This window comes from Brassica napus, chromosome C1, assembly GCF_020379485.1.
Source record: "Brassica napus cultivar Da-Ae chromosome C1, Da-Ae, whole genome shotgun sequence".
Classification (NCBI taxonomy): Eukaryota; Viridiplantae; Streptophyta; class Magnoliopsida; order Brassicales; family Brassicaceae; genus Brassica; species Brassica napus.
Genome location: NC_063444.1, coordinates 38,811,345 through 38,872,292, shown reverse-complemented (window position 1 = coordinate 38,872,292; position 60,948 = coordinate 38,811,345). Strand labels below are relative to the sequence as shown.

The 60,948-nt window shown below is 33.4% G+C and overlaps 2 protein-coding genes and 2 long non-coding RNA genes across 18 annotated transcripts; 2 read left to right on the top strand and 2 right to left on the bottom strand.

Moving 5' to 3' along the window:
- Positions 1 to 10,097: 10,097 nt before the first annotated feature.
- LOC106454982 (protein SRG1-like) lies at positions 10,098 to 12,370 on the top strand. Its single transcript, XM_048744466.1, has 4 exons — positions 10,098 to 10,494; positions 10,844 to 11,091; positions 11,439 to 11,766; positions 11,854 to 12,370. The coding sequence occupies exons 1-4, from the start codon at positions 10,231 to 10,233 to the stop codon at positions 12,103 to 12,105; spliced, it is 1,092 nt and encodes a 363-aa protein (XP_048600423.1). The 5' UTR covers positions 10,098 to 10,230; the 3' UTR covers positions 12,106 to 12,370.
- Positions 12,371 to 18,234: 5,864 nt separating this feature from the next.
- On the bottom strand, positions 18,235 to 20,593 carry LOC106376927. 15 transcript variants are annotated; one of them, XR_007317987.1, is made up of 7 exons: positions 20,113 to 20,593; positions 19,812 to 20,042; positions 19,551 to 19,712; positions 19,382 to 19,477; positions 19,169 to 19,286; positions 18,731 to 19,080; positions 18,235 to 18,616 (listed from the first exon to the last, which is right to left on the bottom strand). It is a non-coding gene; the product is annotated as an uncharacterized LOC106376927 (long non-coding RNA). The 15 variants fall into 15 exon arrangements; XR_007317988.1 differs by having other exon boundaries at positions 18,731 to 19,076; XR_007317989.1 differs by having other exon boundaries at positions 18,731 to 19,068.
- A 1,056-nt stretch (positions 20,594 to 21,649) lies between these two features.
- Positions 21,650 to 22,794, top strand: LOC111201968. Its single transcript, XR_002654904.2, has 2 exons — positions 21,650 to 22,370; positions 22,432 to 22,794. It is a non-coding gene; the product is annotated as an uncharacterized LOC111201968 (long non-coding RNA).
- Positions 22,795 to 39,558: 16,764 nt separating this feature from the next.
- Positions 39,559 to 40,152, bottom strand: LOC106374867 (monothiol glutaredoxin-S10-like). Its single transcript, XM_013814798.3, has one exon. It carries the CDS (start codon positions 40,051 to 40,053, stop codon positions 39,745 to 39,747), a length of 309 nt encoding a protein of 102 aa, XP_013670252.1. The 5' UTR covers positions 40,054 to 40,152; the 3' UTR covers positions 39,559 to 39,744.
- Between the last annotated feature and the right edge of the window lie 20,796 nt (positions 40,153 to 60,948).

Here is a 60,948-nt window from a genome sequence, read left to right as displayed (position 1 = left end):
TATAGCCGAAGCGATAATCTTCCTGAAGAAGCATTTAGATGAAAGTCTAACGCACGACTATGCAAACGTCGAGGACCCAGCTGAACTGTGGCAAACTTTAAAAGAAAGGTTCGATAACCAGAGACAAATCAACCTCCCTCACGCTCTAGAAGAGTGGAAAAATCTGAGGTTCCAAGATTTTCAAAAGGTGGAGGATTACAATTCCGCTGTCCTGAGGATAGTTGCACTCCTGAAGTATTGTGGTAATCTTGTCTCTGAGGCAGAAATGATGAATAAAACATATATCACTTTCCACAAACAGCTTCACTTCTTGCCCGAAATTTACAGAAAATGCGGGTACACGAGATTTTCTGAACTGATGGTTGCGCTCATGTTAGCTGAAAAGAACAATGAGCTCTTGATCAAAAACCACAATTCCCGACCTACGGGAGCCAAAGCATTCCCTGAAGTGAATGCTACGGCGATAGAAATTCGGAAAGGAGAAACCAGGCCAATCGAGGTCATGGCCGCCGTTTCAACAACAAACGTGGAAAAACTTACAATCCCAAATGGAAGGGATCTAACAAGTGGGTTAGACCCGGGCAAGTTTCCAAGGGTAAAGAAACTCAAGAGGATACCACCCAGAAGCGTGAGACAGTGTGTTACAGATGTGGTTGTAAAGGACATTGGTCCCGTACCTGTCGTACTCCTTCACATCTCTGTAAGTTATGTCAAGAGTCCACGAAAGGAAAGGCTAAAGAGGTGAACCTCGCGGAAAATGTTGAAGGGACCTCATACCTTGAATCCTCCGACTTCGCTAATGAGTTGGACTAGATTACTCCTGAAGAGAATCGAAATGCCTATGATAAGAGTATTGAATAGTTTTCAGTATTACCATGTATAATTATTATATTTCATGTTTTAAACAAATATTGATGTTTTTAACGTCATCTTATTGTATAATTATTATATGTTTCCTTATATGAATGAATTTTATGTTTTTCTTTTATTAATATTTATGACAATTTCAGAAATGGATCAGAATGGTAATGAAGCAAAATCCAAGAAACGGATTCGTGAAATATGCATACCAGATAGTGGAACAACGCATACTATTCTGAGACAAAAGAGATATTTCTCTGATATAAAACCGACAAGAATTGTCGTCAATACAATATCAGGTCCTGCAGACGTGATTGAAGGAACTGGTAAAGCAAACTTTACTTTACCGAATGGAACAAAATTTTCCATAAATAATGCTCTATATTCTCCAAGTTCTAAAAGGAATTTGTTGAGTTTTAAAGACATATATCTTTACGGATATGATACTCAGTCTGCAACTGAGGATGGAAAGAAATACATGTATGTAACTTCTGAGAAATGTGGCAGAAAACACATATTGGAAAAGTTTCCAGAACTTCCTTCGGGGTTACATCATACTTATATCGATGAGATCGAATCAAATCTTGTAGTAGAACGGAACCCAGAAGAGTTCACGTTATGGCATGATCGCCTTGGCCACCCAGGAACTACAATGATGCGTAAAATCATAGAAAGTTCACATGGTCATCCACTGAAAATCCAGGAGATTTCTCAAGGGAATAAAATGACATGTGTTGCATGTTCTCTAGGAAAATTGATCGTAAGGCCATCGCCAACCAAAATCGATAAAGAATCACCAAAGTTCCTTGAAAGAATTCAAGGCGATATATGTGGACCTATACACCCACCTTGTGGACCATTCCACTATTTTATGGTATTAATTGACGCATCCAGTAGATGGTCACACGTTTGTCTATTATCATCTCGAAATGTGGCATTTGCGAGATTTCTAACTCAGATAATCAAACTGCGAGCACAGTTTCCTGATTATACTATTAAAAGAGTTAGACTAGACAACGCTGGTGAATTCACATCCCAAGCATTCAATGACTATTGTATGGTAATGGGAATTGAAGTTGAACATTCGGTTGCTCATGTTCATACGCAAAATGGTTTGGCTGAATCTTTAATTAAGCGTCTGCAATTGATTGCAAGACCATTGATCATGAGATCAAAACTTCCAACCTCTGTATGGGGACATGCCATTTTGCATGCAGAAGCACTCATTCGGATCAGACCGAGTGCATACCATAAGTATTCCCCACTACAGTTAGCGTTTGGTCGAGAACCAAACATTTCCCACTTTAGAATCTTTGGTTGTGCGGTATATGTGCCTGTAGCACCACCACAACGTACAAAGATGGGACCACAAAGAAGATTGGGAATATATGTTGGTTTTGATTCCCCATCAATTATAAGATACCTAGAACCACAGACTGGTGACGTCTTTACAGCACGTTTTGCTGATTGTCATTTTGACGAAAATGTATTCCCAGTTCTAGGGGAGAAAACAAAAATGTTGGAAGTGATATAAAATGGAGTGTACCATCATTGTTATATCTTGATCCTCCTACTAAAGAGTCAGAACTAGAAGTTCGACGAATTATGCATTTACAGAGTATAGCTAACCAGCTACCTGATGCATTTGTAGATACCAAGACGGTAACTAAATCTCATATACCAGCTGCAAATGCTCCTGCTCGTATCAAAATGCCAAATGAACAAGAAAAGGAGGATGACACACGAGAGCCAAAAACACGCCTGAAGCGTGGTAGACCTGTTGGTTCTAAGGATAAGAATCCTAGGAAACAGAAGAAAGCTGAAATATATGATGCACCCAAAATAGCAGAAAATATTTTGGAAGAAATAAATGATAAGGATTCTGATGAATCAGAGCATCATGAATCAGAGCATCATGAATCGAAAGATAATCATGAGATTTCTATTAATTACATCCATAATAAAAGGATATGGAATAGAAATGAACAAAATGACCTTGATGATGCTTTCTCATATATTGTGTCAAGTGAAATAAATGAAGAAATCGATGATCCAGAACCAAAATCTGTCTATGAATGTCAAAAGAGACATGATTGGGAACAATGGAAAAATGCAATACAAGCTGAACTTGATTCGCTTAATAAACGAAAAGTATTTGGATCTATTGTGCTCACACCTGCAGATGTGAGACCAGTTGGGTACAAATGGGTTTTCGTTCGAAAGCGAAATGAGAAAAATGAGATTACGAGATACAAAGCTCGTCTAGTGGCTCAAGGTTTTTCTCAAAGACCTGGAATCGATTATGAAGAAACGTATTCTCCAGTTATGGATGCCATTACATTTAGATTCCTGATGAGTCTAGCAGCTGATAAAAATCTAGAGATGCGTCTCATGGATGTTGTTACAGCTTATCTATATGGATCATTAGATACTGATATCTACATGAAAGTTCCTGATGGATTTAAAATGCCAGAAGCATTAAGTTCCAAACCTAAAGAGTTATGTGCAATAAAATTGCAAAGATCATTATATGGGTTAAAGCAATCTGGACGTATGTGGTATAATCGTCTCAGTGATCATTTAACAAAAGAAGGATATGTGAATGATCCTATATGCCCATGTGTTTTCATCAAGAAAACAATATCCGGATTTGTAATAATCGCGGTATATGTTGATGATCTTAACATTATCGGAACTCAAAAGGAAATACAAAAGGCATCAGACTATCTCAAAGGAGAATTTGAGATGAAAGATCTTGGACAGACACAGTATTGTCTTGGCCTACAAATAGAACATTCAAAAAATGGTATATTTGTACATCAATCTACATACACCAAAAGAGTGTTGAAACGCTTTAACATGGATAAATCAATCCCTTAGCACCCCGATGGTCGTTAGATCACTTAATATTGAAAGTGATCCATTTCGACCACCTGAGGAGAAAGAAGAGATACTTGGTCCGGAAGTACCATATCTAAGTGCAATTGGAGCGCTGATGTACCTTGCAAATTGTACACGGCCTGATATATCATTTGCTGTGAATCTTTTGGCAAGATTCAGCTCATCTCCAACTTGAAGACATTGGAATGGGATTAAACATGTTTTTCGTTACCTCCAAGGGACCATTGATTTAGGCTTGCTTTATCCTAAAAGTTCAAAAGGTCAAATGGTTGGTTTTGCAGATGCAGGATATCTTTCAGATCCACACAAAGCCCGATCGCAAACAGGATACGTTTTTACGATCGAAGGCACTGCTATATCTTGGCGTTCTCAGAAACAAACGCTCGTGGCTACTTCTTCAAATCATGCTGAGATCATTGCACTCCATGAAGAAAGTAGAGAATGTGTATGGCTGAGATCAATGAGCCGACACATCTGTTCAAGCAGCGGGATTGGCGAAAATACGGAGCCAACTATTCTATATGAAGATAACGCGGCATGTGTTGCTCAAATGAAGGAAGGATATATCAAAAGCGATAGAACCAAACATATACCTCCGAAGTTCTTCTCATACACTCAAGAGTTCGAGAAGAATAAAGAGATTGAAGTAAGATATGTTCGATCATGCGACAATGCAGCCGACCTCTTCACAAAATCACTACCTACCTCGGTATTCAGAAAACACATCCATAACATTGGGATGCGCCATCAGAAGGATCTATGACTGTTCATTCGAGGGGGAGCTTACGTAGTTGTACTTTTTTTACCTTACTATGGTTTTTCCCATTGGGTTTTCCTGGAAAGGTTTTTAACGAGGCAACAAAGACGTTAAGCGAGAACGGATAGTGACACCGGCCCCCAAGGGGGAGTGTTATGAAAGTCAAAGAAAGCAGCAGCCACCGTTTTCGTTGAAAATATAAAAAGATGTGGGACCCGCTGCACTATTTGCACAGTAAATTTCTTTTCTACATATATGATCGATTTCGGTCATTTGTAAGATCATCATTCACTCTCCTCTTCTCTCTATAATAATCTTTCTATCAGTGTTATAAATTTTACGGGTATAAATTTTGCCCTTATTTAAATTCCTGCGATATAATAAAATTCTAGTTCTTTTTATAACAGTCTTTTCTTTTTCTTTTTCGAAAATAGTGCAATATTCTTTTGTACTTTTTTCTCTCATTGGGTTGCAATTCAACATTGATCTTTGTAATCTTCGTGGTCGAAAGACCGAGAGAGAAAGAGACGTACAAGTTTCATAGTGCGAGTAATTATTTAGTTAGCAACGTAACATCGAACCAGTGCTTGTGGTCTGGTGGTGATTAATTTGAAAGCAAAAACCCAATACGGTGAAGTTACTAGGGTTCGAGTCCCGGCCACTAGAAAACTAACATTTCGGCATTGGCAGAGACATAAGACCAACACGTGTCAACACGTGACTAGTCTGGACCACTTATGTGTTAAAAAAACAACAACAACGTAACATCGAATGAATATGTGACAAAGACTCCCATACTAAGGCATTGGTTTGCAAGTTGAGAATTCTTTCACCACTATATCACACTTTTAGTGACCCTTTCAATTGACGTATGTATATTCTTGTTGCTGGAAATAACTTCTTAAAACATTTGTTAAAGACTTTAATATAGAAAGGCTGATTCGTTTATTGTCAATTGTTTTTTTAAGGTGGAAGTTGGTATTAAGTTAATAACCTAACCCAAACCAAAACAACCTACAATATATTTTATTGGTCTAACATAAACGAATTCTATGATTAGATGTTATCGAGATATATTGCTAGACAACCATAAATCACACATCAGAAGTATGATCACATGCATGCAGTAACTTGGGTCTACTGATTAGCTAATTGGCATGTTGTCTGGAAAATTTCAACCCTAATTGGTTTACGTTTGCTTTTAGTTTTTGAAGAAAAAGAAAAATTAAAGCATATTTTTGGAAAACAGTTTTCAAGAAACTTGACTTTAGGTTTGTAAGCATTGTCTCGTTCTGTAAAACGTCAACAAAGTAAACTTAACGAATCTTTCTTTTAGCTGGATTTTTAGAGCATCCGCATCGAGGGTTTATGGGAGAAGTTCACACAGAAATCAAGAAAAAAAAATAATAAAATAATAAAATCACATGAAACTCTCTTTCCTAAAGCTCTCTTGGATGAACCCCTCTCTCCTAAAGTTCATCACTGTAGCGCGGACCCCACGTGTCGTGGCGGCCTGCGATTGGTCTAGTTTTTTTTTTTTTTTTTTTTAAATCAAAAAAAAAAAAAATTAATAATAAAAAATTGAAAAGATTGAACCTCAAAAGGGGGTTCATTGATGTGGATGCGACAGTATGAGACCATCGTTATCGCTGGTTCTATGTGGGCAAGTCTTCCTTTACATTTTTATTATATTTTAGAGTAATAAAGGTAAAAAAACACATGGAAAGGTATACGTTCATTATTCAGTGCATACAGTTAAAAACCCACACAGAACATAGAGAGGCTAAAGTAGGGATCGAAAGTCACCTCTCATTTCGTGTTATTCAATTTCCGTTCATTGCGTTTACCAATTAACAAATATATTACTATCATTTTGAATTATTATTGCATTCACTCTTTTCCAAATACCATATACACTCTTTATCTGATTATACTCTCAGTTCAAACAGGTCTCGATTAATATGTAATGAGCATTGGAGTCGGATCAAATTTGACGATTAGTACGAATTATAACCTCCATGGACTTGTACTTTATATTATGGGGTCTACCGAATGAATGAAAGCGCAGACTCAATATTTGGCACACACGTTAGAAGTACAATATATGTACTACAGTACTAGGTTAACATTATATATATAAAGTAACTATTACGTATATAATTAAATTGGTGCGAACACATAAATAAATTTATTAGTCCAACAAATCATTTTTCTATTTGTATAGTATATAATTAAATTTAAATGATATTAACATATATATAGTATATTTTTAATATTAATATCTATTAAATGATACTTTCTATTCATATGGTTTTTGATCATTTGCATTTTTTTTTATAATAAAAACTTTAAATCACTGATAAGAAAATTTTCATCGTGGGATGTTTAATAGTTTTAGTAATTTAATTATTCTTAGTTAATTTATGCAAAGTTCAAAATTTAAATATTAATTTGTCAGTATTTGTTCAAAGCTTTTATCAAAATATAATTGCTCAAAGTAAATTTTAAAATTACAATATTTATGTATTATTATATGGTATATTGTTTAATTTAAATAGTATTAATATATATATATATATTTTTAATCTTAATATTTATTAACTGAGACTTCCTACTTATATAAAATTTTTAATCATTTGTACTTTGTCATAACATATATTTAGACCATGGATCAAAAAAATTTTAATGTGAGATTTTTAAAAGTTTTAGTAATTTATAGTCGTTTTAAAAAATTTAAATGTTACATATACGGAAAATCTAAATATTTATTATATGGTTAGTTTAGTTTAATAATTTAAAATTAAACAAAAATGATAGAGGATACACTAATTTTTATCAAATCTTTATTATTTAAAATAATTGATTGTCATATATAATTTAGCCATATTAGGTAATTCGTAATTTTTAGAAGGAAATAATGAAAACATTTAATAATTAATTTATGGTTATTTTATTAAACAATTTGTTATATATTTGAACCAATCTATTTTTCTAAAGATTCTAAGAAACATTTTGGTGATGATACACGGATACTTCAAATGTTGTAATGCTTCTTAGATAATATATAAGAGATTGGTTTGCAGAATCTTCATAGAGTTTACTTAAGTCGATGATAAAAAATAAAAAAATATATAAGAGATTGACTTTAATTTCAGAATTTTTGAAGGTATACTAGATTATATATAGGATATGTGAAATATGGTAACCATTGTTCACGGGACCGGCTTAACATTGTTATAGTCCTACCCTCTGCGATTTATATTTTGTTTAAAATATTTTAATATTTAATCATTAATATTTTGTATGTTTTGTGATGAAAATAAAACTATATACATATCAAATATTTTTGGATCATTTTCAATTTCATTTATTATATTTATAATTTGTTTAATAAAGATATAAATTTATAAAAAAAAATTAAACTTCTTAACTATTAATGTATAGGGGACACGGACTTGGATCTGGGACGGTCGCACCGCTTGTGAGCCGGCCCTGATTGTTCTTCTCCTCCCACATCTATAGCACATATCAGCTAAGATATGCCCCTCGGAACATAAATGCAGACAAATACGGAAAACATTTTTTCTTTTCTTTGTCAGCATATGGAAAACATTGAAACAATAGAAAATGGCACATATACTAACGCCAAAAAAGAAGGTGAAACTTGCTAAACCCTTAATACACCTCGTTAAAGTACAAACGACATTTAATTAATTATAAACAATGTAATTCAGCCAAAATCGTTATGCATCTGGGACAATGAACCATTTTCGTTTTTGTATTTGATGCAGCATCTTAATATAACATCTCGATATTGCATCTAGATATTTGTTTTTATAGTTAGTATATTCAGATGCAATATCTAGCTGATAAGTTGTTCGTTTTTTATTGTATAATAACATTTGAATATTAGTAGTTAAAAAGACTAAAAATAATTGATTTGCATTCTTAATAATAAATTAATTATAACGCTAAAATAAATACATCTAAATAAATACTGCATTTTTGCAGAAAACACGATTTTGCAGATTTGACGGAAATTTAATTTTACGATTTTGGGAAAAAACACCCAATTTGTGATTTTGGCAAAAAAATAATACAATTTTACGGTTTTGACGGGAAAACACAATTGCGATTTTGGCAGGAAAACAAGATTTTATGGTTTTGGTGGGAAAACACAATTTCATATGAGATATTTCGATTTTTTAGTTTTGACGAAAAATGTAATTTTATGGTTTTGATAGGAAAACACTATTTTATTGTTTTGGCGGGAAAACGTGATTTTCTAGTTTGACGAAAAATTATGATTTTATGTTTTTGGCGGAAAATGCGATTTTACAGTTTTGTCAAGAAAACACGATTTAACGGTTTCGGCGGAAAATGTGATTTTCGGTTTTGACAGAAAATTTCGATTTTCCAGTTTTTTCGATTTTCCAGTTTTAGTGAGAAAGCATAATTTTATGATTTTGATGTAAAGATACGATTTTTGGTTTGACGAGAAATTGCGGTTTTACAATTTTGACAAGAAAGTGTGATTTTCCTGTTTTGGTAGGAAAATGAACGTTTTGATAAGAAATTCGATTTTACGGTTTTAGCAGAAAACACACAGTAATAATAATAACATTTTTAGTAGATAGATGCTGATGTTGCACAAAATGGGTAATTTGAGAGTTATTTTTAGGATTTCTTTTTAACTACTTATGGTCAACAAACTGAACCTACAAAGAATTTTGTAAAAAACAGTATTTATTTGAAGATATTTAATTTGAACTTTTTTTAATTTAATTAATTTAATTTGAACTTATGCCATACGTATACGTAGCCCTGGGACGGATCCGGATATCCGGAAAATTTAGGGTATCCGGATCCGGATCCGGATCCGTCGGATCCGTGGATTTAATATCCGGATCCGGATTCGTGGTTTCCGGATATCCGGGTTTCGGATATCCGTCTCGATATTCTATTATCCGCGGATATCCGGATCCGGATCCGGATCTGTCAAAATAAATAAAAATAATTTTTTTAACAAAAAATACAATTTTTTTAATATAATACATAAATTAGATATTTATAAATATATTTATATATGTTTGTAATATTGTAAAAACTAAAATATAATATTATAAGATTAATTCATGTATAAATATTAATATATCAAATATAAATATTAATAAAATATAAAAATTTAATGTATTTTAAAAATACGGATCCGGATCCGGATATCCGGACCTAAAAATTAAGATATCCAGATCCGGATTCGGTTTGCACGGATCCAAGATTTTACTATCCGGATTCGGATCCGGGCACCCCGAATATCTTATTTTCGGAGCGGATCCGGAGCAGATCTCGGATCGAATCCGGATCTCGGATAATAAGTCCCAGGCCTACGTATACGCTTATGATTATTTTACCAAAGGAAAAATTCGAAAGTGGTTGACAAAAAAAAAAAGTCGAAAGTGTACAAAATGGACCCCACTCTCCACAAAACCTGCAGCACTCAATTATACCCACAACATGCAAACAATAATAAACACCACTGAGCTCCAAGTATTTCTTCTATAAGTATAGATAGACTCTCTTATTTGATAAAAAAAAAAAAAAAGACTCACGACTCACACAGCAAATATATCTCCCACTTGTATTAGCTAAGTTCCAAAAAAAGCAGAAAAAATTCAAATCTGAAATCTCTTTCTCGGTTTGTTTGCTTCAATATGGCTCCTCTACCTATTTCTTCGATTAGAGTTGGTAAAATAGAGGATGTTCAAGAACTAATAAAATCAAAACCAAACAAAGTTCCAGAGAGATTCATAAGAGCCGCCAATGAAAGAGGAGGCTTAGTGTCGCTTAAGACTCACTTTCACCAACCTATTCCTGTTATTGATCTCTCTGAACTCTCTAAACCTCACACTAATGATGATTTTGTATTTGAGATTCTTAAGCTCTCACAAGCTTGTGAAGACTGGGGATTTTTTCAGGTAATTTATGATATTTTATTTAGATTTTGTTTTTTTTTTTTTTTTTTCTGTCAGCAGCAAAACAGATTCATATAGACTCTGCGAACCATCCCGGTAACTCTGCATCTATATGAACGACAAACGACGGCGGTTTTCTTGCACTGCGTGCTAGACTATCCGCCATATCCAAATATCTAATTTCGACAATTCTTATTTTATTTAGATATTTCGGTTTCTTAGGCAAAACCGTGGACAACTAACATGTTTGAATTTGATCATATATAAATACGAATTTTATCGCATTTGACTGGACTTATGTTTAAAGCTATATAAGAATCTCATAATGCTTTCCTACTACAACGTCGTATAGGTTATAAATCACGGGCTTGAAGTGGATGTGGTGGATGATATAGAGAAAGTGGCTAAGGAGTTCTTCGAGATGCCATTGGAGGAGAAGCAGAAGTATCCACTGGAGCCAGGGACCGTACAAGGATACGGTCAAGCTTTCATTTTCTCCGAAGATCAGAAGCTTGATTGGTGCAACATGTTTGCTCTTGGTGTTCATCCTCCTTCTATTCGTAACCCCAAACTTTGGCCTTCTAAGCCAGCTCGGTTCAGGTTCTCAACTAAAACCCCTATTTTCCCTTAACGCAATTATTTCATATTCTGAAGTAAGTATCCTTTTCAGTTTCATGATCATCATATTCTATAGATTTATTATTTAGTGACCATATGGCGCGCAAATGCAAATAGTTTTTACTAGAAAATGACACATACATAGTATACATGTTCTAAATCATGATTCGAATTTTAAAAACTTCTAGTGGATCATGAGATAATACAAAATTACATGACAATCTTAGTAAATTATATTTTCAATTATTTAATTATTTTTTTCAAAGACATTTAATTCACTTGTTTCTTTTTTTTTATTTGACTAACTAATTACTTTTCTTTTCCTTTAGTGAAAGTCTTAAAGGTTACTCAAAAGAAATGAGGAAATTGTGCAAGAGGTTGTTGACGTACATAGCAATAAGCTTGGGTCTAAAGAAAGAGAGATTTGAGGAAATGTTTGGGGAAGCAGTGCAAGCAGTGAGGATGAACTATTACCCACCATGTTCAAGCCCTGATCTTGTCTTGGGACTTAGTCCACATTCTGATGGAAGTGCTCTAACAGTTCTTCAACAGAGCAAGGACAGTTGTGTTGGGCTTCAGATCCTCAAGGACAATACTTGGGTCCCTGTCCTACCTCTTCCCAATGCACTTGTCATCAACATTGGTGATACAGTTGAGGTATTATTTTACATCGATTTTAATCAGAGTTAATTTATTGATCACCAAAATTATTAATTATATATAATTCTGTATATGTGCGTATAGGTGCTAACTAATGGGAAGTACAAGAGTGTGGAGCATAGGGCAGTGACAAACAGGGAAAGGGAGAGGCTTACAATAGTGACATTCTATGCACCAAACTATGAGGTTGAAATAGAACCAATGGGTGAGTTGGTTGATGATGAAACCAACCCATGCAAGTATAGAAGTTACAATCATGGTGACTACAGTTATCACTATGTCTCCAACAAGCTCCAAGGAAAGAAGTCCCTTGATTTTGCCAAGATTCTGAATTAACTAGTATTACTTTCACAACCCTTTCACGATCCATTAACTAGTTACCACTTATTTCTCTTATTCTTATAAACTTTAGGTTTGGAACTTTTGTGTGTATAATAATCGGAATGTTCCCCACCTAAGGGTTTTGACGTCATGATTGAACTCCCCAATGTACATACAACCTGTATTATATTATATTGTGTGTGGGTGGAGTTGGGTGTGTTTATGTGTTTATATATGTACGTCGAGAAGGAACAAAAGAATAAGAAAAATAACATCCGATCCATTGTTTTGTTGATTATATTTGTGCATACAATGCAATTTTCTTTAGTTTGTATCATTAAGCATATATATTCAAAAAATAATCTTCCTAGTGTTGAGAATAATAAAAGAATCTTCCTAAGTTGGTATCTAAATAATCGTTTTCTTCACGGGATTTGAATTAGCATGCTCAAAGATTTATTCGAGCAATTTGGAAGAAAAATTCAGAAGAAACGAGACAAATAAAGACAATAGGCTCTATTATTATGTAACTTGTTTTACCAAACGACAAAAGGCTCCATTATATGTCAAAGAACAAAATAAACAAACTAATTTTTATTACTATTAGTTAATAATGGCTCAGTAATAATTTTACGTTACAACTAGGTGTTTTCTTGCATCATATGAAAGTAAAAATTTTAAAATAAAAATTTGTTACTTTTCAGATTTTATTATTTGCTTATAATATTTAATTTTATACTTTTAATTTAATTATATGTAAAAATTAAGATAAAATAAGTAATTTTTTAGTTTTAGTTATATTTAACAATATATATGTATATATTTAATATTATAATACTGGAATTATTTTTATGTATTTTTTGACTAAAATATATTAAATAAAATACTATAAAATTAAAGAAAATTTTTTGTTAGGTATGTAACTATCAAAACATAAAACTAAATAATATTTTAAAATTTTATAGTATTAAAAAAAATAATGATATTAGGATTAGAAAATTACAGTCTTTTAAAAAAAATGCATAAAATTTTGAATTTTTTTAGTAGCAATTTTTACATAATTATAAAAATAGAATTAAATAATATTTCAAAAATGGTAAAATATTATTATATTTCTTTTTCTACTGTTATTTTATTTATTATTATATTAACAATGATCTATGAGTTATTACCATTTTTTTTTTTGATAAACCCTATCGGCCGAGCCTCGGACGGAACGCACTTAGTGATACAGAGTGGACTGGCTACCACACTGCCTGACTCGAGTTTGGAATACCTTCCGACTAATGCCAGGGGGTGAACCGATCATCTGTTACGATCCACCATGTAAACCACTTGGGCCGAAGCCCAAGCCCAGACTGACCAAGTGATGATAATTTAGTTCCCCGGGGGAATCGAACCCATGACTGATGTGGGTACACACCAAGCTCCAAGATATTGGCACTAGGCTACCACCACAAGGCGTGTCCGAGAAACCCAATGGACCATCTGCGAGCACATGATTTTTTGATTACCACAGTACCACCCCACCGACAGAGAGTCGAATCCGCGACTTCTAACAGTCGTGGAGTCGAATCCGCGACTTCTGACAGTCGTGTGTGAGAATCTCATTGGAACCAGTAGGCCATCAACGATATCTCAAAAATATAAGTTACAGTTAGATATAAATGTATATGTCACAAAAACTTGCCAAAATCTGTATGAGTTATTTTTCTTTTAATTCAATGTGGTTGTGACACACGGCAAATAATTTCTCAAATAATGTAGGGGATTATATTGTCGGTTCTTATTTCTTTGTCCCTTATACTTGATAGGAAAAAAAACGAAACAATGGATGGAGGATGATGTGGTTAAACGTCAGCATATTGGTGGGAACCATAAAAGATATATCATATCAAAATGTTTAACCTAAGATTACGACATAGTCATTCTTGTATAGAATCAACAATGTTCACTTTGTTAGTAATTAGAATAGTCACATCTCAATTATCACTCCTTCAGAAATATCTATTGCACCTGCTCCCAATTATTAACCGTTTTACCTTTACGGTTAATTGTTCAATTTCGTCTTGTTACCTATATCATTACTATGTGTATAAACTATAAATAAACTAAGTGCAAGTCGTTTACAAAAAAAAAAAAAACTAACTGCAAGTCACTTGTATCAATACTTTTATTAGGGTTTTTGTTTTTTTTGTCAGACCCCAAAATTAAATACTACTGGATCAATTCACTATCACACCAGATCTGGAATTAGACATAGCCAAACCAAAACATCTTCTATATGGATACAATGGGACCAATCGACAAATTGTTTTTACTCAGAACTGTGGTTGCAGTCTAGACAAGATGTAGGGGTGGCCAATATAATTTATGATTACTGGTTTTGGATTTTGGGATAACTTATGAAGAATTCAGTAATTGATCTCGACCTCAAAGTCTCGGACCTTGTGGATATGACATCAAAATGGTGGGATATTGAGAAGCTACACTCCTTATTCTATCCTATAGATGTTGAGATTACCATCAACATCAAGCCGATAGTTTTCAGACTTCTCATTTTATTTCACCAGCATCTCTGATGCACTCTTGATTCGAAAACAGGTATATGAACACATCTTGACATGTGAATCTTCTATCTCATGAAGAAAATGGCAGAATATCTACCAGCTTCTAAAACGTCACACAATTCCTGGTAAGAGCACAAGCAGACAGTACTTGCGTTGTATGATCAACGATGAATCTCACTGCTGTCTTCTCATCAGACATGTTCAATAGGCATTTGATGATCCATTCTAACAGCTTGTAAAACTTAGTCAACACTCTTTGATATCTCTCCCTTTGGTGTCTGAACACTAGAATACTCAATAGTGTATATCAACCATCAAGCTTCGTGTACCATCTTAACAATCTAACATCTCCAAGCTACACATAGCAATCTTCATTTTTGCTTAGCTATAAGCTTCTATTAGCACAAATTCTGATTTTTATCCATAGACAAGCTGAAACATAACTTTTCATGTGTCGCGGTACAACTCAAGCTCTCGTGTATTAGACCATAATCACCAAGAAATCCTTCAGTTCTGAATCTGGCACCACACAACAAATTCCTCTCGCAACCAAATCAAGTCCTCAATCTCTTTAGAGCGTCCAAGTTTCTCATCTGAGAAAAAACTTGAAGCTTTTGGAGTGTAAACAGTCTTTCCGAGAAGCCTTTCTGGAGTTGTTACAGAAACATGAGTTAATTCTTTTTCAGCCTTGAAGACCACAATCCATTATGATAACATTTCTCTGTAAAGATTTTAATCTAAAATATCAGAACCAGATGTTTGTATGTATGATCACTAAATCACACAAGCCTTAGAATATCCAGAGCTCCAAGAGCATTCAACATCAGAGTTACAATCTTCGCATTCAACGCAACATGCCATAAACCTGTTCTGTTTCAATAGATTGCCTTACATGAAACTCGTCTCAACCATTGGCTCTACTTACTCATCAGCATGATCTTTTTCTTGTGTGTAACCTTTGACCGTTATTCCACAAGTTAATTCACTTCTTGTATTCACTAAGCTGGTCCACCTCAACTTGGTCACGTGCAAGAACCCTTGGTAATAGATAACTACAAAAGCTCTTAGTTCGCTGCTCTGAAGCTCCATCATTCAACTGTGATATCAGTCTCTGAGTCAAATTCCCTTTGGCGAGAAACCAGTTCTACATGTCTAGAATTTTACTAGAGAAGGTTGAAAAGGCTCGAACAAACACACAAACCAACCGTTGTAATCTCAATCCCACCGCTGAATTTCAAGACTGTTGTGAACAGCCACGAATTAAGAAAGAAGACAATAGAGAACAAAGCGTATTGAGGCAAATACCCATTTAGAGTTTCTTATTATTGTGTGAATTGAATAATCTTACAAACCCTTAGACCCATATTTATAGCAGCCTCAAAACCCGATTTCTTTTATCCTTTAGGAATACATATTTATCTAGAAAAAGTTAATTTCCTAAACCTACAAAAGGCATACCTTACCGCGAGGGCCGCACCACGAGTGTTGGGCTTTTGTGCATAGAGATTTAAGACACACAGATGCAACAAACACCACCTTGACGAAAAATCTCTACAAAACTCTTTATCCCGTCTATCTTCTGAGGGAAACCTCCTTTGCTTCTCAGCATTGGCAAACACAGAGCAGATCCAAACAATGCTTGAACTTCTCCGTTGTAATAGGCTTGGTCAACATGTCAACATGATTCTCTGACGTATGCACCTTTTCCAATAAGACTTCTCCAGAAGCTGCCAACTCCCTTATCTTGTGAAACCTTATACGAATGTGCTTCGTCCTCCCATGATACACTTGATTTTTAGCCAAACATAATGCACTTTGACTATCACAGTGTAGCTGAACACCTTCTTGATCAACACCCAATTCGGATACAAGACCTTGTACCCATACTGCTTCCTTAGCTGCTTCCCCAAGTGCCATGTATTCAGCTTCAGTGGTCGACATCGCTACAATAGGTTGTTGTACCAATCTCCAGCATATAGGTGCTCCTGCAAGAGTAAATACATACCCTGTAGTCGACCTGCTATTATCAAGGTCTCCACCATAATCTGAATCCACGAACACAATAACTGAATCCTGCACTTCTCCTCCAAACATAAGCCCATACTCACTTGTCCCTTGTAAGTACCTTAGGATCCACTTCACAGAATCCCAATGTTTTCTTCCAGGATTCGATATGTACTTACTGACTTGACTAACTGCTTGTGCTAGATCCGGCCTTGTACACACCATTGCATACATCAAACAGCCAACTGCGCTAGCAGAAGGAACCTCTGCCATATCCTTGAGCTCTTCAGCAGACTTTGGACTTTGCTCTGCTGAAAGTATGAAGTGATTCGCCAATGGTGTAGAGACTGATTTTGACTTCGAGTGCTGGGCTTTTACTGGTGAACAGAGATTTAAGACACACAGATGCAACAAAGACAGTAGCATCGTGAATATTGTCACCAAGTTTTAGCTCAATTGAATCTTTTTAGATCGTTGGACGTTGCCATGAATAAGTATTCTCAGGACTGATTTCTGCATTATTCTTGCTTTTATTTTGATCCAGTGTCTGAAACTCATCTGCAACCTTTTATCCACTTCTTTCATACTTCCAACCACCAACTGTAACTCGGATGGTGATAGAAACTGTCTATCTTGTATGATCTCAGAATCCACCTCATCTCACACTAACTCTTTGGTATAGTTCAGTATGTCTGGAAGCATAAAAAGTTAAAAACTAACTTTCTACTTATATTATTATTTATTAACAACTAGGGTCATACGGGCGGGTAAAAACTTATAAAACTATTAAAAATATATTGATTGGTAAGATATATTTTAATATGTTTAGTTACTCTTGTTTCAAATAATAAGATAGTTTAATTTTACAAAATTATGATGCCAATGCCATTATGTTTCACTTAATTTACTCGAAATTATAACAAAACTATTCATGAAAATTGACTATTTTCACCTTTTTATGAATTGTTCTTATTTATTCTTAAAATTAGTTTTTTGTATTACATTGTATATTTTGGATTACATTATGTATATATATTGTGTATTTGCCTGACATGCAACTGTATTTTTCACCTAAAGTATTGTAGAAAAGTAATTAAACAAACGGTTTAACATATGAAATTCATCTTAATTGGAAAGTATATATATATATATATATATATTTTTTTTTTTTGGTAAAAATGTAAAGATTGGAAATTATATTCATATTATCTATGCTATTTTCTTGGAACGCATATTATTATCTATGCATACTTCTCAATTTTGATGGTTAATTCCAACTTTTACAAACAAAACCAAGACTACGAACAGAACACACAAAACAATCTTTATATTGAAAGTCATATATTTGAAGTTAGTTGGTCGATCCAACATTAGAGCCATTGTTTTTGTAATCCTTTTTTCCTTATCTTATTGTTAAGGTTGGTAAATTTTGGTTCGGAGTACATTTGTGAGTGAGTAACATTATCATAAACTCAGACAGTTATTATTAGATGTGTTCTAAGAGGTGTTCCATTCTTCTATCTTATAACTTACGATTTTGTTTTCTTTCAAATTCTGGGGTTTTCGTTCAGAAAGAATAAAAGTGGCTGCTGAGACCATTTTATAGTTTTAGTCCATGTTTTAGCTATTGGCTTATAAGCCGAGTATAGCTTTTTCTCTAATCATATTAATTTTCTTTAATCATATTAACTCTGGTCACACAAATGGAACAGATAAATTGTAGAGCACTTCAGCTAAGGTTAGAGATGAGCTGATTTAATTTGCCTCCGGATTCATGCTTTGTATCATCGCGAGACCATTTCAGCCTGTAGACCTTAGATTTGTGTCCCACGGGCTTCCTGTTCTCGACTCGAATATTGTGTTAAAGGAAGTTTATGCCTCTATAGGCCCTGGTGATAAGATCCTTGACCTTCCTTTGTTTAGACTTTCTTGCACTGTGTTCCGTCCAAAACCTGTAAGTTATATATGTGGAATACTCCTTTCATAGAAGAAGCAAAAAAAGACACAGGTTGCTATTTTAATAGTAAAACCAAAAAACAATTTTATATGATGCTTTCATTGAATACCTTTCACAACTTCTGCCTTCAGAGTAAGCCCGTGGAACTATTTGCCTCCATCAGCTGCAAGCGCATCTTGAGATGACGGTGGAGGGGAACAAAGAGAAATAATAGAAAGACAATAAATACCAAACTATACACAGTAATGTCTCGAAAATTAGAAATGTACATCCTAACTTGAGAGTTTAATCATAAGTCGCACCTCCATGATATATCAATGTTGAGTTCCTTTGAATCTCTCTCTTTCTCTTTTGTTCCAAGACTTGATAATGTTATTACTTATTGCTGATTGTCTTGCTAAATCAGCATGTAATCTCCACTCTGTACCCACCTTCGGGTGTTGAACTCTGTCTTTCTAGCTTAATTTAATTAAAGGTTTGATAAAAAAAATCATAAATCGTACATGTAAAGAGGATTACGACGTTTTTTCTTAGTGGTTTAACTCACCTGATCAGAAAAAATTAGCTAGTGGTGTCTAATATGCGTGAGAGAAGTGAAACTGAATCCCGAAAAAACAGTATCTTGGTGGCATTGTGGGAGGCCATGTCATGAGAGTCTTCGAAACCTGCGTCAAGTATTTATGAATTATGATGAAGAGGTGGAACGCTCTACAAAATACATAAACTGAAGTATGATACAGAGGAAATGAAAGAAACTAACCTTATCCAACAGTTTCAACACTTTCTCCTTAGTTTTTTCTTGCGTTGGTGTGAGTTCTCCCGTGTATGTTTGCCACTTGATTTCTTCAACACCCTCCTTCACGTTTAGACAGTTTAAGAGATAAATTAGTTCAGAATTTAATTTGACAAAAAGTCTCAGCAACACTTACAATACAAAAGTAATCATTACATCTGCTTCATCAATAGCATTTTTCCCAATGCTCCAAAACCATAAGCCCTGTATGGTGTCTGTCTTGCTCTCCGAAGTAAAGCTTCTCATTCAGAAAAGCTTCTCATTCAGATCCATCATCCATGTGTTCTTCTTATCTGAGCTACAAACCAATAAGTTTACAAAAAAGAGGCCTTTCATTCATAAAGTAGACAACTTTCTTATGTATAGAACCAAAGAGTAGAGAGCTGAGCAACATTACCAACGTCATCGAGAGTAGAAGGTAACACCAACCTCTCCCAAGTTCTCCATTCAAGAACAAATTTTAAAGTTGAGAAGCTTTACTTCAGAGAGATCGGAAAAACCATCGAATCAAGGACCACCGCGTTTGATGTTTCGAACTTCCCAGAATCGGAGCAAACACACCTCGACATCGGAAGAACAGCTGCCGGCGTTTAAAACACCAAGAAGAACAACTGAACTAGCCATTATACTGCAAATATTATGTTTATTGAGGATCTTAATGAACTGAGTGAAACGATGTTCTAGGGATGTAGGAGTACCTTTGTAATGAGGGTGTATAGGTAACGTAACGTTTCCAAGTTTTGGTCGCCAGAGAGATGAACGGATGAAGAACTCTGAAGACAATTAGATCGAGTTTCTTCCACACTTAGATCGGCCATTCTCAAGCTCTTCACGGGATTTGGCTCGTCGCTTTGATGAAGGAAAAAATCGAAGATTGGCTGCCGCAGTTTGAGATCTTCTGCAATTGGAAGTGAGATCGACGACTTTTGGGAGCTAGGAGACACCGGGGCTTCTGGTCGCGAGTTTAGGAGGCCGCGGCGGTGAAACGATGAACGCGGGCTCACGCCGCGAAAGAAGCTTGGTCACGACAATGGAGGGAGGCAATCGCGGTTGGACCACCAGCGATCATCTGGAGCCGCGACAGTGATGACAGGAAGAGTCGCGAGATGCTTCGAAGTCGCGGAGACGATGAACTCTTGCAGTAGAGATGGTCCTGTTGGGCTGCGAAAGAAAATGAAGCCCATCAGAATACATATTAAATGAAACGATGAGTTTTGTGTTTCTGGGACAGGTGTCAAGCTCATATTACACTATTTGATGAGGTGGCAGCCTCACAGAAGAGAAACGCTTTTCTTTATATTATCAGATATTAGACTAGATTAAGAACTTGCGCGGGATAGACATTATATATAAAAATTATTTTATGTATTATATGTTCTTACATATTATGAAATAATAAATATATATTGAATAATTAAAAGTCAGTAACTATTACATATATAATTAAATTGATGCGAACGTATAAATTAATTTTACTAATCCAAACATTTTTTTAAAAAAAATTGATAGGATATGTAATTAAATTTAAGTGATATTAACATACATAGTATATTTTTAATATTAATATCTATTTTTTTTTAAATGATGCTTTCTACTCATATGTTTTTTTATCATCTGTATTTTTAATAGCAAAAATTTTAAATTACTGATAACAAAATTTTCATTGTGGGATTAATAATTTTAGTAATTGATAATTTAAAAAAATTATCAATGTTAGTTCAAAACTTTTATCAACAAAAAATTATTCAAAGTAAATTTTGAAACTAAAATATTTATTTATTCAATATGGTGTATAGTTTAATTTAGAATGATATATATACATATATATTTTAAATCTTAATGATTAATTAAATTAGACTTTTACTTATATGATTTTGTAATCATTTGTATTTTGTCATAAAAAAAATTTTAAACCATGGATCGCAAAATTTGAATGTGAGACTTTTAACAGTTTTAGTAATTTATAGTCATTTTTAAAAATTTTAAATATAAAATATACAGAAAAATCTAAATTTTTATAATATGGTTATTGTGTTTTTTTAAAAATTATTTTAATAGTTTTAAATTAAACAAATTTGATAGAAGATACATTTTTTTTATCAGATCTTTATTATTCAAAATCATTAATTGTCATATTTACTTTACACACATTAGGCAATTCTGTAATCTTTATTTAAGAAAATAATAAATGACATTAATAATGAATTTATGGTTAGTTTAATAAAAAGTTTATTATATAATTAGATGGACCAACCTATTTCTCTAATAATTCTAAGAATCATCCTATCGATAACATGTGTTTACAAAAAGAAGTTGTAATGTTTCACAAATAATATATAGGGGATTAGATATGGGATAATTTGAAAATACCATATTTATGATTTTAAATTTAAAAAGAACGATTTTTTAATTAAATTTCGAGAACTATACTTTTCTATAAATGATAAGACATTTTTATCCATATTTTACCTTGTTAAAAAATTAAACTAAATTTTAAATTTGTCACTGAGTATTTCATTAAATTAAAAATTGAAATGGACTTAAAACGTGGTCCAATTCAAGGATGACCCAATTCAAAAAGTTCATTACAGTAACAGGAAAGAGCGAAGAGCCCTTTCGGCTAAATCGTCGGCAATAAAGTTTTCCGATCGAGAGAGAAGAGAGAAAAAGATTGTCACAAACTCGGATATAGCTCTGATGAGCGTTGAGTTGTTGGAGAAAAAAATTAGGGTTGAATCGCATCGCTTCGCAAGGGCCTCTGCAATTAGTGGTGAGTTGACGAAGGTTTGGATCACCGGCCCCTGAGATGGAGCTGCCAGAGGTGGACCCGAGAAGACCCAACCTAGTCCCGATGTCTTCTTGTCTGAATTCCAAGCGGCGTCTGTTTTACAAGTGATCAATCTAAAGACCTCTTCGCTACTAGATGATTGTCCGATAGAGGCTCGAGGTCCATAAGGTATTTTGCTAGTCTCAAGGTATTTTCCTTTCTTTTTCTAACCTCATACCCTTTAATGCAGTTTCCTCCGGAGAGATCGCTTAACACTAGTGTGTTCCGTGCTGGCCAAATGGCCTTACAAATCCACGGAAAGATATTGAATGCAATTCCTCATGGAAGAAAACAGATTGCTGTTTGGAATTTGACAATGGCCTTTTTGACAGAAGCATCCGCAGCGCTATGTGAACTGCTTGACGTTAAGGAACACACTTCTAGACCTTTACAGCAAAAGGGCATGTAAAAAAAGTATGTATGTTGGATTCAAGACTCTTAAATCTGAGGCAAGGAGCTGCCGATAATAATCCTCTTTTTTGAGCTACAGACCAGAGAAAAGCATGTTAATATTTTAAAATAACAAATTAAATATTTTTAGGCTTGTCTCTAATTTTCGTTTTATGAATTCTATACACGCATTATATAAAGTAGGGCCTAATATAAAGTCCAAATACATACGATCTTCCTGCCAAGTAACATTTTATAATTTAAATATTTTCATAAGTTTATTGTCTAATTAACTTATAATTAAATAATAGCTATGAACAAAATCATTTTAGAATTCTTTTGCCATTTATGTTGACCCATATATTGATTTTGAGAAAATTTGTTTATCATAACTATTGCAATTCTTACCAAGATATCGTTGCAGGTGAGATTCTAGAGAAAATAGTAAAAAGCTTAAGAAATACTCTTTCCATTTTTAAAGTGTCACTTTGACATTTTTTTCACATAGATTAAGAATGTGATTAAAATGTAACTAAATCCTACAATTTATTAATTGAGACGTCAATTAAGTGACACTAGACCTTGATCCGCGCGCCAGCGCGGATTTGAATTTTCGGTTTTTGGTTATTTATTTAACTAAATAATGTATTTGTAATATTTGATGTATTATATTGACCAACTAAATAATTTTTTTGGCATCTTAAACCATCTATTTACGATGATTATTAGATATCATATAAAAAATTGAACAAATAGACGTAATTAGAGAATTGTAGACGATATATAAAAACAATGGTTATTAATATAAAATATGAAGAAATATTATATTATGACTTAGTATGGCATAAAAGATTATAAATTAGTTATACATGTTTAAAGAAAATAAAATGATTTTTAAACTTCTACGAAAAATTTAACATATAAAAAAGGGCGATGAATTAGTCATCAAATTGTAAATAATTTCATAATTTTATTAATAATAAATTATTTATAGTCTTTGTTTTTCGTCAAGACAATTATTAAATGTCCATAAAATTAATATGTTAAAAAGCCATATTATGAAAGCCCATATTGTAACCGTTTTTTTCCGGGAAGTGTAACAAAAAAAATTACATTTAACTCTTCGTTTTGTTTAAGTTTGTGTCGGTAAAAGATTAAAAAAAATTCCTCTATCTTTTTCAATGTTCAATTTGAAGCTTATTATGCGGAAATCATACGCAAATATAGGCAATTGGTTGGAATCTCTATATCTTTATATTCTTATAAATTTTAAATTTATTGTTTCCTTTTCTGCAAGCAAATCAATTACCGAAGTAATAGATCAATTGGTTGGAATCAAATCTATTCTTATAATTACTGTAATTATGGTTATAGTTTCTATATTTAATAGGTACATTAAAGATACGACATTGTAGATATTTTGTTTTGATTAATAGAAGATATTGGATTTTGAGTTTGTATTTATTGATTTGTTTTTTTATAAAGCTTAGAAAATCAATGGGATGATTGGTTGGTTGATACATCCTATAAAGAAAACGAAAACTATAGGTGGTTTGAATATTGTACATCGATCAATGCATGATGTAAGTTGACTGTATAAAACTTGAATATGATCATTTCAAACTAAAGTATAAATAGGTTATATGCATTTGTTATATTGTAGTTAATATATTTTAAATATTACATAAGTCAAGTGATTCACGTTTTCGTAAAAATAAAATTCAAGTTCATTATTAGGCCGTACTCGTACATAATAAGCTACGTTAAATATGATGTATTTTTATGTTCATTTAATGACATTAAGTTTAAATTTGATTAAGAAAAACTCATTAATTTAACTGGAAAAGACAAACATTAAAATAGGCAGGTTTATTTAATGACATTAAGTTTAAATTTGATTAAGAAAAACTCATTAATTTAACTGGAAATGACAAACATTAAAATAGGTTGTTTAATTTAATTCTCAGTGGCATGGAAGTGTAAATAAGTTAGAAAACTTTGGGGTATTTTTTAATGGTACTTCTCTTTTAATAATAGAGATGTGCTCACGTGGTTAAATTTTTATTTATTTAATTAAAGTTGTAAAAATGAAACTAATCATAGAACTTCCTAATCTAATCTAGGGAAATTGCCAAAAATACCATTTTCAAAGTACAATTTTTCATGTTTACACTAACCACTTTTATCCTCATCTTTAATTAAGACTAAAAGACATTTATAACCTTTTGATTAACTTTGACAAAAAAAAAACATATGATTAACTAATCTAAACCTAAAACCTAAAACATCAACTCTAAACCCTAAATCATCAACCGTAAACCCTAAACCATAAAATATCAACTCTAAATCTTAAACCCCGAAACATCAACTTTAAACCCTAAACTATGAACCTTCAAATCTAACTCTAAACCCTAAACGTAAACCCTAAACACTAAATCTAAACTTAAAACATCAACTTTAAACCATAAATCATCAACTCTAAAACCTAAACCATGAAACATCAACTATAAACCCTAAACCGCGAACCATCAACTCTAAACCCTAAACCTTCAAATCTAAACCCTAAAACATCAACTCTAAACCCTAAACGTAAACCCTAAATCCTAAACACTATATTTTTTTGAAATTCAAACCCTAAACCCTAAAACCCTAAACCTTCAAATCTAAACCCTAAAACATCAACTCGAAACCCTAAACGTAAACCCTAAACCCCTAAACATTCAAATCTAAACCCTAAAACATCAACTTTAGGGTTTTAGGGTTTAGGGTTTAGGATTTAGGGCTTAGAGTTCAAGGTTTAGGATTTAGGGTTTAGAGTTGATGTTTTAGGGTTTAGGGTTGATGTTTTAGGGTTTAGGGTTTACTTTTTAGGGTTTAGGGTTTAGTGTTAATAATTTAGGGTTTAGTGTTGATGGTTTAGTGTTTAGAGTTGAAGTTTAGGGTTTAGGGTTTAGAGTTTGATGTTTTAGGGTTTAGAGTTGATGTTTCAGGGTTTAGGGTTTAGAGTTGATGTTTCGGGGCTTAGGGTTCGTATTTCAAAAAAAAATAGGGTTTATGATTGATGGTTTAGGGTTTATGGTTCGTATTTAAAAAAAAAGTTTATGATTGATGGTTTAGGGTTTAGAGTTGAATTTAAGGGTTTAGGGTTTGAATTTCAAAATAGAATAATTCAAAAAAAGAACAAGGGTATAAGAATCTTTTTCCACTTAACGAAGAAAATATTTTTGAAAATGTCCCTTTAGTGGTGGTAAAAAATGAAAAGTAGTAACATGAAAGTGGTAAACGTGTAATTTCCCCTCTAATCTATAGTACCATACAAACAATTAATTTTTTAAGATAAAATAATTAACATAATTTGTTTATAGAAATAATTAAATCTCATATATTAAATTATAGAAATTTAAATAAATACATATGGTATTATAGAAATAATTATATAAACGATTTTAACATATTTATATTAATAATGGATACAATAAATTATAGATTACAAAAAAAATAATTAATCTAAGCCTAATAATATTTTTTTATACTCACTATATATATATATATATATATATATATATATATATATATATTGATTTATATATATATCTTTTTTCTAAAATATGTGCAATGAATGCAAAATAGTCAAATATATATTTTTTAAAAAAATTCATTCATTTTTCAGTGACGCTTAAGTGTCATTCATAGGTGAAATATATAATTAATTTTCTTAATTTGTTTAGTTGTTGGTCTTTGAATTTTCGTTTATTTAATTAAAGTTTTTAAAAGGAAACTAATCATAGAACTACCTAATCTAGTCTATATTACCATACAAACAATTAAACATTTTAAGATAAAAGAATTAACATAATTTCTTTATAGAAACAATTAAATATCATGGATTACATTATAGAAATTTAAATAAATACATATGGTATGATAGAAATAATTATATAAACGATTTTAACATATTTATATTACAGTAAATTATAGATTACAAAAAACTAATTAACCTAAACCTAATAATATTTTGTTTTACTCAATATATATATATATATATATTCTAAAATGTATCCAATGAATGCAAAATAATCAAATATACAATTTAATAAAAAATTATTTATTTTTCATTGACAAATATTGATTGTAAAGTTAAGTTATTACTTTCAAAAATGATTATATTATTTTTATATTTAAAAAACATGGAAATATATAGTAAGTCTTTTAAAATAATATTAATAAATAAAAATATTTATTATAATATAAAATTGAAAATCTGGAACAATATACTAATACGAAACTAAAGGTAATATACTCTATTAATATAATTCTTATAGCCTTGATTATAATAAAATTATATGGTAAACTATTTAAAATAATATTAATGAATTGAAAAGTTTATTATAATATAAATTAAGAAACGAGAATAATATATTAATGGGAAATTGCCAAAAATACCTTTTTCAAAGTACCACTTTTCATGTTTACATTAATCACTTTTACCCTTGTTTTTAATGAAGGGTAAAAGAAATTTATAACCTTTTGAATAACTTTGACAAAAAAAAACATATGGTTAACTAATCTAAACTTAAAACATCAACTTTAAACCCTAAATCATCAACTTTAAACTCTAAACCATGAACATCAACTCTAAACCCTAAACCCCGAAACATCAACTCTAAACCCTAAACCCTAAACCTTCAAATCTAAACCCTAAAACATCAACTCTAAACCCTAAACGTAAACCCTAAACCCTAAATCTAAACTTAAAACATCAACTTTAAACCCTAAATCATCAACTCTAAATCCTAAACCATGAAACATCAACTCTAAACCCTAAACCCCAAAACATCAACTCTAAACCCTAAACCCTAAACCTTCAAATCTAAACCCTAAAACATCAACTCTAAACCCTAAACGTAAACTCTAAACCCTAAACCCTATATTTTTCTGAAATTCGAACTCTAACCCCTAAAACACTAAACTTTCAAATCTAAACCCTAAAACATCAACTCTAAACCCTAAACGTAAATTCTAAACCTTAGAACCCTAAATCTTCAAATCTAAACCCTAAAACATCAACTCTAGGGTTTTAGAGTTTAGGGTTTAGGATTTAGGGTTTAGGATTTAGAGCTGAAGGTTTGAGGTTTTGGGTTTAGAGCTGATGTTTTAGGGTTTAGGGTTAATTTTTTAGGGTTTATGATTTAGGGTTTACTTTTAGGGTTTAAGGTTTAGTGTTGATAGTTTAGGGTTTAGTGTTGATTGTTTAGGGTTTAGATTTGAAGTTTAGGGTTTAGGGTTTAGAGTTGAAGTTTTAGGGTTTAGAGTTGAAGGTTTAGGGTTTAGGGTTTAGGGTTGATGTTTCGGGGTTTAGGGTTTAGAGTTGATGTTTCAGGATTTAGGGTTCGTATTTCAAAAATAATAGGGTTTAGGATTGATGGTTTAGGGTTTAGGATTCGTATTTAAAAAAAATAGGGTTTATGATTGATTGTTTAGGGTTTAGATTTGAATTTTAGGGTTTAGGATTTAAATTTCGAAATAGTATAATTCGAAAAAAAATAAAAAAATTAAAAAATGTTTTTTTTTTTAATTTTTATTTATTTAAATATTTATTTATTATATATATTAAAAACAAGGACATAAAAATCTTTTGCCACTTAATGAAGAATGTATTTTTGGAAATGTCTCATTAGTGGTGGTAAAAATGAAAAGTATTAGCATGAAACTGGTAAACATGTAATTTCTCCTATATTAGTACATGAGTAGAGTTAAGACTATTGATATAGTTTTGATAATAAGAAAATTGACTTGCTTATTTTTTAATAGGAAAATAAGAAAGGATAGATATATAAAACATTAGTCAAGAATAATAAAACCTATTTGTTATATTCTTGGTTGTATTCTTTGTTATTTGATATTTCTACATGCTTAATTTTTTATTTTTTTTTCCAAAATACATGTGTTTTACGTATTACTTTAACTATTAATTAATTATTTGTAACTATTTTACTTCTAAAAAAAGTGGTAGACTAAATAATGAGAAAATAGAAAGTGTTATAAAATAATTATTTTGTTCATTAATCTTTTTTTCTTATTGATCAAGAAATATGTCATAAAAGACTTTTTGGAAACTTATAAAAAAATTTAAAGAATTAACAATATATCTCAATAATCTTACAATACCAACACTTTTGATTTTCAAACTATTTAAAATAAAAATATTATTTTTAATAGTTATGATTATTATTCAAAATTATAAAATCATAAACATAATATATAATACTTTTATATCCCCCTATATATTAAATGAAAAGTCAATTAAGTGATTTCTGCTGATGTGCCGCTTATAGGAGAACTTTCCAATTAATTGTTATAATTTGATTGGTCGTTGTGACAAAAAAATAAAAAAAATATTGGTTGATTGTTTTTAGTTTTCTTATTTATTTAAGAGAAAATGACTAGGATAGCACTAAAATTTTTTTTGTCACAAATATAACCTATAAGAATAAAAATGACCAAAATAGCACTTAATGTTTTATCAAAAGAGATAAATATACACTTATAACCCAAAGGTAAATTAATTTAGATATTAGGGTTTAGAGTTAAGGGGTGGGGTTTAGGATTTATGATTTAGGGTTTAGGGTTTAGGGTTTAGGGTTTGGGGTTTGGGGTTTAGGGTTTAGGGTTTAGAGTTTAGGGGTGGGGTTCAGGGTTTAGAGTTAAGGGTGGAGTTTAGGATTTAGGGTTTAAGGTTTAGAGTTTGGGGTTTAGGGTTTAGAGTTTAGGTTATAGGATTTAGAGTTGTGGAGTGGGGTTTTGGGATAAGATTTCAAATTTTGAAAAATAAAAAAAATTTAAATTTTTCAAAAGATAAAATGTTATTTTGGTCGTTTTAGTTTTTGAGTGCTATTTTTGTGATATAAACTTAGAAATGTGCTATTTTGGAGATTTGCCCTTTATTTAGTTATTGTTTTTAAAAGAAAACTAACCCTAAAATTACATAATCTAATATATGTTTCCAAACATACAATTAAAAATCTTAAATATAGATGAATTAATATAATTTATTTATAGAAACAATTAAATATCATAGATTACTTTATATAAATTGATAATATACATTTAAATACATATAATACTACATACACAATTATAAAAACAGTTCTTAATATATATCTATATTATTAAAATTGAAGTACATTTTGGTACTGTTTGGAAATTTAGATAGCAGATTAAATGAAAGTTGTTTGGAAACAAATATATCAAATTAAATATTTTTTTATTTACATATTTAGTTACTGTATTTCTTTCTCATTTACAGATTCTGTCGTTTGAAAACTTGGATAGCATATTAAATGAGAATTGTTTGGAAACACAGATTCCAGATTAAATGTTTCCTTTTATTTACACATTTAGCCATTGTATTTCTTTCTTATTTACAAATCTGCCACTTCACTTAAAATCAAAAAATTAAATTAATTACAATGAATTGTTATTTCTTTTTGCTGAAAATAAAAACACAAATTGTAATATATAGTATATATTAATCTTGTACAATAGAATTTTCAAGAAAACCAAATATCATAAAATTAATAATAATTCATAAAAATTTAATGTAAAAAATTAAATCATTTTTAAATAAATAAACAAAAAAATCAATAGGTTAATATATGGCTATTACAGTTAGATCAAATTGCGTCAAATTATAAAATTATAAATATAATATTACGTACAGATAAAAAATTATTATCAAACATCTATATTATAATATAATATATTCTACTCTAAATATATTTTACAAAACATAAAAATATAAATGAACATTTTATAAAATCAATGGTTTATAAATTTACGTTGAACGCAAGTTAAATCCAACATCCGCGCGGAGACGCGGATCAAGATCTAGTATCTTATTAAAGTAGAAGTACTTTAAGCTTTTGTTTGGCAACATAGATAGAAGTTAAAAAAAAATAGCGTTGTTTGGAAACATGAATAGCAGTAAGTTAGGAAAAAAAATAATGGGCTTATGCTATTAATAAATTGGAAGTTCATTACATTATATTAAAAAGTAATGAGTTTATGCTACTTGATATACATATTCATATGAAAATAATAATTTAAAATTTATTTATATCAAAAATTCATTCAAAAATATACATATATTCAAAATTTGATTTTTACTAACATATTTTCCAATAACCATTATAAAATATTTTCAATATATATAAGAAAAATACAATACAAAACTCAGTTTCAAACACCAATTTAAATTATGGTTTTTATATTTCACATTAAAATTTCAAAATATAATATATGTGATTATTTATAAGATTCTACGTATAAAATGTTATTAATTATAAGAAAACTTATTTAATGGTACGTATAAAATGCGATTAATTATATGATAACACATACTTTTGTAACCTATGATGACCCATATATGATATATAATAGTGATTAGGGATGGGCGTTCTGGTTCGTTTTCGGATCTTTTTTGGATTTTTTGTTCGGTTCAGATCTTTGAAGATTCGGTTCGGATTTGGATAACCAATTTAAATTATTTTAAAAATTTAAAAATTTATTATATGCTTTAATTTTTTAAAAAATCTATAACAATAGAATATATTACATATAAATTTGAATAACATATGTAAAAGTACTTAACTTAACATATAAATTGGTTTGGTTTAAATATTTGTATACAAAATTAATAATTATTTCAGTGTTTTTGGAGTTTTGAATATATTTTAACTATTTTAAATATTTACGTTCGATTATTTGTATATATTTTCAAGTATTTAAACGAACTTAAGAGTATCATATATATTCTGAATGTTTTTATATATATTAAATTTAAAAATAATTAATATATATAAGTATATCAATCTATTTTGGATATCCAAAATACTTCGGTTCGGATCGATTAGGTTTCAGTTCTTCAAATACAATTTTTTTGAATAATTTGGATATTTAATCAATTTCTGTTTGGATTTGGTACTACTTATTCGGATTGGGATCGGTTCGGTTCTTCGAATTCGAGTTTTTTGCCTAACCATAAATAGTGACATAAAAAACAAATAGTATCATGTTTTTTTTTAAAATACACTCGCGTGGACGCGCAGGTCAAAATCTAGTTTATATTAGTAGGGAATACAATAAATCATAGATTCGAGAAAACTAATTAATGTAAACCTAATAATATTAATCAAACCCACTCATTCACTCTATATATATTCTAAAATGTTTCAAATGAATTCAAAACAGTCAAATATATAATTTTAAAATTTTTTCATTATTTTCCGTTGACAATGTGATATCATAGATAAGTTATCACTTTTAGAAATGATTAAAATATTTTTATATTTTAAAACATAAAAAATTATATGATAAGTCATTTAAAATTATATTAATCTAGAAAAGTTATTTAATTTATCTATTAATATAAACAGATGGATTAAAATTATTATATGGTAAGTCACTTCAAATTTTCCTATATATTAACTGAGAAGTCAAATAAATGATTTTTACTGACGTGTCGCTTGTAGGAGAACTTTTCAATTAATTGTTAAAATTTGATTGATTGATGGTTTTATTTTTTTTATTTATTTAATTAAAGTTTTCGAAAGAAAACTAACCCTAGAATTACGTAATCTAATATATGTTTCCAAACATACAATTAAACATCTTAAATATAGATGAATTAATATAATTTATTTATAGAAACAATTAAATATCATAGATTACATTATATAAATTGATAATATACATTTAAATACATATGATACTACAGAAACATCTTTAAAACAGTTTTAATATATTTATATTAGTAGTGAATACAATAAATCATAGATTCCAGAAAACTAATTAATGTATACCTAATAATTTTAATTAAGCTCACTCATTCACTCTATATATACTCTAAAATGTTTCAAATGAAAGTAAAACAATCAAATATATAATTTAAAAAAATTCTCATCATTTTCCGTTGACAATGTGATATCATAGATAAGTTATCACTTTTAGAAATGAGTAAAATATTTTTATATTTTCAAATATAAAAATTATATGGTAAGTCATTTAAAATTATATTAATCAAAAAATGTTATTTAATTCATCTATTAATATAAATAGATTAATTAAAATTATTATATGGTAAGTCACTTAAAATTATATTATATGGTAATTCATTTAATTATTATATAGTAAGTCATTTAAAATTAAATTAATCAAATTATTTTTCACATTCTTTTCCTAGAGTCACTACAAAAAAAGAGATAGATTAGCTCACTTAAATCGTATCACAAAATTAAGTTATTCTATTTTAAATTACTTATTTGTAAATGATACCAATATATATAATTTACCATCAATTGAAAAAGTGATATGTTTATTAATTTTTTTGTAAGTGATACAATTTTTGAAATCATTTATGGAACTGATATAAGCTTAACATCAATTATTTACAAAAATATAAATATTTTAAATCACTTGTTGTAAATGATACTACTATTAACATCATTTCCAATAATTTATAAATATTACTTTTACATCAGGTAATAGTAAATGATTTAAATAATTACAATCAAATTATTAAATCGACACTAATACAAACATCATTTAGAACAAATGATATAAATAGTAACATCATTTGTAACAATTGACACATACTAACATCACTTAAAATAATTGATGGAAATATTTGTTATTTTTACATCAGTTTTGAAAAAAATGATACAAATTATTTGTATCACCAAAAACTAAATCATTTATTTAAGTGATGTTAAATGTTTTTACATCATTTATAAGTAATACAAATATATAAAATAAATGATTTAAACTAACCTTTTTTTTTGTAGTGAGTTAATATTCTATTAATATAATTCATATAGCTTTGATTATAATAAAATTTACATTAACCAAATTTATCCTTGGTTTTAAAGAGATAAATCATACTATATATTAGTTGAGAAGTCACATAAATGATTTTTTCTTATGTATTGTTAATATGTTAAGTTTTTAAAAATAGTTATAATTTGATTGGTTGTTGACGTTTATTAGTTATTTAAATCAGATCTAAAAATAAAAGGTAATTATAGAGCTAATTAATATAAATTACCAAAAAACACAAGTAATATTAAAAATAATTATTTATGATAACTAATTGTAGAAAGAGAGAAATAATATATATGTTTATCAAATTCTTTTTCTTTATCAATTATTTATATATAATGAAATAAAATACTTTAACTTTTTTTATTGAAAGAAATTTAATGGTTATATATTCTTATATCAAAGCTAGAGTATTTCCGGTTTTTTCACGTATTAAAATAAAATACAAATTAATTCTATAACCAATTATCTGAATTAATAATAATATTGCTTTTCTGTAAGAGAAATATTTGTAATGACTAAGGTTTACGTTTTTGAACTATTTTAAATCTCACAGATCTTCTGAAAATATATACTGAAATTTTTGATTCCAACTATCTGAAATTAAAAATTTAAATTTAAATTATTATTCAAAAATTGTAACAGTGTAAACATAATATATATTTCTTCATATAATATAATTACCCGCAAAATTGCAGGCAAACACCTAGTTATATATTAATTGAGAAATCACTTAAGTGACTTGTGCTTAGGTGTCATTCATAAGTGAAGTTTAGAATTAATTCTCTTAATTTGATTGGTTGTTGGCATTTGAATTTTTATTGATTTAATTAAAGTTTAAAAAAGGAAACTAATCCTAGAACTTCTTACTCTAATTTATATTACCATACAAACAATTAAACATTTTAATATAAAAGAATTAACATAATTTGTTTATAGAAACAATTAAATAACATAGATAATATTATAGAAATTTAAATAAATACATGTAATATGATAGAAATAATTATATAAACGATTTTAACATATTTATATTAATAGTGGATACAATAAATTATATATTACAAAAAAACTAATTAACCTAAACCTAATAATATTTTGTTTCACTATATATATATATATATATCTAAAATGTGTCCAATGAATACAAATTAGTCAGATATACAAATTTAAAAACATTCATTCATTTTTCAGTGACAAATGTTGATTGTATAGTTGAGTTATTACTTTTAGAAATGATTAAAGTATTTGTATATTTAAAAACAGAAAATATTTATTATAATATAAAATTGAAAAATTAGAACATTATACTAATACGAGACTAAAGTTAATATACTGTATTAATATAATTCTTATAGCCTTGATTATAATAAAATTTTATGGTAAATTATTTAAAATAATATTAATCAATGAAAAAGTTTCCTATAATATAAATTAAAAAAAATGAGAATAATATTTTAATACATGAATAGAGTTAAGACTCTATTGATATAGTTTTGATTATAATAAAATTGACACTGTGGGCTGAGGCACATGTTATTTATAATCATAGGTTGGTACAAGAAGTACAGGTAAGGCCTGATTTAGGGACTATAGGAAGATGGTGCTTCACGGACGGTTCTTGGAAAGATAAAGATCTATTTTCAGGACAAGGATGGCTTAGTACGCTACCAGGGTTTGATAGCTTATTGGGGGCACGGAATGTAAGGGCATCCCTCTCACCTCTTCATTCGGAGATGGAGGCATTAATTTGGGCAATGAAATGTATGCGAAATTTAAGACAGTTTCAGGTTACGTTTGCAACGGATTGTTCTCAACTGGTGAAGATGGTTTCAGAACCAGATGAATGGCCAGCATTTGAAAGCTACCTGGAAGATATCAAGCTTCTGCGACAAAGTTTTGTCAGCTCAGAAATCGTTCATGTTCCTAGGACGGAGAACAAAAGGGCGGATAGCTTGGCACGTAGTGCTCGGCAACAATCGTCTTTCGTCGTGCACATGGATGCAGATTTACCACCTTGGTTTACAGAGTCTACATGAGTCTGTAAATGTTTGCTGTCAAAAAAAAAAAAGATTATAATAAAATTGACATGCTTATTTTGTAATAGGAAAAAAGAAATGATGCATATATAAAGCACCAATGAAGCATAATAAAACTTGTTTGTTATATTCTTGGATGTATTATTTGTTATTTTATATTTTTATATACTTATTTTTTATCTGTTTGCCGAAATAAATGTGTTTTACGAATTATTATAACTGTTAATTGATTATTTGTAACTATTTTACTTCTAAAAGAATAAAGTGGTAGACAAAATAATGCGAAAATAGAAAGTGTTATAAAATTATTTTTTTGTTCATTAATCTCTGTTTTTTTATTGATCAAAAGTATGTCATAAAAGAATTTTTGGAAACTTATAATAAAATTTATAGAATTAACAATATATCTCAATAATTTTCTAAGATTATACCCGTGAAATCGCGGACAACCACCTAGTTGTTATTAATTACACATCTTTGACCAATAGTATTTTAGGTAAATATTTTTTTTTATAAAATCAATGCAGTTCGCAATTAATTTTCAGTTTAAAATAAGTATAATTTGCAATGAAATTCTAAAGTAACACTTTTTGTGTAACAAGAAAAAAATATATTATAATGACACTTATTATGAAACAGATGGAGTAAGAAGTAACAGAAAATGGTCTGGAAATGTTTGAAGAAATTTAAACGGGAAGCGAGGAGACTGAGCATGGGAAATGGCATTGGTCAGAAGATAGGAAATGGTGCTTCTAATGTAAACTGTACAAAATACGATTGATACGATTTATTGCGATGTAAAATACCAAATGTACTGTCAAAATAGATACGATTTACTGATACAACAAGTTGATAGACCATGGATTTTACCCACGTTTAATCATAGTTTATAAGTGTTTTAATAACTAATTACTACGATATAGAGTCTATTTAGAATTTTTACAGGTTCAATGACGATTTGGAGAAAAGTGGTGATTATGGTGTCTTTTGGAGACTTTTGAGTTAGAGCTGCACAGACGCGTCAGATTTTTAGCTATGGATGGGAGACCTTCCCACCGTTAGATTGAGCCCATTTTCTAAAAGATGATAGAGCTTTGAGTTAGCTTTCCAATTCCGCCAGGTTGAGGTCAATCAGCATCCTGTAGCAGAAGTTATGCCCGTTTTACTGAAGAGTGGTCAGTCTGCCTTACGAGATGAAGCTGTCGAGGAGATGAAAGACTGTCGATCGACGGTGATGCTAGAATATGGGCCGAGCATATTTTATGACCGACTGAAGCCCATAAGCAACCATAAATTACCATAATACCCTTGGACGACCTAAAACCCTATTTATGTGTGTTTCTAAGCCATTGTTGACGACAACGCTTTCTTTTATTCATTGTTCTTAGTTAGGAGAGAAGGGAGGAACTCCTTCAGAGTCCTCCTGGAAGTCCATTGGTTTTGGTTTTTATATCTATTGCAACTTTATATCTATTCACCTATGATTTATGTGACAAACTTCATGCTTGAATAGATCCACCCGTTAGATCTCGGTTTTCTAGGGTTTTGAATGAACTTCTGAATTATATGATTGTTAGGATATCTATAGATCTCTACACCAGGGTAGCTTGTAATACTAGGATCTAGAGTAGTTGGAAAAACTCGAGAGTGTGCCTAACTGCTTGAACTTAGAATCATAGGAGAATTGAGAGGCACAAGAGTGCAATCAATTAACGGAACCCAAATCCTGCTGGATTAGATACCTAAGCGCATACTAGCATTGGTCTAGGAATCTAGTTGAACATAATCAATCAGATCGATAACGCTTGCCTAAGGCAGCGTCGATCGACGCTTCGATCGACGCTCATACCGTAGCATTGATCGATGCTCATACCGTAACATTGATCGGCGCTCATACCGTAGCATCAATCGATGCTCATACCGTAGCATCGGTCGACGCTCGATCTGTATTGGCATGCGAGTGCTGAAACACTGAACTTAGTCAATAGATTAGAATCACAGTGAGAGCTGGTTGTCTTTTGCATTAGATATACAGTTCTAGAATCAATCCTTAGCATCTATAGATTAGAGTTCTAATAACCTGAATGAAAACCTAAATCTAGTAACCATCCTTCCATCAAACAACCTCACTATTGTTTACCGAACAACTACCTTGTTCAACCTGCATTGCTATATTTATTGCTTAATAACCTATTAGCCTAGTTTAATCATATAATTATTAGATTTTTTGTGTATCCTAACTCTCTGTGGATTCGATCTCTAAGTACTACAACCGACCCTCTTATTTGAGAGAGTAATTCACCTCTTAGGGTAATTTGAGTGAGATCACAAGTAAAATTACAAAATATCCCTATGACATAATTGTATTTGGCTGATTTTTTTCTTACTCATACTTGTTACAAATAGATGATTATACAATGTTATAAATTTATTTATACTATACTATACTTGTTCAATATGTAGTATAGAATAACATACTCACTTATTTTTGTTATAATTTCGTCTTTTTCGACATTTTGCTTTAGAACATTTGCTTTACTCACCGGAGCCAACTTTACTCGCCACGTAAAAGAAGACTCGAGCAATTGGAGAATTGACACCAGAAAATAATAACTATAATATTAAACATAAAAAATAGTATAGAAATAATCCATTTATACAAATAGCAAATTAGTAAACATAACTATCTTACTAACTGCACTAGTTAACCCAAGCAAAAACATCCAATCCATAGAACACAATAAGGACCGAAAAATATTACAATTTTTCATTATCAATTGCCCTAGTTAAACCAAACCAAAAAAAAGGAGAGAGTGACGGAAGGATGATGAAGAGGAGAGAAAAACAAAGAAGGACAAGAAGAAAAAGGTGGTGAAAGATAAAAAGAAAAGGAAAATGACTATATAGTATAACATACTATACTACGTTAATAAAATAAAATAGTATAATATAATCATCAATTATCAACTGCACTAGTAAATCCAAACAAAAGAATAACACACAACCCACAAAATATAATAAGGATCAAAACATATTACAATTTTCCATGGAGGAGGCCGAGAAAGAAAGGTGAGGATGATGTTGTAAATAAAAAAAGTATTGTAACAAACTATACTGTGTCATTGAAATATAATAGTACATAGTATTTACAATATATTATAACCATTTACGTATTGATTGTTCGAGGAGAGAACAAAACGAAAAATATAGAAAATATGAAAGATCTAGAGTTTTGATTGAGTTAAAACTCTAGACAAATCAATTCATATCAAATTATTTAATCTATATATTTAAATATGGGGTATCATTTGAAGTATAAATTAGACTATATTATATGAATTTACGATATAGTATAGAATTTATAATTCAACTTTCTTACTCTAACATGATATATCAAATGTTAAAAAAAATATATATTTGTTTTAAAATTTTTGAAACACATCATAAATTGAAAAAAAAAATCTATATTTTTGTGAGTATTTTATAAATTTTTAAATAATTATTTTTAAAGAAACTAGAAGATAAACAAGATTGGGGGGGGGGGGGACCCTTTACAACAAAATAAAAAAAATAAAAAAAAATAAAGAAAAAACAAAACAATTACATATGCTTATACAGAGAGGTATAATTGCAATTAATACATAATAAATATTGTGTATCCTAGCCATTTAGTTGTTAATGTCATTTGGCTAATTAATTTGTTTCATGGTTATACTTGCCTTTTACCCAATATACATTCCCTTTCCCACCCTGTTTCAGTTTTTGTTTTGTTCTCCGCTAAAAAGTATCAAGGAGTTGTATAGTTTTTTACGTTTTATTTTATTAAATTTGGAAATATTACCTTCATCTATTTCTCGTAGATTCATTGGTACACTATATATTTTTCTTATCATAATACCAATTTAAGGAAAGAAAACAAAGGTTTAAAATAAAAATTACCATTTAAGCGTAACTACAGTTTTTGCTTGTTATAATTACCCTTCAATTTGTAAAGAGTGGAAATTAAACAAAGATTCTATCCAAAGTGGGTCATAGTTAATCATTAAATCAACTTCCACAAAGACATAACAGCCAAATACAAAGCAGTTCTTCACATATGCTTTAATTAACCGTGCATAAAGTGAAGAAGCTTTAAAAGGTCAAAGTAAAGATATATATATTCTCTATATTCTCGAAAACACATGCGATGAACTAAACTACTAAAGCCACAAGGCACCAGCTTCCTTGAGCAACCTTTTCAATGACCCATCAAGATGAAGAGTCATGACGGTATTAGCCGTACCAACGAATTTCCCTCCGACAAACACTGCGGGAACTGGAGGGCTGCATCCTAACCGGGCCAAAGACCATTCGATATCTTTACCGTACATTTCTTGATCGATCTCCACAATCGCAGGGCTTACTCCTTGCTCATAAAACAACCGTTTAATTGCATGAGACATGCAGCACGTACTCTTGCTAAATATCACCACTGCACTTTGTGACGCTAGTCTTGCTACCACATCCATTTATATAGTAATATTCTTTTATTATGTATATTGTTCTTGTTATTGCTTGGAAATTTTGTTTTGATGGTTTGTTTTGGAGAAGTGAGTCTTGGAACTCTATATATACAAGTACCTGCATGTTTTCTAAATGAACAGTAGAGGCATTATCGATTAGTGATGGGCCAATGCAAAATATGGAGAATCTTATTTTTGGGAAGTTGGATTGTGGCTGTGGATAAGAGAAGCATATGATAAGATGCTCGAGAGTTGAAAAATCTAAGTAAGATATAGTGTACTTCAGTATAGAGATCAATATGCATATTGTAACTTGTGATGATGCATGAAGAGAAATTCCGATATTACATGTTAAGAGAATGTCAACTTTGCATTGATAATTACTTTTATGCTGCAGGTCGATCACGTAGCTACTCATGTTATGTTATGAGCTACGAAGAAGCATCTATAGGACCATAACCGCATAAGGCTAATTAAATAATCGCCTAAAAAGGCGACCAACTTATATTTTCTTTAGACTCGTGATGAACTATACAAAACAACACTAAACCATTGCTTAATTAGGATTATGTTTTAATGCCAAACTTACATTAGCCCTGTTCGGCGCATCGTCGCAGCGCGTCCAGAGTCAGCAACAAAAAAACAATGTATTTTTGTTGCTTAACACAAGACATGGAGAACAACACGCACGCTAATGTTAATAATATTAGACGCAGCAGCAGTTTCTGAACGAGATCTGATCACTTAAAATTCCAGCGTCAGCCGTGTCTTATTCCGGTGACTCTTTTCAATGTTGCGAGGATATTTTTTAAGCTCACGCCATCCTCTGCACCGTTTAATTTATTGCCGCTCATAGTAATCGCCGCGTCCATTATCCGAACAGGGCTATTCTTCTTAGACTTTTGACCTTGTATATACTACTCCAAGCCATACATTCTCTATAGAATTAAACCTTATGTTATTTCATCATATAGCACTTCCATTAGAAGAATTTTTCAATAGGGTTTACAACTAAAAATTGAGGAAATTTCAAAAAGTAAAAAATTGAGCTAAATGAGTATTACCTGAAGAATCCCTTTGACGCATGTAGACCATCATATGTAGATCTCTCACCATTGGATCAAAATGTGAAAGAAGCGTCGAGCAATTCTGAAAACATTATATTATTGTTTTCAAGCTTTTCCGTGTTCATTTATCAAATTTAATTTTAGTGAAAGAGTATATATACATCCTTTTCTCTTCCAAAAAAATGATCTACTAGATTTTTTTTTTAAAGATCTACTTGATTTTTTCTTTCTTATGTTTTGTAAACTATAGTAAGCTTAGTTTAATTATCTAGCTAAAAATTTGGTGAAATTTTGCAACTGTCAATGCATGCATTGGCCAGCTTGAGAAGAAAAAACTAATATACTTGACTAAATTGGTGAAGATATGTTCGGATATTATACATGTGCAAACATTAAAATGACAAAGTATGGTATTAGATATGGTAAATAGAAAATGAACGACAAATATCATTGTCACTTCTCCACTTAAATATTCTTTTAAATATGTCATTCATCCCTTCTTCCCGGCTTTCTTTTATCTAGTTCAAAAAATTCTTATGGACTTTAATACGTAGACCATAATAATTATGAACTATAATTCTGACATATTATGTTATTCTCAGATTCAGGATGAAGAATTTAATCATTACTGTTAAGGTTTGTAATTTTGGGTACTTACAATGGCTCTCCCGCCCCCGCATCTCAGGGAGCAATCGCTTATGTCTTCATGAAGTTTCCTATACCCCCAATTTATTAATGAAATGCAAATCGACGAAAATGTCCTCTTAAAACTTTTTTTTGAAAAATCAAATTGAAGTTTGGTTTGTTTGGTTTGGAATTCCGTTTGGTTTTCGGTTTTGGGATTGGGTATTTGGGTTTGATTAAAAATCGATTTGGATTTTATCAATTAAAAAAAATTGATAAAAACTTCCCCTGGAAACCCGCAGCTCCTCGGCCACTCTTCTCTCCCGCAGCTCAGCTCCTCCTCCGGAACCCCCAGCTCCTCTGTCCTGCAGCCTCTCCATCGCCACCGTCTGTCGGCGTAGACCAATCGTAACCTGACGTCTAGCATTCTGTAAGTTGTGGTCTCCGTCTTGAGATTTCTTTCGGAAATAGGTTTTAATGGATTTGCAATTGAATCTAATTAGGAGTATGCACAACAGAATTTTCTTGTTTGGGGGTTGATTTGTAAAGGAAATTGGTATATAATGCATTTCGGTGGTGAAATGAGAGTGTATAGGCAGTAGATTGGACCTAGATCGATCTGGGGCAACTGAAACCTAATTCAATTTTTTCTTGATAATTGTAGTATAACTGTATAACGGGCAGAACTGTAGATAACTGGTATAATTTTGGATAATGGTAGTTAGTTTCTTGTGTTTGTTCCTTTCGGCAGGGTACAATGAGCAATTATGTCAGATCGTTGTGCGGAAATAATCTAGCGGTTTGTGATATACGTGGTAGTCCGGAAGAGAGCTACAAGATGATATATAGTTATTTGTACATGTTAGAGAAAGTGAATCCGGAAACAAAAACCTGTGTAGAATTGGATAAGGGATGTAAATTCAAGTACCTCTTTGTAGCCTTGGGAGCTTGCATTGAAGGGTTTTCAGTTATGAGGAAAGTGATTGTTGTGGATGCGACATGGCTGAAGAACGGATTCTAGTTTTCGCGAAAGCTCAGGATCCTAATGGTCACAATTATCCACTTGCGTTTGCAGTACTGGATGGTGAGAATCATGCTAGTTGGACTTGGTTTTCGAGATGGTTAAAAGTGTTATACCAGACTCTTCTGAACTGGTTTTCATGAGTGACAGAAATAAGAGCCTGATCTCTTCGCTATAGGAAACGTGTATCCACAGGCTCACCATGGTCATTTTTATGGCATTTGAAGGAAAATGTTAAATGGCATGCTTGTAACGTCAACAAGAATATAGCCGGGCATAGATTTATGGAGTTGGACAGATATTACACGGCAGGTGACTTCAACTCTGCTTACGAGTCATTTAAGATAAGATATCATGCTGCGTACAAGTATGTGGAGGAGCATACTGAACAGGAAAAATGGGCAAGAGTTTTTTTCCACGTGACAGGTACAACTTGGATACAAGAAACAGTGTGGAATCAATGAAGAACATGTTTAAAGAGGCAACAAGGTGGGCCTTAATACCAATGTTGGATTGTATCATCAGGAAATTTTCTGATTGTTTCAATCAACGGAAGGATTCTGTTTCTGGATTAATCGATACGAAACTGGTGCCTCGATCGGGTTGAGAACTACTTACACGATCAGTGGGCTATTGCACAGAAGCTATCTGTTCGGGAGCTTGATAGTTATGAGTACGAGATCACCGACACTGAAGGAAAGGTATTTTTGGCGTGCTTGGTTGGGAAAACTTGTACTTGCAAGGTGTGAGATTATGAAAAGTTTCCTTGTCTGCACGGACTGGCTGCTTACAAATATTTCACTACAAAGGTTGGCATGTGCCTTGATATCCACGAGCTGTGCTCAAAATACTACTGGACGGAACTGTGGGCATTGGCATATTCCATGACACTCTATGTTGTGCCCGACATGTGTTCTTGGAATGTACCGGATCACATCAAGGAGGTGAAGATCATGCCTCCGGATCGCATCACACGTAAGGGAAGGAAAAGAGTTAAACATTAGTTATTTGGATGAATAAGAAGTAATGCATTTAGCTCTAGTATTTTGTGTTGTATGCTTCGGAAAAACTGCGTAAAACTTAGTTATCTACTTTGTTTTGTTCCTTTGTTTTGTAATGACATTAGTATTTTCTATATCAAAAATTGGTTATCATAGTTTTCCATTTGATTTCTATACTCAACTTATAATTCTTACAAACATGACAAATGTTTTTGCAAAATTTTGAAAACTCGTAATATATGCATTATAAAACCTTGTAATTCCAATCACACTTTCTCAATCAAGAACTTTTTACAAAGGAATTTTTCGAGTTATATCTATTAAACCTACATTATTGTACAGAACAATATAAATTACAATTTAAAGTAATAAAAGCGAAAGTAAAACTAAAAAAAAAACAAATGTAAAAAATTAGTAACACTAAATAAATTAGAAACCACCAAAAGTAGAACTATGACCAAATTTTGTAACACTACTATCTTCTGTATAACTAAGAACAAATCTTAGGAGGGAAATGAATCTTTTTTTGCCGCCTAAACAATAAAAAAGAACGAAAGAAATTTCTCATCTCAGTTGGAACCTTCACTTTTTGTTATCTATCTCTCTCTCCTCCTAAACTCTCTCACTCTCTCCGAATTCTCATCTCAACCCCACAACATCCTCTCAATTTTTCTTATCCATCTCTCTCTTCCTTCCTTTTGAGAGTCAAACCGGTCTATTTCCCGAATCTTCCATTTACCGACACCAATTATCTCTCTCTTCTATTACATCTGTAACAACACCTTCCCTCTTACAATTCTCTATTCCAATTCTCTCTATTCCTTTCGATCTCTCTCTCTCTCGGAATCTTTCGATCTCTCTCTCTCGGAATCTTTCGATCTCTCTCTCTCTTTTCTTCTCTTCTCAGATGGAAAAAGTGAAGGTGGAAAAAGCGAAGGTGGAAAAAGCAAAGATGGACGTGGGTTCGGGATCGTTGACGAGGAGCCGGATTCTGGTCGGAGATTGTGTTTTTGTAGCTTACCGGCGAATATAACGCAAGCTTGGACTGACAAAAACCCATGTCGGCGATTTTATAGCTGTCCGCGTTTTAAGGTATGAGATATGATATGATAATTGAACTTTATATGTGAAATATAGATTGAAAAAGAAATTTGGACCTTGTGGCAGCTTGGAGATGAATGAAATTACTTCTCTTGGTTTGATGAAGAGGAAGGTACAAAATGGCAAAGAAGAGATTTGATTGAAGCCCGTGATGAGATCAGGCAGAAGATTAGAGTGATTGAGCAATTAATTAAAACAATCTCAGAAATGAAAAGCAATTTGGAGACCAAAGAGACAGTGAATGACGAAAATGAAGATGAGATTGTTAGAAAGTTTGAAGAATTCTATATTTAAGTGTTTTGGATTGTTGGTGTTTTCCTCATTTATGGTCGGTCTTTTCCTGTTTGTTTTCCGTTTCTTTGCTTCGGCGGATAGGCTTACAAGTCTTTATTTTGTGATTTGTCTAAGACTTGTAAAACTCCAAACTTTCGTTTATTTATTTTGTGGTTGACGATAACATGAAATTGAAATTGCAACATGATCTCATGAAATCACAACATCCCGAAAATGAAATTGAAATTGAAATGGTAACATCAAGAAAATGCCAGAAAATTATAGTTTCAAACTTCTACAAACCAAAAAGCATAGAGTTTTGCAAAATAATCCGACTTGAAACAGTTCCCATGAAACATCAACAAAACAACTCTGGGTTCCTTTCTTCTCTTTCTCTTTGATTCCTTTTTCCCTTCCTTCACAAACGGATGGGAACACTATCGACAATGAACCACACTTCTTTGATTGCTTCGATGGGCTCAAATTCTTGCAAGTTACATTTACTTCTATGTCAGTTATACCAATAATACCAAATAGTTTTCCCAAAGTTATTATAGTATTCCCTAGTATACCTACCTATTACTAATTTTACCAATTTCTCAATGTTTCACCTAGTGCTACTAGTATTACGTATAGTTATACCATAATTCCTAGTTCTACACATCATACCATAATTTCTATTCTACACATGATTCCTTCCTTCCTTCCCTTCCTTCACCAACATTACCAATTCAAACAAAACCTACGATTCAAAATCCAATCCTAAATTGGGAATTCTCTTAAATTGTTACCTCGTCGTCCTCCTCCCCATCCTTATCTCCTTCCACTACACTTTCTGAACCCTTATCCTCACCCTCATTCTCCTCTACAGATGTAATTGCCACCGCAGCTTCGACGAGGACACTTATCGGCTCCGAGAGGATCCCATCTGTTTCTGTCGTCGTTGCTGGTCCCCTTTGCGGCCTCACCTCCGGCGTTTCCGTCATATCTTTTCACTCTATCGATTCACACACACAGATCGGGAAGAAAGGGGATTTTGAGGGCCTTTCGAGGGGAACCGGATTTCGAAAGGGGAAGAACAAGAGAATTTTTTCTTCAACGGTTTGATTTTGTTAAATCCAAAATTAGGGTTTCATTAATTAGGTCTGGGTGGAATAGGTCTGAGTTTTCTTTGGTTTATGAATGATTTACGGTTTGGGTTTAGTTTGGGTCGCGGTTTCAATTAGGTCGGATTCAATTTCGGTACAACTAGGTATAACTCGTAAATAACTCAACTTTCCTACGGTTTTATGGTCTTTTACATACAATCTCAATTAAATAAAGTTAGAAAATGTCCATGTTTTATAACGAGTCTATACTGGATTGCTCTATGAGATGTGGGGGCAGGCAAGCTCTTGTTCTTTAGTTTGTACATTGGGTTTAACGATGGGGGCAAAAAGGAAGAATCTTATTTTGGAAAGTTAGATTCTGGATAAGAGATGTAAATGAGATGATGCTCGAGTTATAGGGACTGATATGGATATATGCATGAAGAGAAAAATTCCAGTATGATGGGGATCAGTATTACGTGTTAAGGGAATGTCAACTTTGCATTTTATTATCATCCATCATCACTTTCTTGCGTATGCAGAATATACGTCGGCACACATGATTCATGATAAACGATGAACACATCTCCATAGCTACTGGTAGGCCTGGGTGCATCCAGGGCCGGGCTAAACATTGTTAAGGGTCCTAGGGTAAAAAGAAAAAAATTTACCCTCTAAAATTTATATTAGATAATGTTTAATATATTTTTAAAATTTATTCGGTAATATTTTATAAATTTTGTAATAAAAATAAAACTATATACATATCAAATAATTTTGGACCCCATTTCAATTTTATTTATTATATTTATAATTTTTATATATAAAAATATAGATTTATAAAAAAATTGGACCCTTTAGTTATTATTATACGTGAGGACACAGACTTTGGTTTGGGGCGGTCGCACCGCTTATCTCCCCTTGTGAGCCGGCCCAGGGTGCATCATACATCTATCCATAACCGAAGAACTGAACCAAAAACGAGGTTCAGTTCGGGTCATATCAGTTATTTAAGGATCATTTATCTTTAAAAAAAAAACTAAACTATATCGGGACTGAACCAAAAATCGAACAGATATCCAAATTTTAATAATATATTTTATATACTTATAAGTATCAACTATATCTAATTTTAAAGTAATCAAATAATTAAAAAAATAATATTTTTAATCTGAAATACACAAAAAAACGAATAATCATAATATTTTTTATCCAGAATTACTAAATTTATTTAAATTTGTATCTAAAACCCGCAAAACTGATATTTAATTTTAAACTCCAAATTTTTTTAACTCAAATTAACCAAAACTGGGTCCAAACCGGATCAAAAGTTATTTCGAATATTAATTTGTTCCAATTTTGTAACTCGAACCGAATCGAAAACCGAAATAAATAAACTGAAACTGAATCAAAATTTTCAAATATTCTAATGGATTCAACTTTTAAAACCGAAAGAACCTAATTTGTAGAACTCCAACTTGGAAGGGTCCACTTAAATAACCCTCGGAAAGTTGATCTCCTTTTACTTATTTTTTGGAAAATTTGATCAGGTTTTTAATTACATGTATATATGTTTATTTATATTAATATGTATATACATTTTTATTTTATAAATAGTGTATATAACGCAAATCCACATGTAATAAATACATCACTAAAGAAAAGTCAAATTCCTTATTTTATAGAGTAAGCTCAAATTGAGTTTGCGTTCACACTGCATGCACGCTTTCAGTAATGTCGATCAATTTGGTTTTGTAATTGCAGTTTTCTGTTCATAATGTTTTTTGCTTCTTTTTTTTTTTAAGTTAAAGTTTGTTTTACATAGAGATCAACCAAAAAAAAACTTAGCAATAATGTAACGGGGCACAAAAATTCGTGGTGGCTCTTGATATATCAACGAAGCCAAATAGAATAACCAGGAACCGTGCGGCGGTGCAAGTGGCGACATGACTGTTTATTTTTTAAAGGGTTGGCAAAACATCTCCTAAATTTAATTCGATTTATTATCTGTTTTAAATTTAAAAATTTGGATATTCATCATTCTGCGAATCAAAACGTATATATGTAATATCATAAAAAGTAAATTAAAACATTAATACCAACATCCAATCACAAATTAATCATTTAGATAAAATTGATCGAATCACAGATAATGCCAAAGCTCTGGATATCCGCTTCACGTCCACCGCTAATTTTTAGGCATAATTGCGTCATCTACAAAATTCCTCGAGTACTATTGGTTTTGTGTATCACAATCACTTTCGGTACATAGAGTAACATTCGAATTTTCCATCATTGTTTTAATCTCCTTCAAGTTTTGACCGCAACCATTGATGATTGCAATCTGTTAGTATCAATCAAAATAATTCTCTCAAAATTTATTTAGTACCTAATCAAGAATATTTCATTAAGTGATGGAAAAATAAAATTTGCAAGTATTTAGGATAATTATGCTTATCAGTGGGTTGCGAATATATTTAGCTAATAGATTTCAGTCTCTAATGAGGATCATTTCTCCTTACCTTCGTTCTCTAATTTAACTATGAGTAGTCTTATTAGCTTAATCATTATTTTAATGTGTCTATACAAACACACCTTAATAGTTAATACATTTTTTACAACTAACAATCTAAATATGTTTTAATGATATAGAGATCAAAATTTTATTTTTTACTTTTTGTACTAATATATTATTTCTTAGAATTTGATGTACTAGTCACATTCTCACTTTGATTCGAGCAGAACTAGTTAACTGAATCAGATATTTGGATGTAACGATCTTTTGATGATTAATAGGCTTAAAGGACTAAATAATTCGTTTACTCATGATTGCTTTGAATCGAAACTAATGCTGATGATATCACTAAAACGGATGTAACCGAAACCGTTGATCGATGATTAGTTATATTCTAATAGGATCAGTCCAAATAATATCATCATAGAACTAGTGGACGAACTTTGGGACCTCCTCAAGCATATATATAGTTGTCATATACATGCATGACACATCTCTATAATATACTGCTTAAGTTCTCTTTTCACGCCCATTTCCTTTCCGTCTTCTTGTATGATTTTACATATATTCCTTCAAAAAAGGACCTTACTTCAATGATCACGTACTCAAAATTCTATGATTTTCTTCTTATTGTTTTTTTAAAATAAAACTATATATAATTTTAGAGTTGACATTTTGCTATTTGAAATTCACTTGTGTATTGGGACCAAGGTTAAAAAAACACTTGAATTTGATCCCTTTTCCAAAAAATTTGTCATCATCTCCAAGTCTCTAGATGAACAGTTGTCGGTTACAGACGATATATTCTTTTTCTGAGCTTTTTTTTTCTAACGTCGGAAACCATATGTTGTTAAGGATTTTCTGAAGTAAATTGTGTTGAATAGCTCCAAATGTTCCAAGTAATTGAACAAATGATGCATTAATTTGCATATCCAAATGTTCAAAAAAATAATAATAATAATTTGCATATCCAGCAAATTATTTCATATATCTATAAGAAATACAATAAAAGATGACATATACACACATATATTCCTGGATTCTATATGTTGGAATAAGATGAAGGAATATGATGACATACTGAGTACAGCGTGACCATTCATGAATGGACCATTTTTGATAAAGCGATCGATTCACCCAAAGATAAACATCGATGACCACTTGTCACAATTTCATCACCGTTCAGTTTTTGTTTTTGACTTAATTAGGTCCCACAGACTCCCACGTCTTTTTTTCTTTGTATTAATAGAATAGATTTTATATTTTCCTTCTTAATTTGTAGCAGTAACAAATCAGAAAGTATATTTTAGCTTTAGTTTATGTTTCTCCTATATAAAATTTTGTAGATTATACGTTTAATGAGTTCATAATTTCCGTAGAAATTTTATAATCAAATGCAATATTCTTCTTAGGGATGTTCAGTCTTTATGTCCAAAATAGTTTCATGTATTTTTTTTTGGTCAACCATTTCTTTTATTCAAATAACTTAAAATACAGAATTCAAGACCAGTTTTTACCAAAGACGCAGCCTGAATATTATCAATACAAGGAATGACTAAAAGATAAAGGATTGAAGAGAGTAGCAAGACTTCTAACATCATGGAAAACACATGCGATCTCGTTCAAAACAGACACTAAACATAAGGTAAATATAAAAACTTGAGAGTTTTAGAATATATGAAAGGTGAGGAGGATGTTTAGTTCCTCAGCCTTGAGAAGAGCTGAGCAAAGCAGCAAAGGTTCGGCCATGAGTGCAGAACCCACAAAGGCTTGAAACGTCCTTTGCATTTTGACAGCTTGGTTTAAAATGACGAGTGGCGACCCCTGGCGATGAAGTGATCGAGTGTCGCCTAGCGCCTGCCATGGCGACCAGAAGCGAGCGCCATGTGTATGCTCTGACAAAAATTAATCAAAGCCTATATACACTAATGTTAAAAGCTCTATGCACTCATGTTACGATCTAATTACTTTATAGAAACTTATTTTAAAAACCAAAAACACCAAATCCACTAAAATTTAATCTAAAAGTTCAAAACACCATTACATATTTTTAAGCTTAAATAGCACGAACACCAACTTAATAGCAAAACAACAACTGAAATTACCAAATCAAAAATCAAATCAAAACACCAATTCCTAAAGCTTTAATACTCAGATTTCGAATCATTTTCTTCGTTCTCTAAATTTTTAGTGGAAGAGAATGAGGGTTTGCATATAAACCTTACGTATGGTTTGACGATAAACTCTTTTCCATGTCAAATATTCTTACTAAACCAGTTTAAATCAAACCAACTTCTATACTAGTTTCAAATAAACCAACTGGTTTGTCTGCTGACACCAAAGCGTCACAAGAGCGCTTTAGGAAAATCATAAAAGCCAGGGAAAGCGAGGAAAAGCGATCGCTTTATTTAACTAGCTGGCCAAGTGGTGTTGAGGCGATGAGGTCATCGCAAGGGGTCGCCTAGCGCCATGGCGACGGAGGCTGTAACACCCGCCCTTTCCCCATTTCCAACCGGGGTTCCTGGGCGCGGGGTTAAGGACACACATGTCTACTTTCCCGATATCTTCGTGTGTCATGTTACTAGTCCCATGAGTTTCAGGTGCGTTTCCTTTCTTACCATCGACACTTCCACTTAAGGTTCTGCAAAAAGGGAGGGAAAAAGAGGGGTGAGTATGAATACTCAGTGAAGCGATTCTAGACCAGTCTCCCCCCCATGAGCCAATGCGAAACGAGAACCGACTAGCCACTACACCCAATTCGATGCAACTTACTTAACCAGTTACTACGATACCATTTCACGAAATCAAGCAATGTAATGAACTCAGTCATCACCCAATTCACATTAATCGTTTTAAGACTCCAATCATCCTAGAACTCTAGGACTTACACAGCTCAAGCAAACCAACCCTCCTCTTTTCTTGTTGCATTCCTGTGGAGCCGCCTGCCCTGGTGGGCTCGACATCCGGTTGATCCCACTCAAATTACCCTAAGGAGTGATTTATACTCTCTCAAATAAGATGTCGAGTTGTAGTAGTTAGGGATCGAATTCACAGGGAGCTAGGGAACCTAGGGATTATAATATGATTTTTTAAGCAAAAATGTTTTAAAAGTTTTAAAAGTAAATTGCAGTTTTATATTGAACAAGTGTTTGTTCAATAGCAGGTTTTTTTTGGGTTTTTGTGGTTAAAGGAAATAGCTAGACTTAGGGTTTTTATTCAGGAAAGTTGGAATTATAATCCTATAGATGCCTAATGAGTTGCATGCATGATAATGTAAAGCTCAACTATTTTATCAACAAGTCTTTCGGCTCTTGCGGGCATTGACTTGTTGTCTATTAACTAGATCTATGATTTCAACTCTCGTTATATTGATCTATAGAAAGTGTCAATCGATATTCCAATGGGCGTATCGATCGATACACCTTTTGCACCGTCGATCGATTATTCAAGTGTGATATCGATCGACGTGCTCTAGTCAAGCTTTATGCGCAGGTTGAATGAATGCTTACTAAGCTCACTAGATCAGCTCTCGCCTTGCTCATAGCGAGAAACATAGCTCTATTAGAATGTTTTCAGGATGAGAATTAAGCTATGGCTTTTATCAATCAATTCAAGGGCAAGTTCTAGGTAGCTAATCTAGAAACAGACATTAATGAACAATTCTAAAGATGATTATCACAACTCAGCAATCTATAGTTGGGGAAAATCCCTCCTAACCTATTTAAACCCTAAAATCTAACAAGAGAACTACTCAGACATGGCTAAGCAACTCATAACAACAGTTAAGTATAAAAACTTCATAGAATAAATAAAATAGATATCAATGGAGTTCCAATCACAAATTATAACTTTGGATCTTCTCTCCTATCTATCAGTAAAACAATAAAACACAAAGAAAGCACTATTTGCCTCTAACATGGCGGCAAAGCTTATATAATTAGGGTAAAAACTCGTCAGGAGCAATCTTGTAAAATAGTGAAATCTTGGGCTTCAAGCCGGCTGTGACCAAACGGGCTTCCTGCGCGCTTTGCTGTCGATTGACACCATGTCTTGTGTATCGATCGATTCTAGCTTTCCAATATCGACTGATAGTCGATCTCGATGGTCATCTCGGGTGCTTGCTCCAAATATCTCCAAAATGCTCCAAGATCATCACTTATCTCCAAATATTCCTGATATTATAAATATAATAAATAGACTCTATAATAATATAATTATTAGTAAAAACACTTATAAACTATGGATGAAAATGGGTCAAATCCATAGTCTATCAACTCCCCCAGACTTACCATAGTCTATCAACTCCCCCAGACTTACCCTTTCGATTGTCCTCGAACAAAACAAACAGGCAGTCTCTCTGAAAGAGGTTTTAAAAACAGCAGAGACTCACATGATTTAAAACTTAGAATCATCACCTCTATAATATTGCAATCCACATCTAAGAAATCATAATCACAAAAGTACATCATACAATATCCTAGCTTAGCAACCAAATTCATCTAGCCAACAACTTAGCATAATCTTGTCTTTCACTCCCCTCTACCAACCTCATTTCTTAGCATAAATTAAAAGTAAAGGCTTTACCTTGGGAGAATCGATCACAAGATTCTAGGATTTTCAAACAAGTATCTGGACATGCAGGTAAACATTAGTTCATATCCTCTCTCTCTACTAATTTTCTCTCTTGGTCAAAGTTTGCTTATAGGCAAGATCATTAACCAAAATTGGACATGCTTCCATGAATCAAGCCTTAATGGTGGTTGCCACCAAGTCCTGTTCACTTCTTTTTGACCTATATTCTAGGATTATTTGTGAAGCAAACCTTAATAGTTGTAGCCACCAAGTCATGTTCGAATTTCTTCCTAATAAATCTCTAATATAATAATAAATATATACATTTTTTTTATATTTCGAAAATAGAGAGAGAAAGGGTGATAAATCTATATACACATGGCTTTACTTTCCAGACTTGTTTGAAGAATCCGATCCCACGTATACCAAGCCCCAAGACAAGCAGTTGTGTCAGGTTTAGTGTTAAAGGTCAGCTTTGGTTCCTTCAAAACAATCTTAGCAAGAGTGAATAGTTGACAGGTTGATCCACTTTAGTATCTTTAGTACTATCTGCAATCAGTAAGTCTAGAATGGTGCTAAAGAGTGGTTAGATATCTTGCAAAATCTATAAGTTCATAATCCCTTTCTTGACTCAATAATAACTAATTTGAAAACATTCTTAATAAGACTAATAAGTAAATAAACATCAATAAACCTGCCCCCCAGATTTAAACTACACTGTCCCCAGTGTAAATTCAGTCGGAGTTATGGTTAAGAATAAATCACAAGGACTCAATGTAACAAGTAGGAACGATATACCAGACCGGAATACCGATGTAAGTATGTTGATGTCGGTCGATAGGTAAGGCAATGTCGATCGATGTCGACTTGTTCGCGTCGGTCGATACAGATGGCAATCGTCTACTCGGATCTTCTTTTTGTTTTTTTTATTATGACCTGCAATAATTAAAAACCAACATAAATAGTAAATTAATAAAAACTTAATAAATATTACCTAATAGTGGGTTGTCTCTCACTCAGCGCTTAGTTATAGTCATTTAGCTTGACTTTCGAGGTGTTTTGGCTAGTAGTGTTGAGAACTGGGACTTGTTGGAAAACAAGTATCCATCTCTTCTTTGCGTTTGTTGAACCATGTACCAGTGAAGTCTCTCATTGCTTCATCCCCTCTGCGCCATTTATCCTTCATTGCTGCAGTTGTGTTTTCAATCCTCTGCAATCTTTCACCAAGACTCTCAAAATTGAATTGATGTCTGGTAAGTGCGGCGTAAGTGTCAGCTGAGATCTCCTTTCCTTGTAAGGTGTGTTGGACATGTCGGATGTCGTCTTTGGTACTAGCCGGCCTCGGTTTGTATCACTGTCGACCGATGTTGAATTGTGGGTGTCAGTCGATTTGTTGTTGCGTCCATCGATCGACATCGATGCTTTTGGTCGACGCACAATGTAACTCCGAATCTCCAACAACTCCCCTTGTATAGCTTCGACCTTGGAGGTTAATGCACTGATTGTAAGATCCATTGGGAAATAGATGTCATCACATATCCCATCAAGCCTCTCCTCTGTTGTTTCCAGAACTCTGTAGATCCCTTATACCAACTGATCTATCTCTTCTCTGGTGTGGAAATCTGGTTGAGATTTCATCGTGTGTGGGCGTGGCGGATTGGTGTCGATCGATGCGGCCAAACGGTTGTCGATCGATGCGTGATGGCGTCTAGCGAGCGATGGTGATTGTCTGATGTCGATCGTTTGGGGTTGTCTTCTGTTGATCGATGGAGGTCGAGCAACGTCGGTCGCGTTCTGAATTTTGGCAATGTCTTGCTTCATCTCCTCCATGGAAGTGGTTAGCCAACTTATACTATCATTCAATGGATAGTAGACACCATCAAGCTTCATCTGGAAGGCTTCTTTGTTCCTCTCATGTTCACCACAAACTCCATAGAACGTCTCATTGATCTCGTCCTTTGTGTAGATCTCTGGTACCAACTGTGTCTGTTGGTGGGAACCGAAATTCACACTGTCGATTTCCGTTTAAATAAGGAAAGTAGGAGAACCCTAATTTCCCAGAGGTCCCGGATATCTGCTAATACCACACGCTAAGCAATCAGAACACGAGGTAACAACGATAAAGTATATGAAATCATAAAAATAGAGCAAACAGAGTTTTAGTCTGAATTCACGTATGAGCGTTACAACAAGGTAGAAGCCTCAGCTATGAGAGCTGGCGGCGAGATTCCTAGTTCTAACAATCTAAGACTGCAAAACCTAGTTGAGTCACATCTCGAAATAACAAAAACGGAAAGTTGCCTAATTGCTCTAAGTGATAAGTTTGCTCTCTCCAAGTTCCCTTTTCATGCCTCTCGCCTAGGACTCCTTATATACTCGCTCCTAGGTCGGTTTACACTTTTCTCCTTCTGCCCTTAGGCCGTCATAGCCTAAAAATGGAGATATTCCATTTTTTCCGATCTTCGTAATTATCTTCAAAATTTCGTATTTATCCGCGAAAACTTGACATTTATCTTTCCTTGCGAACCAAGCGTAAACCGTCCCATGGTTTACGGGCTGCTGGTTAAGAAATCGTAAGGTGGGCTTCGAGTCACGTCTTAGGTCCCTTTGGGCCGTCTTTCGACTTGAAGCGTTTATTACGACTTCTTTCGATAAAAGCGAAATTTCCGCGGTTTTTATCGTAAAGTTTGATTGATGATGACTTAGAATGGTGGAAAACATGAAATGGGTTTGCTAAGGTCTTCGGGACACAGCATTGAAGAGTAGACGAGAATGCATGGATTCGTGTCGTATCGACGTTTCGGAAGAGCTCGGTCGCTACGTACCGACCGAACGGAACGCACGCTCGGTCGCTACGTAGCGACCGAGCGAGATGGATGCTCGGTCGCTACGTAGCGAGACGGACGCTCGGTCGCTACGTAGCGACCGGGCAGTGTGCATGTGCGATAGTTACGTAGTGACTGAGCTTGGTCTATCCATATTCCGATCGTCACATTCGAACCTATCCGTGGCTGGCTCAGATACATTTCCGTTACCTTGGGACAGCTTGTGTTTAATCCACACGGGGTTTGAACAAGTTTTTATCTCGAGAACATATGCCGCGACATTCTTTTGACCAAGCACAATTTGTCGCGGAAAGACACTCATACTTGTATTTTGCGGAGATTTGGATGTTAACTTCGTCGTAACTGTTTTTGACCCCAACAGTTAGCCCCCAGCCCGTTAGAATCGTGGGTTTCTGGTGAGATTCTAGCGTGCGGTATGGCGAGTTCGGACGAGATTGGTGTATTTAGGCGAAGTTCGTGTCCGAAAGTCCGCAAGTAAATAGTAATTTCTCATGCCTATAAGAAGGGAGATAAATTCTTCATAATCTTTTCACTTGCTTTTTCTCATAAAGAGGTTTCTTGAAAGAGTTTCTCTTTTCTCTATATCCTTTTCTTCTTGATTCTATTAAAAAATACGAAATGCCGAGTAAGAGGAGGACTTCGAAGAAAGGGTCCTCGTCCACAAACGTTCACGAAGAGCTCCTCGTGCCGAAGATCGAATTCGTGCCTCATTCTGTGGATCCGGCCGAGAATGAAGCATGGTGGGTTGCGAGGTATGGTTCGATTGCGCCTCACGACGAGAAGTCGTTCCCGGTTATGAACCATCGTTTGGTCGAAGAAGGTGCACCGAGTAGGAGCACTAGCGAATTTCTTCGGATCATGCGATCGTTCTACCAAATTTCAGATACGGTGGAATTCCGGGTTCCTCTTCAAGGAGAGGGCGCTAGTAGTCCTCCGGAGGGTTACTTTACTTGTTACGAAGCGTTCGTAGTGCGCTGCCGCTTGTGGTTCCCGATTCCCGGGATTATCGTCCGTGTGCTGGATCGTTTTGAGGTGTCGCTGAATCAGCTGAATCCCCTCAGTATCCATCATCTCGTTGGGGTTTTGATCTTGAGCTACGAGCACGGTCTCTCCCTTTCCGTCGACCACTTTGAAGCGCTTTTCAGGTTGCAGATTGTTCGGAATACGGAAAAGTACTGACTGGTCCCTCGGAACTTCATGTCCGTGGTCAAGGGGTTTCTTTCCAACTTCAACTCGTGGAAGAGATTTTTTTTCTTTGTTCGTATAGACGCTGCGTCTGTCGAAGAGAGTTGCATCCCGTTGCTCTGCAGGCTGCCGAATGATCGTCCCTTCATTAATCCGCTAGCTCCGTTTCCTGAAGATATGATCGCAGTGAGGGATCTTCTCAGGAACAGCCCGTTTTTCTGGACTTCCTTTACGCCGAAGAGAGTTCGAAAGGCATTGAGACTTGCGCATCCTGGCCTTGCCTCGGGCGCGGAAACAAGCAGTGACTCCGAGCCTGATGCCCAAGGTCCCGACGCGGCTCCCACGGTCACGACGGGATTGAACTCTTCGAAGGGGAAAGATATCGACCTTGGTGACATAGAGTTTTCCGGACCTTGTGTATGGCGACGGAATTGGCACGAGCGAGATCCCTATCCCGAATTTCGATGATTTTTTTTGCCGGTCTACCCTTGGGTTTCGATCTTCCCCCGCCTGTGGACGAATCGGGAAGGTCGAGAGTTGTTGCGGAAGGATCTCGTATCATCAACGGGGTTAGTTTTTCAAGAATTTTTGTCGATTATCTTATGTATTCCTTTTCTTGCCTAAAACGCGCTAAACTGTTTTGCAGGGTCTGAACTTTCTCGGCTCGGCCCTTGAGGTGAGCCATAGAGAGGCCATGGTCTATCGTTTTAAAGCGGAGAAGCCGGAGAAGGACCTTGCTCGTATGCAAGACGAGATGTTGAAGCGAGATGCGCAACTTGCTTGTGATCATGCGAGGGCCATTCGTAAAGCGGAACGGAAGGGTAAGAGGGAGATTGTCGAGGTGATGAAGAGTCGTGCCTCTCAGTTTCAGATTGAGTATGGGAACCTCAGGGATGCTTATACCTTGGTGGGCGACTACCGCGAGGGCCGAGGTTCAGTCGGGAGTCTTTGGAAGACGCAGGCGGAAGATTATGTCTTCAAAGAGGAGATGAAGTTCATGAAAGATAGCATGAAGAACCATGCTCATGCTGAGAAACTCATTCCCCCGATTGACGGGAGGATCCAGGAATTCTGGGCTCCCGTTCCGGTTTCTCCCGATACCGTGGAGGCCACGACCGAGTTCGCCGGTGACGATGAGGAGGTGAACTACCCCGCTGATGCATTTGGAGCTTCCTTGTCCGGGGATTTTAACTTTTGATTTGTGAGAGGTAAGAGTTCGATGGGAAGAATTTTTTCCCTTATCTAGTATTTTGCAGCCAAGTGTGGCTTGTGTTTGGCCGAATGTGGCCTTTGAACTTTGTATTGGCCTGTTTTGGCCGTTTTTATATTTGTCGGGACTGGCCGTTGATGGCTTTGAATCCCTGCCACTATGCGGTTTATATATATAACAGATGTTTGTTACTTTGCCTCGAATGGGTTTGAAGCAAACATGAGTTGTCGTCTCATATTTAATTCCGTTGAGACGTTCAATCTGTTGGTTCGTTCGAGACGTGAGTTTTTGTAAAAATTATTCATTCTTACAACTTTTGGGAACGTTGAGATGTTAACGGAGAGACATGGTTTAGGATCTCGTATCGTTTAGATATCATGTCTTGAGATGTCAGAGACCAATGCGATGGGTTTAGGGCAAGACCTAGGTTTACTCTCGGTTTTAAGGTTTGTTCGGTGACTAGCCGGCTATCGACTTTCCTGTTGCGATTTCCACCTGATTCGTACCGATTTAAAGTCTGCGAAGGGTTCTCGGCTTATATGACTTGTATGGTATGAATCGAGCATCCTTCCAGAGACAATTTTTAAGCCAACTAGAAGTGCTGAACCAAAATTTCGGATTTTTTTTGTAGCGCGCTTTCATCCTTGTGCTGGATGTTCAATGATCAAACGAGTTGATCGAGTTGCGTTTGTTTAAGACGGTTGGCGTGTTCGTCGGGGCCAATCGACGAATGGGGTGTGAGTATTCGGTGGGTTTTATGGTCGCGTTTGGACGGTTGTTTGCAGAGTTTTCGATTTTTAACTTGGAGACGTCTCACAGTTGCTTCGAAGACTGTACGTATATTTTAGGTGCTGAAGAATGACTGCTTTGTGGTTGGGACCGGATAAGGCCGGTGACAAGAGTCTTAATGTTTTTAGATTTTCTAAGCGTGTTCTGAGACTTTTGCGTTAATTGGAGCGCAAGTGTTTTAATAAAAGGGAAAACGTGTATTGTAGTAACAAATTAAAAAAAAAAAAACTCGATTACAATGATGCATCTTTTTCAATGTGGGAGTATACGAGTATTCCCCCCCCCCTTTAGAAAGGGGGATAGTTGAACTCGTCTTTTGACGAGCTGCCTACGTACCTCTTTCAAGGATCAAGCCATCTCGTAGTTCTGTTTTATGCCGCAAGTATTCTTACTCGGCGGTTGTTGCCGTGCTGACCGCCTTGATCCTGGTGACCGTGGCCGGGTCAGTGCTTTTATCCGGGTGTTCTGCAGTGTTGGCTTTGAAGCGTTCGCGTCGGCAGACGATGTTGAATCGTCTTTCTTTGAAGTGTTTTCGGCCGAAGGTTGAGCTATCTTCGTGCGCTTGCGAGTTGCCGTTGCAGAAGTCGCGATTTGCCTCAACTTATGCTCCGCAAGGAAGCATAGTCGTGACTGTTTTTGGCATCCCCAGATGGCCGCGATCCATTCCGGGTTGGGAATTTGACGCCGAGGTGGTACGTCGACGGAACGGCTTGCATGACGTTGAGCCATGGGGTTCCCATGATCACATTGTAGATAGCAGGATGATCGACCACCGCGAATTCGACGATTTTTGTGATTTCCTTGGCCATGACTGGCAGCTGGATCGATCCGAGAGTCATCGACACTTCGCCCGAAAAACCCGTGAGTGGTTTTGGCGTTGGAGTTACTTCTCTGAGTTTGATGCTCATCCGATTGAGGGTGTCGCGGAAGATAACATTGACCGTGCTTCCCGTGTCAATGAGTACTCTTCCGACTTCCAGATCTCGTATGACCAGATCTATGACGAGCGGATTGCAGTGAGGTTGATCGATCCCGCCGGCTTCCTCCTTCGTAAAGGTGATTGAGCTGTTTCGACCGTCTCGGGGGGGGAGACCATGTAGGCCAGTTCGCACTCGATTCTGCCTTCCGCTGGTAAGCCTTGATGGCCGAAACCGAATCGTTGCAGTATTGCGATCCTCCAATGATCATGTTGACTCTGCGATGATTGTTATCGTTTCCTTTGTCGTCCGGCCTTCTTCCGCGTTTATCCCCGGATTGGTTTCTTTGAGGGGATTTCTCTGCGGGCGGATTTCTGTCCGTCTTCGGGGGGCGATCAGTCTCGAGGATGAGGTCTTTTACGCTGGTTACTTCCGAGAGCTCTCTAGCTAGTAGCTTTGCGGCCAGCCTTGCTCCCAAGACTTTGCAGTTAGTCGTGGAGTTGCCTCGGGATTGGTGGAATTCGCAGAAGGTGTTTTCATCATATCCTTGATTGCGAGTCCACGTATTACCCGTGGTTTGGCCTTGGAGCTCTTCCTCCTCGTGATGGACGTACTTGTCGTTACGACAGTTCTTCTTCGTTTTCGGGTCTACATCTTTCGAGGACGTTCTTGTCGACTTATGTTTCTGCGAC

Coding starts and splice junctions, on each gene's coding strand:
- LOC106374867 (XM_013814798.3), bottom strand. CDS start 40,053: ATGGATGTGGTAGCAAGACTAGCGTCACAAAGTGCAGTGGTGATATTT.
- LOC106454982 (XM_048744466.1), top strand. CDS start 10,231: ATGGCTCCTCTACCTATTTCTTCGATTAGAGTTGGTAAAATAGAGGAT. Junction 10,495..10,843: donor AAGACTGGGGATTTTTTCAG/GTAATTTATGAT, acceptor AACGTCGTATAG/GTTATAAATCACGGGCTTGA. Junction 11,092..11,438: donor TCTAAGCCAGCTCGGTTCAG/GTTCTCAACTAA, acceptor CTTTTCCTTTAG/TGAAAGTCTTAAAGGTTACT.